We start from the raw sequence: 72,089 nt of genomic DNA, 5'->3' as shown, positions 1-72,089 counted from the left end.
ACGGTGTTAAATGTTTTCAACGAATAACCATCCATAAGGGGGACGAAGTCTAGCGTCTCGAGGTTATATTGAAAAAATTTAACTATTGTAAGACCAAACATGGAGATCGAATGTCTTTTGATTAAAGCTCATTATTTTTAAAAAATATGTATTTTATTTAATCATCTGTTCCATATTTTAATAATGAAAAATTACAAACTAAAGTTTGTTTAAATAAAAAATCAATCTTTAATTAAATTTCAATTATTATTTAAATTCGAAAAATAAATTCGAAATTTAAAAATGGAACAAATTTGAAAAAAATCTTATTTAAGTTGTTTAGAAGAATTTAAAATATCCAACTTAAATATTTTTCAAATGATATTTAATTAAATATTAAAATTAAGTTGTAACCACTTAATTTGAAAATATTTCATTTTAATTTTATATTTGAAAAAATATCAACTTAAAAAATATCCAAACAATCTTAATAACCAATTCCTAAAATTCTTCAACTTAATTTTGAAATTTGAAATTCAAAATATATTCAGATTTAAGTTGATTAGTTAGAAATAACTAATTTTCAACTTAAATAGGAATATTTAATGAAATAATTTAAATTAAGCTTCAGAAAGAATCTAGTTGGTTATAATTCTATATTTAATTAAAACAAGAAAATACTTATAGTTTATCTTAGAATATAATTCATTAAACTCTGTTTTCTTAAATTAATTCCAAAATAAATGAAATTAATTATGTTGCTAATCAATTTTATTAGGTTAAACTAATTTAATTAACCTAGCACAGTTATCCAAATCAGGCAAATGGGCCTTCACAATTGGGGTAGTTCATGTGAAGAGGAGCTGGGTTCAGTATGTCGTACCCACTTCTATTGGCCCACAACTCTCACTCAAGGCCTAAAAGAGAGGAATTTAACCTTAAAATGAACAATTGTTATTAATTGAATAGTCCCAAAAACTAAATGGGCCTAAATAAAATCTATCAAAATCTATGACAGTTTATTTAGCAACAACAACCTATATGCATCTATAACAAAAGTAAATATATAGGCTCACACAGGCACACAGATTTGGATGGATCCTATCATGTTACTCAGATGAAAGAAGAATGTAAAATCTAGCTCTTACAAATTATTTACTTGACCTATTGACAATTGAACCATGGGTTAAAATCAGATCATTGGATCTGTCAACAAGTTAACCGTGGCAATTTAGATCCAGCAATAATAGGTTTTATGAAACTTACAAACAAGCTAAAACACATACTCCTGCAACAAGATGAATTGGATAGTTGGATGTAGGATTTATTTAATTTTAAATAATTATTTTTGAAAATAATAAATAAAAAAAATTTCCGGCATTTTTAAATAAAATACAAAATTATTTAAAATTAAACCTACAATTTTGAAAAATTAGGTTTCAACTAACCTAAATATCATTTCAAAAATAATTGCTAACCACCTTTTAAATTTTTAAAGTTATTTTATAAATTAAATATAAAATAAAAAAATAAATATTTTTCAGATTTTATAATTTAATTTAAATAAAAAAAATAACAAAATTTAAAAGTTAGCAAAATATCTTATTTCTATTTAAAATATCATGATTATAGTCATCTTATTTTAAATTTAAATAAGGTCAAATTATTTAAAAAATAATTTAATTTAAAAAAAATTTAATATCTGACCTTAAAGTTTAAAAATAAGATAAAATAACCAAATTTAAAAATAAGATAAAAAATCAAGCAAAAAGATAGATTTTTACCTATTTTCAAATTCAAATTACACTAATATCTAAAATTAATTTTAAAATATTCAAATTAATTTATTTCTGATAATTAGATTTGAAAATTGAAAAATAAAAATCAAAATACAACACTACACAAAAAATTAGAAGTTAATTCTATGAAATAGCATGAAAAATCGAAGAAAACGAAAAAAAAATGCAAGTGGTACGGACAGTATGCATTGCATACTGTCCGCGCGGCGTAGCAGGGGGTCTGGCCGAGGAAGCTCGGTGCTGGAGGCTGCATGCAGCCTCTCCGCACGCGCAAGGGGTGATTTCTGTCCGAGGGTTGCCCCTCATTCGCGCGCATAGGTGAGTTGCACCATTCCGATATTTTTCTGATTTTCAAAAATTCATAACTAACTCAAATAAAATCGAAATTGAGTTCTGTAAAAGAGTAAATTGCTTAATTTCTCCCAAAATATCCAATAAAAATAATTTCAGAAATGGATTTTCAATTAGTTTTTTCGAAAATTCACAAACATCAACCAATCATCATACAACACACAAAACAACATGATACCATCCAAATCACAAACAAATCGTTTTAAGTCCAAATTTCTTGCAAGAAAATCAATTACCATGGCTCTGAGGCCAGTTTTTGGAAATTATTTTACCAGGATCTTAGATCTACTCACAAGTATGTTGATTAACACCCTAAATATGAACTTCTAAAACGATTATAAATAAACACATATAAAGTATGAGAAAACTTACATTGGGTGCAGCGGAATAATATGTTTCCTTCCACTCAGATCTCTAACCCTTGTATCCTTTCTGTCGTAGAGTATTATCAAGATCTGAGCCCGAATGTCCTTCTTGTTGAATTTCTTTCTTCACGATCTTCCTCACTATGATTAAGGTACTACTTGCTATGTGTGGGCACTACTCTATCACTAAGAGGGTTCGAAACAATCAATGAATAAGAAGAAAGGAGGATGGCGGCTAGGTTTAGAGTGAAGGCTCAGGTTTTCCTCTGAAGGAAACAAGATGCAAAAGTCACTTTTTCCTGAAGCCATCACTATCAATTAATAGCATGCCACATAGGGTTTGGTTTGAATTATTTGGCATTAAATTAATGAAAATATTAAATGATAAAGCCTACAAAGGTGGCCGGCGATGGATTAGTGGACTTGGGCCTCACTTTTGCAATTTTACTGTTTTATCATTTCTGCATCTCATTTTCTCAAAAATGTCAATTTTCAAATTCAACCATTTAAATGTCAATTTCAACTATTTAATAACTATAAATAATTATTAAATAATATTGTCATGTATCATATTTATTAATTAGACCAAACAAAGTATCTTAATTAACAAAGATACCCTAAAAACTCTTTCTTTACAGTTTCGCCCTTGCTTAGTGAAAAATTCACAAATAGACATAGTCTAATTTGAGAATTCTAATTGATTAATCAAAACAAATTAAATGAGTCTTACAAGTAATATTGTCTCAACTAGTGGGGGGACCATGGGTCTATATATCCGAGTTTCCAATAAGCAGATTAAGAATTTACATCCTAAATTCACTGACTTATTAATTCTTCGTTGAATCCACACATAGAACATAGAATTGCACTCTCAATATATAGAACGCTCTGTATGTTCCACCATATAGACACGTCATTGGTTATCCATTGCTATAATCCTAATTTGATGAATGATCCTCTATATAGATGATCTACACTGTAAAGGGATTAAATTACTGTAACACCCTACAATGTATTTTATCCTCAAAACACTTAACCCCGTATAAATGATATTTCAGCTAAGTGAAATGAGTACTCCACCATTTATTTCTGTTTGGTCAAGCTCGAAGGAAATCATCCTTTACTTTCTATTTGCCAGATAGAAGCTATAGATTCCATATTTATGTTAGCGCTCCCACTCAATTGCACTACCGTGTTCCCAAAATGTACGTATCACCCTGACCCAAAAGTAGGCTTAACTAACAAATCAAAGAACACGAATAACACTCTTGAGATTGAACCTAATCATATCAAGATTAAGATCATTTGATCTAGGATCAACTAGGTGATATTGACTTGAATAGACATTACGGTAAGTTTAATTAATCTATGTCAAAGTTCAATATCGGTCCCTTCCGATGCATACTCCATGCATCCAACTCAAGCTTACTTTAACCAATGCTTTGGAAAGAACATAGCATTTCTCCAAATGCAAGTAAACTCTGTTGTAGATTGTCATATCATTAAAACCCCAGTGTTCTGATAAATCTAGGAATCTTTAATCACATAGTCATGTTTACTTTTCACTTTGTTGAGAACACAATAAAGAGGATCAAGTGCGTGAAAAGGGTTTGGATGAATTCATAAATCAAATAGACAAGCAATTAATAATATGAACCAAAACATACAAATGAATGAAAAATACTTATGTTTCTTTATTGATATTGAATCAAATGGATTACATTGAAATAGAGTTTTATTTAGGGCATAAAACCCAACAAACTCCCACTTGCACTAATATAAAACTAATCAGTACATATCAATTAATCCTAAATTCTGACGGTGCTTTTCAAATGAAGTCACTGCCAAGACTTTTGTGAATGGATCAGCTAAGTTATCTTCTGTGTCCACTTTCTCAACCAGTACATCCCCTCTTGCCACATATTCTCCTATGATATGATATTTCCTTTCTATGTGTTTGCTTCTCTTGTGGCTTCGAGGTTCCTTACTATTGGCTATTGCTCCTTTGTTATCACGAAGTAAGACAAGAGGCTTTTCCATTCCAGGCATGACACCGATACAGGTGAAGAAGTTTCTCAGCCAGACAAGCTCTTTGGCAGCTTCTGCTGCAGCTATGTATTATGCTTCCATTGTAGAGTCTGAAATCGCGGTTTGTTTAGCACTTCTCCAAACCACTGCTCCACCCCCAAGAGTAAACACCATCCCAGATGTAGATTTTCTGTCTTCAAGACATGCCTGGAAATCTGAGTATTTCAGAATTTCTTGTACTCTTTAAGTATTTCAGAATATACCTAACAGCATTCCAATGTTCCTGACCAGGATTTGACTGATACCTGCTCACGATTCCACTGCATAGTAGATGTCAGGTCTAGTGCATAACATTGCATACATTAGACTTCCAACTGTAGAAGCATAAGGAACTTTTGCCATGTCCTCTATCTCTTGAGGATCAGTAGGAGACTGTTCTTTAGATAGACGAATACCATATCTAGAAGGCATATTCGCCCCATTGGTGTTGTTCATGGAGAATCTCTCTAAAACTTTGTCAATGTAAGTTGTTTGAGAGAGAGCATGGGATCTGTTCTTCCAGTTTCTAATAATTTGAATACCAAGAACATAGGCTGCCTCACCCAAATCTTTCATATCGAATTGAGTGCCAAGCCATTCCTTGATGTTAGTCATTTTCTTGATATTGTTTCCAATAATCAAAATGCATTAACATAAAGGACCAGCATTACTACTACTTGGTCTTCCTTGAGTTGGTAAACACAAGGTTCATCTTCATTCTGAAGAAAGTCGTAGGTCTTGATGATTTCATCAAACCTTTTGTTCCTTGAGCGAGAAGCTTGCTAAAGTCCATAGATAGACTTATTAAATTTGCAAACTTTCTTTTCCTCCCCTGGAAGAACATAGCCTTCTGGTTGCTCCATATGGATGGTTTCTTGAAGAACCCCAATAAGGAAGGCTGTCTTGACATCCACTTGCTAGATTTCATAATCGAAAGCGGCTGCTATGGAGAGAAGAATTCGGATGGATTTGAGCATGGCAATAGGACTTAATGTTTCCTCATAGTCCACACCTTCTCTTAGGGTATAACCCTTGGCAACCAGTCTAGCTTTAAAAGTTTCGACTTCGCCTCCAGCGCCTCTATTCTTCTTGTAAACCCACTTACATCCGATTGGACGATAGTCATCGGGTGCGTCTACATGTTCCCAGACTTTGTTATTTTTAATGGAATCCATCTCTGAATCCATGCCAACTGACCATCGTTTCCGTTGCGGACTTGCGATTGCATGTTTATAGGTTAATGGGTCGTCATCAATACCGTCACGAACGACCATATTGATTTCACCATCCCAGCCATAACGAGGTGGTTTTGTTGAAACCCTCCCACTACGACGAGGAGCGGTGATCTTCTGAACAGGAACATTGGTAGTAGTTTTCTCAGTTGGTTCGACTGAGGGAGTGGGATTATCCTCTTCTTCAGTGGAAGAGGACGGAACATTGGAAGGAGTTATATCTGAAAGCATTTCCTCCAATACTACTTTACTTTGTGGTTTGAAATTCTTAATATAATCATCTTCAAGGAAAGTGGCGTTTGTGGAAACAAACACTTTATCATCCTTGCGACTGTAAAATAGTCCACCCCTAGTCTCTTTAGAATTTCTGACAAACATGCAAACCTCATTTCGCTTTTCAAGTTTTCCATCTTTCTTTCTTAAGACATGAGCAGGGCACCCCCAGATTCTATAATGGCGTAAACTAGGTGTACGACCATTCCATAGTTCTAAAGGTGTCTTAGGGACTGATTTAGATGGAACAACATTTAAAATGTCGGTTACCATCTGAATTGCATATCCCCAGAAGGACATAGGAAGAGTTGAATAACTAAGCATGGACCTAACCATTTCCAAAAGCGTGCGATTCCATCTTTCTGGAACTCCATTTTGCTGTGGAGTGCTAGGGGCAGTTAATTGGGATTCAATGCCAAGTTCGATCAAATGATCTTTGAACTGCATATCTATATATTCTCGACCCCTATCAGTTCGCAAGATCTTTAACGTTTTACCCAATTGGTTTTGAGCCAATGCTTGAAATTCCTGAAACTTTTCAAACGTTTCACATTTCTTATGCATAAGGTAAATATGACCATATCTAGAGTAATCGTCAATGAAAGTGACAAAGTACTCATCACCACCTCGGGCTTTTACATTCAGGAGTCTGCAAACATTTGAATGCACTAACCCTAGGGGTTGTTTGGCACTCTCTCCCTTTGTAGAGAAAGAACGTTTGGTCATCTTTCCTTCTAGGCAAGACTCGCAAACAGGTAATTCACCTAAGACAACATTTTTCAATGGACCGTCTTTGGTTAGCCTATTTAGTCTGTCATAGCCTATGTGACCCAAACGTAAATGCCATAGGTATGTTTCATTATCATCATCGATCTTTTGCTTTTTGTGGTTATTAGGTTTAGCTACTTTAAATAGTTCGTTATGTAGGGCAAATGGTTCGTTTGGTCTAAGAACATAAAGCACATGTCCCATGGATGCAACACAAATATGAATGTCATTTCGAGAAATGGTAGAACCAGTATTGGAAAAATCTAATTTGTATTGTTGCAATTATAAGCATGAAACAGAAAATAAGTTTTTACTGAAATTTTGAATGTATAGGACATTGTCTAATTCCAAAATTCTGTTTTGAAACTTGAGTTTGGCTTTTCATCTAGCTCTAACCGATACCATTTCGCCATTACCAACCTTAAGTTTCAACTCTCTGGATTTTAAATAATTCAATTTTTCAAGCAATTGTAATGAACAACTTACATAGTTTGTAGACCCAGAATCAAGAATCCAAATTGATTTATCATTCTCTAAAACACATGGTTCGAAGACTAAAGCATCACTGCTTATTCGTTTTTGAATTGTTGTTTTTGCTGGTTAATTTTGTTGTGAAGTATAACTTGAGGAAGTGGAATCCTTTTCTCTTATCTTCTCAAGTGAGTTTGAATTAGTAGGATTTATGGAGCTATGAACTATTTTCTCTTCAGAGTGAACAATTCCCAGCTTATCTGCTTTCTGGAATTTCATGTTCATCATGACCACATGTGAAGTATTACTCTGACAAGGAGTTTTATTCATATCTTCAAGTTTATTTGCTAATATATTAACTAGGAGTGGATCGGGGTGAGGGTTATTGGCACTACAACATATCAATAAAATAGAAGAAAGGCTTTGGTTCAATAAATTCATACACAAGTTCAGAAAATAACAAATAATAACATATGTTATAAAAATACTAAATCTAACAGAGTTTATTTTACAAGGTTTTCAACATAATGAAATACAGTGTCCCGGTAGGCGAGACTCAAAGATAACATTATTTGAATAGAGTTGTCAGCTCATCTAAAATAAAACCATTTTAGCAACCTTTTATTCGATCAAAATGAGAATCCAACGTTGTTCCGGTAGGCGAGAGTCAAGGTTATTCTCATTTTATTAGCTTCCACCATTGTTTCATGTTTTATAAGTTTATCTCTAAGTAGTCACCGTAGGGGAGAGTCTAATAGAGACGAAAACTCACAAAACACTTATCAAATGAGATCTTACGGTATTAAATGTTTCCAACGAATAACCATCCATAAGGGGGACGAAGTCTAGCGTCTCGAGGTTATATTGAAAAATTTAACTATTGTAAGACAAACAATGGAGATCGAATTTCTTTTTATTAAAGCTCATTATTTAAAAAAATATGTATTTTATTTAATCATCTGTTCCATATTTTAATAATAAAAATTACAAACTAAAGTTGGTTAAAATAAAAAATCAACCTTTAATTAAATTTCAATTATTATTTAAATTCGAAAAATAAATTCGAAATTTAAAAATGGAACAAATTTGAAAAATATCTTATTTAAGTTGTTTAGAAGAATTTAAAATATCCAACTTAAATATTTTTAAAATTAGATTTAATTAAATATTAAAATTAAGTTGTAACCACTTAATTTGAAAATATTCCATTTTAAGTTTATATTTGAAAAAATATCAACTTAAAAAATATCCAAAGAATCATAATAACCAATTCCTAAAATTCCTCAACTTAATTTTGAAATTTAAAATTCAAAAGATAATCAGATTTAAGTTGATTAGTTAGAAATAACTAATTTTCAACTTAAATAGGAATATTTAATGAAATAATTTCAATTAAGCTTCAGAAAGAATCTAGTTGGTTATAATTCTATATTTAATTAAAACAAGAAAATACATGTAGTTTAGCTTAGAATATAATTCATTAAACTCTGTTTTCTTAAATTAATTCCAAAATAAATGAAATTAATGTGTTGCTAATCAATTTTATTAGGTTAAACTAATTTAATTAACCTAGCACAGTTATCCAAATCAGGCAAATAGCCTTCACAATTGAGGTGGTTCATGTGAGGGGGAGCTGGGTTCAGTATGTCGTACCCACTTCTATTGGCCCCCAACTCTCACACAAGGCCCAAAAGAGAGGAATTTAACCTTAAAATGAAAAACTGTTATTAATTGAATAGGCCCGAAAACTAAATGTGCCTAAATAAAATCTATCAAAATCTATGACATTTTATTTAGCAACAACAACCTATATGCATCTATAACAAAAGTAAACATATAGGCTCACACAGGCACACAGATTTGGATGGATCCTATCATGTTACTAGGTCATACACGGATGAAAGAAGAATGTAAAATTTACCTGTTACAAATTATTTACTTGACCTATTGACAATTGAACCATGGGTTAAAATCAGATCATTGGATCTGTCAACAAGTTAACCGTGGCTATTTAGATCAAGCAATAATAGGTTTTATGAAACTTACAAAAAAGCTAAAACACATACTCCTGCAACAAGATGAATTGGATAGTTGGATGTAGGATTTATTTAATTTTAAATAATTATTTTCGAAAATAATAAATAAAAAAAAAAATTCTGGCATTTTTAAATAAAATAAAAAAATATTTAAAATTAAACCTACAATTTTGAAAAATTATGTTAGCGCTCCCACTCAATTGCACTACCGTGTTCCCAAAATGTACGTATCACCCTGACCCAAAAGTAGGCTTAACTAACAAATCAAAGAACACGAATAACACTCTTGAGATTGAACCTAATCATATCAGGATTAAGATCATTTGATCTAGGATCAACTAGGTGATATTGACTTGAATAGATATTACGGTAAGTTTAATTAATCTATATCAAAGTTCAATATCGGTCCCTTCCGATGCATACTCCATGCATCCAACCCAAGCTTACTTTAACCCCAGTGTTCTGATAAATCTAGGAATCTTGAATCACATAGTCATGTTTACTTTCCACAATGTTGACAACACAATAAACAGGATCAAGTATGTGAAAAGGGTTTGGATGAATTTATAAATCAAACAGACAAGCAATTCATAAGATGAACCAAAACATACAAATGAATGAAAAATAATTTTGTTTCTTTATTGATATTGAATAAAATGGATTACATTGAAATAGAGTTTAATTTAGGGCATAAAACCCAACAGCTTCAACCTCCGGTCAGGCTGCTGATGCTTCTCCTGTTCAAAAAATAGATCCTCCTGCTCTAGTTGGCCAAGAAGAACCGAACAAAGAGCGTGGGACTCCAGCTTTTTAAACACTTCTTTTCATCTCTTTTTTTTATATATAGCTTATTCGGCCTCAGGGCCTTTTCTACGACATCATGACCGCCCAAGCGGTCTTTAAACTTGGAATTATTTTTCATTTTTTGGACAACGGGCTGACCGGGAAGCTTTTAATCCCCGTACTACGTGCTTTTGTCATCCTTAATGAATTTCATTCTCTGTTTATAATTGTCGTGCAATTGTGATTGTTTTATTTTTACCAGATGCTTTGTACAGGTATAGGTGCCCCCCAAGTGGTCGAGCAGACGTATGACCCTTGGTAACTTGTCTTCGCAAATATATTGCTTATCTGTTCGGTGTTTTGGGTTTGACCAAACTTTTTGTACGCACTTTAGGTAAATTATAACCATGCTGATTCTTTTGACTCAATTGAATTTTGAAATACTATCTTTATTCATCTATTGATCGAAAGTGTATTTGTTACCGTAGTAACTTACATTAGAGCTATTTGATCTAATCTGATCTTTTAGCTTCGTAGTAACTTACATCAGAGCTATTTGATCTAATCTGATCTTTTAGCTTAACATGAAACAAAACAAATTGCAGACATAAGAAACTGTACTTTAAAGTGGTCAGCCCGACCTGAGTACTTTGTTTCTGAAACCTTTGCGCTTAGTCCACCCAGAAGGCCTTTCACTTAGAAGCGAATGTTCATTTAGTACTTTAAAATGGTCAACCTGACCTGAGTACTTTGAAATGGTCAACTCGACCTGGTACTTTATTGGTAGTATTTCCTTAAATGTTCTCCATTCCAGTACCATGGTACTAGAATGAGTTTCATTTTTTCGTCATACTTACCTAATTTGTATGCTCCGGAGTCGAGAACTTCGACCACTTGATATGGTCCTTCCCAGTTCGGTCCTAGTACAACTGACATGCTGTCTTTGGTGTTTAGGAATACCCTTCTTAAGACCATATCTCCCACGAAGAATTTCCGAGCTTTCACTTGTTTGTTGAAATACTGAGCTACTTTTTGTTGATGAGCTTGTTGGGTTTTGTGCCCTAAATAAAACCCATTGCAATATAATCAGATTTACTTACTAATAAAGATCAGAAATAACATATTTATGTTGCATGGTTCACATGATTTATTTCATGATTATATATAATGTATGACTTCTATTTAAGTCCAGAACATATGAATTTGTTAATGATTATAGTGTTGTCAGCACAGTGGAATATAATCTTAATTATATGTTCGAACGTTTATTCCCTGATTTGTTAGTTCACTGCTTTTAGACTGACATTATAATCAGCGATAGGTATTCTTACACCTTGGATAAGTGTTATGTCCAGTATCGGATATATGGAGTATACATCGGAACGACCGATATTGAACATTGATTAGAGATATTAAAATTTACCGTAACATCTATTCAATTCAATATCACCTGTTGATCCTAGATCAAATGATCTTAATCCTGATATGGTTAGGTTCGATCTCAAGAGTACTATACGTGTTCTTTTATTTGTTAGTTAAGCATACTTTTGGGTCAGGGTGATACGTACATTTTGCGAACATGATAGTATAATTGAGTGGGAGCACTAACATAAATATGGAGTCTATAACTTCTATAGGAATTTAGAAGTGAAACGATAATATCCTTCGAGCTTGGCTAAACAGAGATAAATGATTGAGATCTCATTTCACTTCGCTGAAATATCATTTATACAGAGCTAAGTGTTTTAAGGGTAAAATACATTGAAGGTGTAACGGTAATTTAGTGCCTATTCATTGTAGATCATCTATTAGAGGGTCATTGATCAAATTAGGATTATAACAATGGATAACTAATAGCGTATCTGTAATGACCGCTCTAGTAATGTGGATTAGTAAAGGCAATTAGCACTAATTTTTATTATTTTATTATTATTTGTGAATTAATTTAATTGTGGACCCCAATATTTAGAAATAAATATTAGAGTTATAATTTCTCATTTCCGGAGATTTTATTAAACTCTAGGGGTATTATTTAGCCTATATGTGTAATATGCTATTTTTGTAATTTTTGCTCGGCGACAACGAAAAAAGCGATGGATGGCTAGATTGATCACATGGGTAAGTTTAGAACCTTATTTCATAGTGGGAAATATTTTAGAGAAATTAAATTATCGGGATTGAGCGGGGTTATGGATTTTGACCATTTTACCCCTAGCTTTGGAAATACCCTAGTTTTAAGTCTAAAGGGCAATTTAGTCATTTGGTTTATTTGAGGTTAGGTGGCTGGTTATTTTAGTGACACCTAGCACATTATTTTTCAGCAAAGAATTAATTAGGGAAAAACCATTTTATTTGAGAAAAAAACAAAGAAAAATCAAAAATCAAGAGAACTCTCTCTCTTTCTCTCTTTTCTCTTTCGGCTGGGCAAAACCAGGGGGAAGGGCTGTTGATTCTTGGTGTTTTCAGCAAAGAAAGCTTGGGAGATTCAAATTAAGGTAAGCCCTAATGAAACCCTTCTTAGTTTTCAAGTTTTAAGCTTAGGTTGAATGTGTGAATTGAATTTTTGGGGCTGTTACGTTTTAAAATGTTTAGGGTTCGAATTCTAGAGTTATTTTGAGTTGATTTAAGTCCCTAGCTACTAGTTTTGATGCTTGATATTAGTTCTAAGCAAGCTCGAGTTTTGAAACTCAAGCTTTGAGCTTTAATGGCATAATTGAATTTGTAGGTTTGTTCTGTGATTTATTGGTTGGAAATGGATGTTTATGCATTCTATAGGTGTACTGGAGAGTTTGGTAAGGTTTGGGCTTGATTTGAATTAAGGGGGATGATTTTTGGGTTCCCAGCTCAGAACCGAATTTCCGGTTCTGGGGGACCAGTACCAATAACATGTGAATTCCGTTCAGGTCGGCCAGCACATTAGAATTCGGAAAACAGGTAAGAACTGAATATAACATGTGATATAAATATCTTGGTGTATGTATATGTATGATATATATATATATGCATGTTGTGTGTATCCTTGTATATGTTTGGGTGATATCATAGCGACACAACCATTGTGTCGGTTCAGCAGTACAGGCATCGTACTCGTTAAGAGTGTTATTCACCCTGGAAAGTATGATTTGGTACTATCATAGCGACACAACCATTGTGTCGGTTCAGCAGTACAGGCATCGTACTGGTTAAGAGTGATATTATGGCCAATCATACTTTTGGATGCTATTGATGCTATCATAGCGGCACGAACATAGTGCCGGTCCTACAACACGATTATAGTGCTGGTAGGAGTGATATCATGGTCAGTAGCACAAGCAGTTAGAACGTTCTTGCTCATCTGTTAAGCCCTGTAGATAGGTGTATGGGCGCCTATTTACAGGTCAGAGTTTATGTGATATGTTATATGCATTTCTTACTGGGTCTGTTGACTCACAGTTTCCGCTTCCATGTGTAGGTAAAGGAAAGGCGAAGGCTGAACGGGAGTGAACCTGAGCTCGGGTGAGATTGTACATGTCAAGCGGCGCGACCTGGAGTGTTTGGTCTCGAAACATCTGGGAGTTGTATTTTGAAAGTCGCTGTGCGACCTAGAACTTGTGTATTTTGAATGTATAGTTTGAAAAGTAAATTTTACAAAGTTTAAAAACGGGATCCCAGAATTTGTAAATATTATATTATATTACAAAGTTTAATATTTAAAGCAAAAGTTTTAATTTGACACGTTTTTCGAGAAATTTCTTTGATTAGCAAAGATTGCACAATAATTGAAAAAGCACTGTAGCGTGCCTTAGCATTAGGGCGTTACAATTTTGGTATCAGAGCTGCCAGGTTTGTCTACCGAAGCTTGCTAAGATATGTATAATCTTCATCAGAGAAAGCTCGGTTCACGGTTCAGTAAGCCCGTACTTGTTTAGTATTTTCTTTTAAAAAAAAATTATTACGAATGTGAAAGCATGTTAGGAAGCATATCAGATTATAATTATTTATGTTAAGTGCATTGCCTTAAAATCCGTAAGTGCGGTAGTAAGTATGTAAATAGGCCGTTGCACGACTGCATCGACTTACTAACTGACAGGTTGGTCTTATAAAATGGACACCTGGTGCAATATGGAGAGTCAGAGTAAAGTGGCCAGGGCTAGTAACGGTTGGAGAGAATGGAGTCCAAATTGTCCCCGTAACCAAGGTGAAAGCCCTTGGAGGGCTTCCGACGGGAGTGATGGTTATCTGTCACAGTCTCCGTTGGATTTGGAGCAAAGGCTTGCAAAAATGGAAGCTGTGATTCAACGACATGAAGAAGAGATTCAGAGGTTGAAACTGCAAAGGTCTCCTGGAGTATCTTTACCACATATGCCAATCGTTTTTGATTCGGTATTACCAGCGAAGCATGGAATGGCTGGTACTCAAGTGGAACCATTGCATGGAAAGATTTGGATCCAAGAACCTTCAGACTTTCAGGGAGGTTCAAATGTGAAGAATGCTTCTTGGGCTGGAAGCCCTGAGGAAATTATTATGAGACCTCAGGAGATTATGGTAGAGGGTCAGAATATTATTTGCCCGAATTCAAATTATGGTGGAAGTGGTAGGAGCTCCATGATTGAGCGGAAGAGGAAACCTACGTCATCAGTTGTGGGTTTAAGACAGAACAAGCGGTTCCGAAGGTTTCAAGGCAAAGGAGGACGCCAGGGTTATTCTTACCCTGAGTGCCCACGTTGCATGAAACACCATCCCGGAGAATGCAACCGAAAAGTATGTTTTCAATGTGGCAAGGTTGGGCATTTTAAGAAAGATTGCCCACAGGTGGAGAAAGAAGAACAAGAGCAGAAAGCGGTATTTGTTCCTACCCTGGTGAATGCTAATGCTCAAGCTGATGATGCAGCAAGCCCTTCTGTAGTGGCAGGTTAGCTCCCTGTAAACGACTTCTTTTATATCATGTTGTTTGACTCGGGAGCTACACGTTCATATGTGGCTACAAGAGTGATTGATCTTTTGGGTAGGCCTTGTGATATTTTAGAAAGAGGGTTTGGAACCCTAATGCCTAGCGGGGAATTGGTTATCTCTAATAGGCGCATTAGGTCTATGCCAATTAGGATTGAAGATAGGGAATTGAGTACTGACCTCATAGAATTTAAATTAACTGAGTTTGATATTATACTGGGAATGGATTTCCTATCCAAGTATTCGGCCAGTATAGATTGTAGGCGTAAAATGGTGACTTTTCAGCCGGAAGGTGAAGATCCATTTGTTTATGTTGGATCAGTCCAGGGGTCTCGGATCCCGGTTATTTCTGTGATGAGGGCTAGTGATTTACTATGCAATGGTTGTGTAGGATTTCTAGCGGTGGTATTTGACTCTAGCAGACCTGAAACATTTGGAACTGAGGTAGTCCGGGTGGTGAAAGATTTTCTTGATGTGTTTCCCGAGGAGTTGCCGGGATTGCCGCCACAGCGAGAGATTGACTTTGTAATTGATTTGGCACCTGTAGTCGAACCTGTTTCTAAAGCTCCATATAGGATGGCTCCAGCGGAACTCAAGGAGCTTAAGTTACAACTTCAGGGGATGCTTGACATTGGGTTTATTCAACCCAGTGTATCGCCCTGGGGAGCTCCGGTTCTTTTTGTGAAAAAGAAAGATGGTTCCCTCAGAATGTGTATTGATTATCGGGAACTAAATAAGTTGACGATTAAGAACAAGTACCTGTTGCCCAAGATCGATGATCTGTTCGATCGGCTTCAGGGAAAGACAGTGTTTTCGAAGATTGATTTACGGTCTGGTTATCATTAACTCAGAATTCGGGAGGAGGACATACCGAAGACTGCTTTTAGAACCAGATATGGGCACTATGAGTTGCTGGTAATGTCGTTCGGATTGACTAATTCTCCTGCAGCCTTTATGGATCTCATGAATAGGGTATTAAAGGATTTCCTCGATAACTGCGTTATAGTGTTTATCGATGACATTCTTGTATAATCTCAGTCAAAAGAGGAGCACGAGCATCATCTTCGAATGGTGTTACAGCGACTTAGGGATCACAAGCTGTATGCCAAGTTCAAAAAGTGCGAATTCTGGTTGTCAGAAGTGTCCTTTGTGGGACATATTGTTGGAAAGAATGGAATTATGGTTGATCCAAATAAGATAGAATCAGTGAAGAATTGTCCGAGGCCCAAGTCTGTGACGGAAGTTTGAAGTTTTCTCGGGTTAGCAGGGTATTATCGACGTTTCGTCGAAGGATTTTCTAAACTTTCTATGCCCCTAACCGAATTGACCAAGAAAAATCAGAGATTTGTGTGGTCAGATAAGTGTGAAACAAGCTTTCAGGAGTTGAAGCAACGTTTGATAACAGCTCCGGTGTTAGCTTTGCCATCAGATCAAGAAAAAATTGTTGTTTATTGTGATGCATCCAGACAGGGTTTGGGATGTGTTCTGATGCAAGCTGACAGAGTCATAGCCTATGCCTCTCGTCAATTGAAGGATTATAAGCAGCGTTACCAAACTCATGATTTGGAGCTCGCTGATGTGGTTTTTGCTTTGAAGATATGGCGACATTATCTTTACAGTGAAAAGTGTGAGAATTATACTGATCATAAAAGTCTCAAATACTTTTTCACCTAGAAAGATCTGAATATGAGGCAGAGAAGGTGGTTGGAGTTAGTTAAAGACTACGATTGTGAAATACTGTATCACCCCGGCAAAGCCAATGTTGTGGCCGATGCTTTAAGCAGAAAAGGTCCCGGTCAAGTGTGTACTACGGTTATGATAGCCCCTCAATTAGCCTCGGAAATGGTTAGTGCAGGGATTGAGTTCGTGGTTGGGAAATTACATAATTTAACACTCCAATCTGATCTGTTGGAGAGAATCAGAAAGGCACAACTTGAAGATCCCGAGCTAGTTAGAGTTCGAGACGAAGTAGTGGCTGGTCGGCCTAGAGGCTTTTCAGTCTCGAGCAGTGGAATGTTGTTATATAAAGCTCAAGTTTGTGTTCCTAGTGTTGATGAGCTTAAGAAAGAAATACTGGATGAAGCTCACACCACACCTTATTCGTTGCATCCGGGAACCACCAAGATGTATCAAGATTTGAAACCCTACTTCTGGTGGTATGGGATGAAAAGAGATGTGGTGGACTACGTGTCCAAATGCTTAACCTGTCAGCAAATTAAAGCTGAACATCAAAGGCCGGCAGGGTTATTGCAACCTTTAGTCCTTCCAGAATGGAAGTGGGAGGACATTGCAATGGATTTCGTAACTGGTTTGCCTAGAACTACGGGGATGTATGATTCTGTATGGGTCATCGTGGAAAGATTCACAAAATCGACTCACTTTCTACCGGTGAAAGTTACATATTCAGTGGATCAGTATGCTGAATTGTATGTGAAGGAGATAGTTCATCTCCACGGAGCCCCTAAATCTATTGTGTCAGATAGGGATCCAAAGTTCACATCGAAATTTTGGGTGAGTCTTCAGAAGGCTATGGGTACCAAGTTAAAGTTTAGCACAGCCTTTCACCCTCAGACTGATGGTCAGTCAGAAAGAACTATCCAGATTTTGGAAGACCTACTGCGAGCCTGTGTCATGGACTTTGAGGGTTCATGGAGTAAGTACTTGCCTTTAATTGAATTCTCCTACAACAACAGCTACCAAAGTACAATCGGGATGGCTCCCTATGAGATGTTATATGGTAGAAAATGTCGTTCTCCTATTCATTGGGACGAGACAGGAGAAAGGAAGTACCTAGGTCCAGAATTAGTGCAGAGGACCAATGAAGCTATTGATAAGATCAAGGCTCGGATACTCGCTTCTCAAAGCAGGCAGAAAAGTTATGCTGATCCGAAGCGCAGAGATGTTACATTTCAGGCAGGGGAACATGTTTTCCTGCGGGTTTCACCAATGAAGGGTATTAGGCGCTTCGGGAAGAAGGGTAAGTTAAGCCCTAGGTTCATTGGGCCATTTCAGATACTCGAGAAGGTCGGGCAGGTAGCGTATCGGCTAGCCTTGCCACCAGCATTATCAGCTGTTCATGACGTATTTCACATTTCTATGTTAAGGAAATACGTGTCGGACGCGACTCATGTCTTGAGTTATGAAGCCCTTGAACTACAACCAGACTTATCCTATGAAGAGGAACCTGTTCAGATTTTGGATAGAAAAGAAAAAGTTCTTCGGAACAAGACTATTGCACTGGTTAAGGTGCTCTGGAGGAACAGTAAGGTGGAAGAAGCCACCTGGCAATTGGAGTCAGATATGAGGACTTAACATCCAGAGCTATTCAGGTTAGATTTCGGGGACGAAATCCTATTAACGGGGGGATAATTGTAATGACCGCTCTAGTAATGTGGATTAGTAAAGGCAATTAGCACTAATTTTTATTATTTTATTATTATTTGTGAATTAATTTAATTGTGGACCCCAATATTTAGAAATAAATATTAGAGTTATAATTTCTCAATTCCGGAGATTTTATTAAACTCTAGGGGTATTATTTAGCCTATATGTGTAATATGCTATTTTTGTAATTTTTGCTCGGCGACAACGGAAAATGCGATGGATGGCTAGATTGATCACATGGGTAAGTTTAGAACCTTATTTCATAGTGGGAAATATTTTAGAGAAATTAAATTATCGGGATTGAGCGGGGTTATGGATTTTGACCATTTTACCCCTAGCTTTGGAAATACCCCAGTTTTAAGTCTAAAGGGCAATTTAGTCATTTGGTTTATTTGAGGTTAGGTGGCTGGTTATTTTAGTGACACCTAGCACATTATTTTTCAGCAAAGAATTAATTAGGGAAAAATCATTTTATTTGAGAAAAAAACAAAGAAAAATCAAAAATCAAGAGAACTCTCAATCTTTCTCTCTTTTCTCTTTCGGCTGGGGCAAAACCAGGGGGGAAGGGCTGTTGATTCTTGGTGTTTTCAGCAAAGAAAGCTTGGGAGATTCAAATTAAGGTAAGCCCTAATGAAACCCTTCTTAGTTTTCAAGTTTTAAGCTTAGGTTGAATGTGTGAATTGAATTTCTGGGGCTGTTAGGTTTTAAAATGTTTAGGGTTCGAATTCTAGAGTTATTTTGAGTTGATTTAAGTCCCTAGCTACTAGTTTTGATGCTTGATATTAGTTCTAAGCAAGCTCGAGTTTTGAAACTCAAGCTTTGAGCTTTAGTGGCATAATTGAATTTGTTGGTTTGTTCTGTGATTTATTGGTTGGAAATGGATGTTTATGCATTGTATAGGTGTACTGGAGAGTTTGGTAAGGTTTGGGCTTGATTTGAATTAAGGGGGATGATTTTTGGGTTCCCAACTCAGAACCGGAATTCTGGGGGACCAGTACCAACCGGTCGACCGGTTGGTGACCCAGAACCGGATTGCCGGTTGGGAACCGGTCTGCCTGTTGGGGGAAATTCCAGAACCCTAGTTTTGGCCAATTTTGAGATATTTAGGGTATTTCCATGAGGTTTATCGATAGGGAAACTTTTAGTTTCAAGTTGAAGTCCCGGAAAGTGATTTAGCGAGTCACTCATCTGTGTTGCAATTATTGTGATTAGGGCATCCATCTAGCACGTGAATTCCGTTCAGGTCGGCCAGCACATTTGAATTCGGAAAACAGGTAAGAACTGAATATAACATGTGATATAAATATCTAGGTGTATGTATATGTATGATATATATATATGCATGTTGTGTGTATCCTTGTATATGTTTGGGTGATATCATAGCGACACAACCATTGTGTCGGTTCAGCAGTACAGGCATCGTACTGGTTAAGAGTGTTTTCACCCTGGAAAGTATGATTTGGTACTATCATAGCGACACAACCATTGTGTCGGTTCAGCAGTACAGGCATCGTACTGGTTAAGAGTGATATTATGGCCAATCATACTTTTGGATGCTATTGATGCTATCATAGCGGCACGAACATAGTGCCGGTCCTACAACACGATTATAGTGCTGGTAGGAGTGATATCATGGTCCGTAGCACAAGCAGTTAGAACGTTCTTGCTCATCTGTTAAGCCCTGTAGATAGGTGTATGGGCGCCTATTTACAGGTCGGAATTTATGTGATATGTTATATGCATTTCTTACTGGGTCTGTTGACTCACAGTTTCTTCTTCTATGTGTAGGTAAAGGAAATGCGAAGGCTGAACGGGAGTGAACCTGAGCTCGGGTGAGATTGTACATGTCAAGCGGCGCGACCTGGAGTGTTCGTTCTCGGGACATCTGGGAGTCGTATTTTGAAAGTCGCTGTGCGACCTAGAACTTGTGTATTTTGAATGTATAGTTTGAAAAGTAAATTTTACAAAGTTTAAAAACGGGATCACGGAATTTGTAAATATTATATTATATTACAAAGTTTAATATTTAAAGCAATAGTTTTAATTTGACACTTTTTTCGAGAAATTTCTTTGATTAGCAAAGATTGCACAATAATTGAAAAAGCACTGTAGCGTGCCTTAGCATTAGGGCGTTACAGTATCTATGTCGTGGAACATATAGAGCGTTCTATATAACTGAGAGTGCAATTCCAAGTTCTAAGTGTGGATTCAATATGGAATTAATAAGTTAGGGAATTTACTTGGTAAATTCGGTTCGACTTATTGGAAGCTTGGTTATATAGGCCCATGGTCCCCATACTAGTTGAAACCATACTGCTTGTAAGACTCAGTTAATTTATTTTGATTAATCAATTATAATTCTAAAGTTAAACTATGTCTAGTTTATGAATTTTCACGAAGTAAGGGCGAAATTGTAAAGAAAAGAGATTCTAGGTTTATTTATTAATTTAGAGACTTTATATGTATAAATTAATAAATATATTAAATGGAAATATTATTTAATAATTAAATTTTTAGTTATTAAATAATTAGAATTGGCATTTAAATGGTTAAAATTGGAAAATTTGCATTTTTGAGAAAATGGGATTGAAAAATAACAAAAAGGCAAAATTGCAAAGTGAGGCCCATTATCCCTTATATGGCCAGCCACTATGCAAGCCTTTTACTATTTATTTTTCCATTATTTTAATGCCATACAATTCTAACCTAAACCTAGATGGCATTCTGTAAATAGAAAGTGTTGGCTTCAGGAAACTATAACTTGGATATTGTTCCTTTTAGAGAAAAGCCATAGTCGCCCCTCTCTTCTTCTTCTTCTCTTGAATTTCGAAATACCTTGAGTGATAGAGTAGTGCCCACACACATCAAGTGGTATCTCAATCATAGTGTGTAAGACTGTGAAGAATCCAAACAACAAGAAGGAGAATCAGAATCAAAGGAAGGAGAGAAAGAGATCCAAGTTCAGATCTTGATTATGCTCTGCTACATAAATGAATCAAGGGCTAGAGATCTGAACGGAAGGAGTCATTATATTCCACTGCACCCAATGTAAGATTTACTAAACTTTATATGTGTTTATTTCATTGTTTTAGAATTCATATTAGGATGTTAATGAAACATACTTGGTAGTAAATCTTGATCCTGGTAAAATATTTCCAACAACTGGTATCAGAGCCATGGTAATGATTTACTTTCATAAAATATGAATCAAAACGATGTTTTGTGTTGATTTGGATGGTTTCATGTGGTTTATGTGTTATTTGATGAATGTATGTGTTGTACCGAACCTTTTTCCATGAAAAATATTTTTTCTATTTTTGAAAATATTTTATTTAGATTCCTTGTAAAAAAATTACGCATTTTTTGTTTTTACGGAACTCGATTCCGATATAAATTGAGAAAGTTATGAATTTTGGAAAATTGGGTTTCATGGCTACCAAGCTTGGTGCAAGCATGCACCAGGAACTTCGGACAAGGCACACCAGTGCCGAGCTTTGCCGCACGTACACCCTGCACATCCGCCCGAGGACATTGTGCATCTGCCTAGGTTCCTCGGCTGGCACTTCCTCCTCCGCCCTCGCCCAAGGCTGCGTGCAGCCTCCTGGGCAGCCACGATTTTGCCAACCCAAAAATCTGATTTTATGGGATTTTTTCCCAAAATTCGTTTTTTTTCTAATTTTAAATATTTCCAATTATGGTCAGATTTAAAAATTTGTTAATTTTTTTAATATTTATATATTATTTAATTATAAGATTTGATATTTTGATATTTAACATATTTTAAATTAAAAGATAACTTTATCTTTTTATTTGAAATATTATATTGAATTTATCTTATATGACAAATTAAATAATTAATGAATTTGAAATTAACCTAGATATTTTTATAGATATTTTAACCATAATATTTTCAAATTAAAAAATTTGTTATTTTGTTCAATATTTAATTATTTATAAATTATAAGTTTTAAAAATGATATCTTACTATTTTATATCATTTTTTTTACTTATTAGATATTTATAAATTATTTTTAAATATTTAAATAACTTGATATTTTTGTAGAAATTTGAATATTGCTTAATTTGAGATATTTTGACATATAATTATGGTAATTATTATTTATTTATTATTTTATTCCTAAAATAATAACTATCTAACCATATCTATTTTCAAATTGGTTTATTTCATTAAATTATAAGATTGAAAAGTGATATTGAAGATTCTTTCTTTCAAATCATTGATCTTATTTGATATTTAATTTAATTTGATTCAAATAAACTTAGATATTTTAAAATTATTTTCTTTTTTTGTGAGATTTCTAAGGTTTGTTTTAACAACCCTAAATTTTCAAAATCTAATTGGTTAATTTAAGAATAATAATTTAATTATATTAATATATTATTTCACATTTGTTACATGGACAATGTTTGTTTAATTTTATATTGTTTATTTAAAACTTTTTTTTAACAAACCTATTATTTATTTGATCTAAATTGCTTTGATTAACTTGTTGACAGATCCAATGACCTGATTTTTATTATAGTCCAATTGTCAATAGATCTTATAAATAATTTGTAACAGGTAAATTTTGTGCTTATTTCATCTGTGTAAACCTAGTAACATGATAGGGCCCATCCAAATCATTTGACCTGTGTGAGCCTATATGTTTGCAATTGGGCTTAGATGCATATAGGAAGCCCATTTAAGTTTTACTAAGTAAATGGACTAGGTTGCTAAAATAAATTTTGACATAAGTAAATTTATTTAGGCCCAATTAGATTTGGGCTTATTCAATGAATAACAATTATTTATTTAAAGGTTAAATTCCTCTCTTTTGGGCCTTGTGTGAGAGTTGGGATCTCTTTTGGGCCTTGTGTGAGAGTTGGGGGCCAATAGAAGTGGGTACGACATACTGAACCCAGCTCCCCCTCACATGAACTACCCCAATTGTGAAGGCCCATTTTTCTTATTTAAATAATTGTATTAGGTTAATTATATTAGTCTAACCTAATTAAAATTGAATTAGCAAAATAATTAACTTTTAAAATATATGACATTTATTTTTCATTTTATATTTTAAAGTTAATTTTAGAAAAATACTTAGTTAATGATATATATTCTAGATAGTTATTTCTAGTACTAATTATATTTTTTAATATTTAATTAGGAAAATATCATAGATTTTGAAATTAATTGTTTAAGTTTGGTACAATTTATTTAAGTATATTTTACCTAGTATTAAACTAGAATTAATAATTAAGTCTCCTCTATACTTAATTATTTATTTCTTGAATTTAATACATTTAATTAAATTGAAAATTTATATATCTAAGTTGATTTTCGTCATGATACTTATATATTATTATTTTCATGTTATTTAATTAAATAGAAAATTATTTTAAGTTTGAAATCTCATTTTTGAATAACTTAAATTTGAATAATTTTTCAAAATATATTTTATTTTATTTTATTAATCTTTTTTCCACTATTTCGAAATTGCATTTCTTAAATACAGAAATTTCGAATTTTTTTTGAAAAATAGATTAAAGTTGAAAATTATTTATTTTAATTTTGGACCAACTTAAATCAATGATTTTTTTATTAAATGATTAATTAAAATAAATGAACTAAAATATATTATAATTAGAAAATGAATTAATTAGTCAATGAAAGTCTAGATAGATATTATCTGTTTTGCTTGAAGTATTTTTCTAGTGATATTTAATTAAATAGAAAATTAATATTTAAGTTGATTATTCATCATGATACTTAAATATTTGAAATTTTTTCTTAAATATTTAATTAAATAGGAAAATTATATTTTTGTTGTAAATTAATTTTATTAATTAATTTTGGGCCAACATAAAATTAAGATAATTTTTCCAAGATTTATTTTTATTTTATTTTAAAAAAAAAATTCGAAAATATTATTCTTATATACTTCATTATTTTCGAAATGCAATATATATTTATAGAAAATTAAATTTGAGTTGTAAGTTAATTTAAATTAATTTTGAAACAACTTAAATTGAATATTTTTCTAAATATTTATTAGAAATTATTACTAAGATGGAAATAATTCATGTTATTTTCATATCCATCTAAGTATAATTTATAAATATTTAATTAAAATTTATATTTATATTTAGAATTTTTCATTCTAAATTGGAAATTTTAATTAAATAAATATATATTTAAAATAAATTGATTAAAATAATCATTAAAAGAAAATACAACTTTATTTAAATAATGAGCTTTATTATTATTAGGACATTCGATCTTCATTGTTGGTTCTACATAGTTCTTGTTCTAGTGAGTAATCCTCCCTAATGGAGGAACGTTCATTAGCAATTTAACGCCGTACAATCTCGAAAGATAATATTATTTGTAAGTGTTTTATATAGTACTGATCACCCTAATGGTGGCGATTGTATTTGACTTACAAAAGTATGAAACAATGGTGGAAGCTCATAAAATAGAATAGTCTTGACTCTCGCCTAAACGGGACAACGCTGGATTCCAATCTTGATCGAATAAAAGGTTGCTAGAATGTTTATCATTTTAGATGAGCTGACAACTCTATTCAATAGATGGTATCTCTGACTCTCGCCTGGACACTGATATCAATTTGTTGAAGACCTTGGAAATTCTTTAGGATTGTATGTTTTAGTATTTTCACTTGTCATTCCTACTTGCTATATGTTTAATAATTTTTGAATTGTGTATGAATTTATATTGAACCATGTTATTTTCTGTTATTAAATTTTAGTTTAATTTCGAATCTTCATTGTTGGTCTAACTTGGTTTGTTGTTCTAATTTGACAAATCCCTAATGGATTGTCAACATTAGACAAACATAATAGTGTTAGATCTCGAATGATAAATGTTGTAAATGCAACATCTAGCTGTTCATCAATTAATGACACCTTAGACTAGTATTTACAATATGAAACAAGAAGATTGTGTAAATAAGATTACTTTGACTCTCGCTGATCGGAGCATCGTTGGATTCTTATTTCAATACGAAATTATCCTAATTCCTCTTAGATTATTCATTTCGAATTAGCTCAATAACATATCATTGGATGAATGGTCTATAAATCATTTCATGTCATTCTATATTTTCTCTTAAGAAATTAAATGACGCATATGATTATATTCCCAGAATTCTATCCCAAAATTATATAAATCCTCAATCTTAGAAATCTCCTACTTGAATGGGAAAATTAGACTTAGAGTTAAATTAGTAGTGGTGGTCCAAGAAAGAATTACTCATAATACAGTTACACTTTCAGAAGTGTTTAATAACCATTTTCTATCAATGGATTCAAACTGTATGTTAGTAAGGAATATGAGTTTAGTATTCTGTGACCAAAATCCACTTGCACTATTCTAAGAACTCTTTAATGTAACTAAACCTGAGTCATCAAAAGACACAACCATATTGTATAAATCTATGGCATTTGTATCTTGTTCATAATGGTTTTGACAAGATCATTCTCTGCAAAGAGTTAATATGCCTATATCCACCGAAAGTAGTTCATCTCATTCGCAGATTGATGTACATTCAGGGGTGGATATGAGTTTTCGTTGTATTCTTAAAACGATCACTCTAGATTTTACCTTATGCAAAAGAAATTTGAAATGTTTGAAAAATTTCATGAATTTCTAGCAATGGTGAAAAACCATTAAGGTAAGTGGTTAAAGATCTTGCAAACTGATAGGGGTGGAGAAATAGTTAGTAGATATGCAGTTCAAAGATCATTAAGCTGATTTTGAATTATATCCAAACTTACCTCCCAGAAATTCGAGTTGCATATTGATTAGTTACTAGTCGTTGCCTAAATCCTTCTATGGTAATACAATTTTAGAATGATGCAATGGTTGGTTACTTAGTGTAAACCAAAACTAGATTCATGGATGACCTAATCGAAATCTTCAGAAAAGCTAGAACTGCTAACCATGATTTGCATGTTTGTTAGCTATTCTAAGTGATTAGGGGTGGAACATCCCATAGTCAAGAGATAAGAAAGTGTTTGTTTAAATAAATACTAATTTTCTAAGAAAATGACTAAGTCTGAAAAATAAATTAGCAAATAAAGGAGATAATTTTTTTCTTGATTCCAAAAGTGTTCTACCATATTATTCTACATATGATGATTCCACTGCCTCTGTTGTCTTGACACAACTGAAGAGGTCAATACCATTTAGTTTTCTTAAACATAATTCACGGTACCTTGTCGTAGTGGGAGGTTTTCTAGGAACTCACCTTCTTATGACTTGGAAGACACTAGTGATTAAAATCCATTGTGAGTTTAAACAAGTAATGGATTGTCAAGATAAGAAACTAAGAAGAAAAGCCAAGAGAACTATGGTTTGATCCATTCACATGGAGTAACCTAAAATTTTCTGTTACAAGGACATGAAAGGAAATTTTCGTTTATAAGTCTATTCAATGGACTTAACAAAACTTCCTATTCCTAGTATTATAAGTTTGAGTTTATCTAAACCTATGGCTCATGGTATACCTGGTTAATTACTTACTCTAGTGCAAGCAGCTTACTTCGGTAAGATGATGAAGCATTTTTTTAATGGCAAACTATATAAGCTTCTTGTTGACCGAGGTTTTCGGCAACTAATAAAATATGATTATATTATTGAGCTGTAAGAAAGCGAGAGAAGGATTTTTACGTGGTTGGGGCGTTAATGAGCCTTAGTCCACGAGTCTTTGTTATTTATGGATGTATTTAATACAGATTTTATACTTGGGAGAATGTCACCCTTATAAATACAGAGAATGTTCTTGGTGAGTATATACTCTTCTTACTCATATGCAGCCCAATATTCTCGATCCCATTTAATGAGCTTTGAGGGGGTATTTATAGTGTTTTGGTGGGGTTATCCCTAGAATTGTTCTTACAAGTGTATCTGTAAGTATCCATAAAGTTGGGTATTCCTAATGAATATACCATGAGTAATGCATGGTCAAATCCCTAGGTGCTGTAGGGTTTTTATGAAGAATGTCCTTTTTGCCTTGTGATTGATGTGACTCTTCGTAGTGTAGCCGTCGCTAGACTTAAATGATCATTACTGTAGCGCTGCTGGTTGGAGGTTGTGCCGTCAGACTTTATTGCGTGTTGCAGTCCCAACACGCTTCCTCCCATGCAGCATTAAATGCGACTTGAAGGCTCAGGAGAAGCCTGACACCTCACGGAGAGGCTTTATGCTATGCGAGCTTCCGGGAGCACCTTGCACTCCGGGTGCCTCCTCCGGGACCTATGTCCAGGATGTTTCCTGGTGGCATACAAAGACTTAGCAAATATTTATGAATTGTCTGATCCACGTGTCCCTGTCCGGTTGGTCCACGTATATTGGGCAAAATCAGGGGCAACATTTACCCCCCAAGCCTTGTTTACTTGAAAAATAAACCAAGGCTTGCTCAGGTGCCTCCGGTTGACTCCTCGGTTTCTCGGCACGAGCTTAGAGCGCGTGAGGGTGTATTTAATGATGGCATTAAATGCAGCGATTTGCTTTTTGCATAGGTCGATTCGTTTCATGCCCATTGATTGATGCGGCGCATTAATGGTGTCAGACGGATACTCAAACGTTTCCACCGCCTTTATTGCAAATCAATCTGGCCCGTTAATCTTTGGGTATTCGAATCGTGCGTTTCCCCCACCGTTTGATTGGTAGGTGGTGACGCCTGTTCCTCATGCACTTTTGCCTATAAAAGCCACCATCTTTCCTTCATTTTGGTTACTTCCCATTTCTTGCCAACTTTGTTCGAATTTCCTAGAGAGAAAGTTCTCAAACCCAGCACGAAACCTTTGAACACTTTGCAATTTTCCCAGTTCTCCCTTGCTTGCTGCTATCAGTCCTTCTCGTCTTTACTCGACCCACATCAGGACCCCCAGTTCAACACTTCATTGTAAGTTTCTTGCATCCTTTGGTAGTGACATGCTTTTACTCATTCTGTTTGTTCTTTTCTGGGTTCGCCTTTGAGATTCCTGGGCATGCATGTGTTTAGGTCCTTCAAGTATTTTGTTTTGCTTTTACTGCTTTAGTTGTAGGATTGCCATTATCACGCCTCTGTTATTATTGTGCATTTTCATTGTAGAAGACAATACGCTCTTCGTTCAATGGTTGTTTAGGGCATAGAATAGGGTCTTTTCTTTTTGTTCCCCTTATTGCGTAAAACCACCTTCTGCGATTTTACTGCACCCGACACTTGTTCAGGGAATCTTTCTAGGGTTTCCCGTGTGACACGTGTCCGGAGGGGGCCTCTTTCCAGCGGTTAGGGGACCCCCATTCCCGTTTTCTTGACTTAGGGTTTGGTACGGGGCCTAACTGCTGGAATTTTCTCTTTCTTTTTTTTTACAGAATAGACAATGTCTGCCTCTGGTGCGAAGTCCTCGAAGGCAAGCGGGAAACGCATGGCTACTCTAGAGGAGGTCTCCTTGGGAACCGTTGCCCAGGAGGGGTATAAGTCCCGGGGAACCGGATGGGAAGCGGCCGAGCTTCATTCCACCTTAACCTGTCCCCATCAACTGGAGAATATTGTGGAAGTTGCTGGGATCAAGCCTTCCACATCAGGAACCTACCATCGGCCACCTCGCGACTTGGAGACGCCCAACCATAATTATGGCGGCTTTGGAGCCTGGAGCCAGACGCACCTGATGGCCGGTGCCATGCTTCCTCTTGAGGACTACTTTGTTAATTTTCTTGTTTTTCTCGGCCTTGCGCCATACCAACTCATTCCCCAAGCTTATCACCTGCTCTTAGGGTTATTTATTTTTTATGCCGCCCGCGGATGGGGATCTCCCCGCCCGGCGGAAATTTTGTATTTTTATGAACTTGTATCCGTCCCCAAGAAGGGGGACAAACTTAAGGACGTTTTTCATGGGTTCCAGATCTATCCTGCTAACGAAGGGGTGGTTCCGTATAATAGGCAGACTCACGTCAAGGAGTATCGCCATCGCTTTTTCTTTTCCTCCGGGTTCAGGGCAATGGACCACCCGGAGCTCCTTACCGAGTGGGTGAGGATCCCTCCCTATCAGCGGACGGCCCCTACACAGACCTTCCTCCGGAGGGCCCAGGCCTTTGCCTCCTATGACCGAGCCGACCTTGACGTCGGGGGTTTGGTCACTACGGAAAACTGCAGGAAGGCCAAACTTATCCTTCCGCATCAGTCCATGGAGGACTCTAACCTCTCCCGGGTCATCTGTCCCAATGTAAGGGCGCCGGTTGCGGAAAAGACCTTCCGGGACAAGATTATCGCCACGGCGGAGAAGAAATACTAGGACTATCTCTACCGGAAGGCCCAGGAGAAGGCATACTCTCAGGCCCAGGCAGCCTCCGGGAGGGGACTTCGTGTGGGGAGTCCGGTGGTGAGAAGAAGCCAGGCGATTGCCGGGAAGTCTGAGGCTAAATTTTTTGACAAGATTCTTCAAGAAGAGATTCGAGATCGTCCCGCCAGGAGGCCCCTTCGCATTGAGGATTCTTCGGAGAGAAGGGCTCCCAGGCCACAGCCTTCTGTTCTAGAGCCAAACTTAGGGGCTCCCGGTGCCAGCACTTCCGGTACCGGCGGTAAGTCTCCTTTGATAATTCATTATGTTCCTTCCGTTGGCGAATATGCCAGTCGTAGGCTCGTAGGGTTCGACGAGCGTCTATATAGGTTTAGGATGCCCTCAACCCGGTGGGGGGATCGTTTGAAGGAGTTTTACTTTTCAAACTTAGGAGATTTTCTAGGTCGGTCCCGGATGGGTTCTGGCCCTCCGGAACCTGTTCCCTTAGGTCCTTCAGCTTACATTACATCCAGCTGGTTCCCGCCTTCGGACAGCTATCTCGGAGATGATGCTGCCAGCATTAAAGTTCAGGACTTTGCTAGGGCCGAATTAGGAAGTCCGGGTAGGAGTAGCTTATTTGCGATATCTTGTGTAAGTGGTTTCCCACGGATGTCTAACACTTGCCTATTCTTGTTAAACAGGTACCTCCATGGACGCCATCTTGGACCAGCTTGCCGGAGTTCATACTCTTGAGGCTCCTCCGGCCTTTACTTCTTCCCCAATAGCCCCTGCCCTAAAGGCCTCTTCCAGCGCTCCCCCTGACACTATTGACTTAGTGGATGACGAGGAGGTGCTACCGGGAGAAGGTCAGGAAAAGCAATGGGGCTTTTCTGAGGAAGTCGCAGAAGGTGCAGGAGAGCTCCGGGCTCTTCCTGGGGACACTGAAGAAGGTGAAGAAGAGCCTGAGGTTGCTCTGATTCGCAAGCGCAAGGGCAAGATGGTTGCCCAGGACGAGCCCAAGCGGCCTCGGAGAGCTGACACTCCTGCCCATGGTCTCGATGGTGGGGTCTCCCCCATGGAAGAACATCCTGCTCCTCCCAACATTGTGTTGACTCCAGTTCCTGGGGATGAGGTGAGGAAGAGCTCCGGATAGCCAAGCATAACTATGCCATGGACGAATACTCCCGGGGGTTTGCCGAGGTGGAGGCCCTTAGGAGGGTTCGGCGGGTTGAGATGCACGAAACCATCAACAACCCGGAGTACCAGGATCCGTGGGACCTAAACTTGGACCCTCTGTCGGACTGGTTCCGTCGCTTCCTTGGGCCCACCTTGGCTCCCTTCGTCGTGGAGATGACTGGCGAGTTTGCTTCTCAGCTTACCCGGTGTGCGCCCAAGCGGTTCGCAACTTGTGCCTCCCTGAACTCTATCTTCCAGGTCCAGGACCTCTGCCACTCCCTCACTGTGGTAAGTGCTTTGTAATTTTGCTTTTCCCTTTATTTTTCTTTTTTGGGGATTCTTTCTTACAATTGTATTGTTTTTCAGCTTGCTGCTGAGGCTGGCCGCCTCTCCAAGAACATCATTAATCATGGCTTCGTTCTGTCTGATTTTGGGGACATGAACGACGTCAGGAAGGTCCTTCAGGACCTCACTGCGGAGAGGCAGCTCTACCAGGAGGCTGCTGAGCGCCGGGAGGCGGCTGCCAAGGCCACTGAGGAGGAGGCCAAACGGAGGGAGGCCCAAGCGGTGGCCATGATCCGGGACGAGGCCCAGCGGAGGGACAGGCTGGAGGCCCAGCATCAGGAGCAGCTGAGGGCACAAAGCGAGGCTGCTGATAAGGCCAAGCGGGAGCTCCGAGAGGCCAGGGAAGCTTTGGACGAAATGGTTGCCAAGGTGAGATCCTTAGAGGACACTCACCAGGCGAACTTAGAGTCCAAGGCCGCTCTAGCAACGGAGTTGAAGGAGCTCAGGGACTTCAAGGAGCAAACCATCAAGAAGGTGAAAAGAGCCGAGCTCCTTTCTCCTGTTTCCTGCGGCCGGTGCCCAAAGCGCTTCGACGACCAAAATATCAAGCTTACCTTCTATCCCAAACCTGAGGAAATGATTGCCAAATTTCGGGAGAAGAAGAAGAAGCTTGATGCCATGGTAGAGGCGCGTATTGGACCTCGCCTTCCTCCGCGCATTGACTGAGCTGCTTTGAGATTGACCCAGTACAACCAAGATTCCACCCGCTTCTTTTATTATTATTATTATTATTATTTTCTTTGTACATATTTGCTGCTGCCTTGGAACAATATATTTAGGTAGCAGTTTTTATTCGAAGGGGAGACAATTTTTTAAGGCCTATCCCCGGGCCGTTTGTGTGTATATGACCTGCCCTTTGGGTCAGGATATTTATATGTGATCTTTCTTTTGCCACATATTTCTCTTCTTAACCTGTCCTTTGGATCAGGATTTTTGTACTTATGCTTTTTATTTTTGTGCATACTTTTTGACCTGCCCTTTGGGTCAGGATATTTTACTTAGTTTGTTTTTCTGTCTGTCCATGCGATATACCCTAGTACCCCCCTGAGTGGCATAGAAACTTTGTTTTTAAGGCACTCAGTTTTATTGAACATGTAGAGGAGGTATGCATTTGGACTGTACAAACTCTTTGAACAAAATCTAAGTTATATTTTTGCTATTGGTAATATTTTCTGAGGTGATCGACATTCCAGGCTCTTGGCACAATGGTTCCATCCATTCTTTTTAGCTTGTACGTGCCGGAGCCGATTTCGTCCTCGATTTCATATGGTCCTTCCCAATTTGGCCCAAGTACCCCTACTCCGGGTTCCTGGGTGGCTGGGAAGACTCTTCTTAGGACCATATCCCCAATAGCAAATTTTCTGTTTTTAACCTTAGAGTTAAAATACTTGGTCACCTTCTTTTGATAAGCAGCCATCCGTATTTGAGACTCATCCCGGAGTTCTTCGACTTGATCTAGAGCCTCTTGAAGCAGAGCTTGATTCGTGGCAGGATCGTAAGTCGTCCTCCTGTGGGATGGGAATAATGTTTCTACCGGGACCATCGCTTCACAACCGTACGCCATTGAAAAAGGCGAGTGGCCGGTCGTGGTTCTGGGGGTCGTCCGGTAGGCCCATAATACCCTTGGCAATTCTTCGTGCGCTTGTTTTTGCAGGCCAGCAGCTTCTTCTTCAAGGTGACCTTCAGGATTTTATTGACTGCTTCCGCCTGGCCGTTTGTTTGAGGCCTGGCTACCGCGGAGAAGCTTTTCACTACTCCGTGTTGGTTACAGAAGTCAGTAAATTCCTCGCAATCAAATTGCCTTCCATTGTCAGAGACTATTTTGTGAGGCAAGCCATATCGACACACTATGTTTTTGATAACAAACTCCAATGCTTTCTTGGCAGTTATTGTCTTCATAGGCTCAGCGTCTGTCCATTTGGTGAAGTAGTCTACTGCTACTATGGCATACTTTACCCCTCCTTTTCCTGTTGGCAGGGACCCGATGAGATCTATTCCCCAAACTGCGAAGGGCCAAGGACTAGTCATCAGGGTTATTTCATTTGGAGGAGCTCTCGGTATGTTCGCGTACCTTTGGCACGAGTAACACTTTTGGACATAGTCTATACAATCTTTTTTCATTGTTGGCCAGAAGTACCCTTGCCTCAATATTTTCTTTGAGAGGCTGGGTCCTCCCGTATGATCTCCACAGAACCCTTCGTGGACCTCTAGCATGATTTGTCTAGCTTCAGGGTCCGATACACACCTTAAATAAGGCATGCTGAGTCCTCTCCGGTAGAGAATTTGATCCATCATCACATAACGATGAGCCTGATACTGAATCTTCCGAGACAGTGCCCTTTCTTGGGGAAACTCACCTGTTGTTATGTATTTTATGATGGGGACTATCCAGCTGGGTTCTTGCCCAACCGTTAGTGTGGTCTCTTTTATTTTGATGCTTGGCTCTGCCAAGCGTTCCACTGGTACTACCCCCAGCTCTTCGATTTCGCTATCCGATGCTAACTTAGCCAGACAGTCCGCGTCAGCGTTCTTTTCTCGAAGGATTCTTTCTATTTTGTAGTCCGCAAACTCGTGGAGCAGTTCTCGGACTATTGTTACGTACGTGGCCATCCGCTCGCCGCGGGTTTGGCATTCTCCGGACACCTGGTTTACGACCAGTTGGGAGTCACTGTAGACTTCCACTCTTTTGGCTCCTACAGCTTTTGCCAATTTCAGCCCTGCTATCAGGGCTTCATATTCGGCCTCATTGTTTGAAGCTGCAAAGTAGAATCGGAGGGCCGCCTGGAGTCGCAGTCCAGTCGGTGATATCATAGCCACTCCGGCTCCAGAACCGTTCTCATTAGAAGCTCCGTCCACAAATACCCTCCACGTGGGGATTGGCGGTACCGACGTATTTGCTGTTGCCTCGGCTTCGTTGCATTCAGTAATGAAGTCTGCCAAGGCTTGGCCTTTTATAGAGATTCGGGGGACGTAGTGCAAGTCGAATTGACTTAGTTCCATTGCCCACTTGAGGAGCCTTCCAGACGCTTCAGGGTTTTGGAGAACTTGCCGGAGCGGGTGATTGGTCAGAATCTTGATCGGATGGGCTTGGAAATATGGCCTTAACTTCCTTGACGCCATCAGGAGACAAAATACCAGTTTTTCAATGACTGGATATCTCGTTTCGGCCCCTATCATGCGCTTACTGACATAATACACGGGATGCTGAGTTTTTTCTTCTTCCCGGACCAGGGCAGCGCTGACCGCGTGTTCGGAGACGGCCAAATAAAGGAATAAGTCTTCTCCGAGGACGGGTTTTGATAGGATAGGAGGCTTGGCCATGTGGTCGTTTAGCTTTCTGAATGCCTCCTAGCACTCGTCCGACCATTCGAACTTTTGGCATTTCTTTAGCACGTTGAAGAAGGGTATGCACTTGTCCGTGGACCGTGAGATAAAACGGCTCAATGCAGCTACCTTTCCGGTCAAGCTCTGCACATCTTTATGCTTCTTAGGGGATGGCATATTCAGGAGAGCCTGGATTTTTTCCGGATTTGCCTCAATCCCCCTTTGGCTGACTATGAAACCCAGGAACTTTCCTGACTTGACCCCGAAGGTGCATTTCTTTGGGTTGAGTTTCATGCCGTATCTCCGGACAACTTCAAAGCATTCTTCTAAGTCGCTTGCATGGCTGTTGCATGCTTTTGATTTGACGAGCATGTCGTCCACGTACACCTCCATGTTTCGCCCCAGGAGGCCTTTAAACATCCGGTTAACCATTCTTTGATAGGTTGCTCCGGCGTTTTTCAGTCCGAAAGGCATGACTAGGTAGCAGTATACCCCCTTATCGGTCTTGAAGCTAGTGCACTCCTGGTCTGCCGTATGCATTTTTATTTGATTGTACCCGGCATAGGCATCCATGAAGGATAACAGCTTGAATCCAGAAGTGGCATCTACCATTTGGTCGATCCTGGGTAGCGGGAAACAGTCCTTTGGGCAAGCTTTGTTTAGATCGGTGAAGTCTATACAAACTCGCCAAGTTCCATTCGGCTTGGGCACCAGGACCGGATTGGCCAGCCACTCCGGATAGTACACGTCGCGGATCATGCCGTTAGTCAAAAGTTTGTCCACCTCTTTCTCTAGAGCTTCGGCTTTCACCGAGTCGAGCGTGCGTCTCTTTTGCTGGGCAGGAGGCATGTCCGGGTTGACATTGAGTACATGTGTGATGCCATGAGGGCTTATGCCAGTCATGTCTTCTTGGCGCCATGCAAAGATGTCGATGGCGCCCTTCAGTGTTTTTATTATTTTGTCTTTTTCCTCCTGGTCAAGGTTTTTCCCTAACCGGAGTACTTTGGTGGAGTCGTCGTCGCACACTGATATTTCTTCGACGTCCTCCATTGATTCCACGATTCTTTCGGACCCTACACGAGGGTCCAACTTGTCCTCTTCAGCCATCTCTGGCTCAGCGGATTCCCGGACCATAAGTACGGGCAAGTGGGTTGCAACATTATAACATTGCCTTGCTTCCCCCTGATTTCCCCTTACAGTCCCGACTCCGGCCTCCTGGGTAGGGAACTTTAGGCACAAATGTCGGATTGAAGTGACTGCGCCAAAGTCTACTAGGGCCGGTCGGCCGAGGATCGTGTTGTAGACTGTCGGACAGTCCACCACCACGAAGGTCCAGTATTTGAATGTGCTCTGGGGAGTGTCCGGGCACAGCGTGACCGGGAGCCTCACTTTTCCCATTGGGATAAGTGTCGTCCCGTCAAACCCGATGAGCTGGGATCCACTAGGCGAGAGGTCACGATCTGTCAAGCCTATCGCGGCGAAGTCTTCTTTGAAGAGCAAGTTCACGGAACTCCCATTGTCAATTAAGACTCTGGCCACCACTTTATTCGCGATAGTGGTCTCTATGACCAACGGGTCGTGATGAGGGAAGCACACCGTCTTGGCGTCTTCTTCCGTGAATGTGATGGGTTGGTCCATCAGCCGAGGTCTTTGAGCTGGGAGTTGAGTAAGTTCCCATATCTCATTGTGTTTTGCGGCCCCGGCGTATCGCTTTCTCTCCTTGCGAGTATTCCCTCCGATATGGGGACCTCCGGAGATCATGGCTACCCGTCCATTAGGCCGGGGTGGCAGTCCAGGGATATGCTGGGCGTCACCTGCGGGAGCAGCTGGAGCCAATACTCCTGCTGTACCCCCTGGTGTTCCCGGAGGCATACCCCCAGCCACCTGACCCGGATTGAGGTGGGGAAACCTATTCTTGATCCACTCATAGAGGTGGCCCAATCGGATTAGATTTTCGATCTCGTCCTTGAGATTCTTACATTCATTGGTGCTGTCACCAATGTCGTTGTGGTACTCGCATCTTTTGCTCGGATCTCTCCGGGAGCTGTCTTTGTACAACGGCTGTGGTCTCTGGTAGTGTGTATTTTTCCTAGTGGCGAAGTACACACGTTCTTGGGAGTCCGATCATTCCGTGTATTAAGTATATTGGGGGGTGTACCCCTTTTTCTGGCGCTTCTCTCCCGTCCGGGTGCTGCCTTTGGAGGACCTTTTACCCCTTGATCCCTGGGAAGGGCCTGTTAAGCTAGCAGCCGGAGCAGAGTGTGAAGGAGCTTGCCCATTTGCTCCAGACGGGTTGCCAAAATGAGAAGATGCTGGTGCCAAAGCTTGGTCCTGGCTATACCCGGAGGTAGCAGAGAACTGTATACCACTTGTTTGTGGGGTCGCAGTCGGGGCAATACCCGAGGGCGATACTCCGGGCATAAACCCTGCTATTCCGGTGGGGTAGTAGCCCCCATAAGCAACGATTTGGGCTTCTTCGAGGTTGATATATTTTTGGACTCTCTTCTGGAAGTCCTGGAGGCTAGCAGCCCCCTCTTGCTGCAACTCATTCCAGAAAGGAGTCCCAGTACGGATTCCTGCTTGGAGAAGTGCAAGCTGTTGTCCGTCATCAACCTTCTTGGTTTTCGAGGCTTCCTCTCGGAACCTCTTGATGTAATTTTTCAAGGTCTCGGTGGGCAGTTGCTTGATATTAGTCAAGGCACTGACCTCCAGGTTGACCTTTCTTGCGGCGACAAACTGTCTCCGGAAGTTGGTCTGTAGCTTGTTCCAACAGCCCACGGATCCTGGTTCCAGTTTTTTTAACCATTCCTCCGCGGACCCACTTAGAGTGAGTGGGAAGCACAGACACTAGGCGTCATTGCTGACCCTCATGACCGTCATGACACGGTTGAACCGTGACAGGTGGTCGCTGGGATCGGAGTTCCCGGTATATGCTGCCATTTCGGGCATCTTGGTTCCCATTGATTTGATTTCTCAGATCAACGGGAGGACATCTCTGTCCTCTTCTCCCTCTACCCCCGGGTTCCTGGTGTACAGAAATGCTTTTTCGGTCCCCTCGATCCTGAGGGCCAAGACTCCCTTTTTGGGGCTTGCCCCTCTGCGGACCTTTCCCTTTAGGGAAATCTGAGCGGACCTTTCGCGGATCCTGCACCTTTTTCTTTCGCCCAGGGGTAGAAGTAGGGTTTTTTGTTTGAATCCCCTCAGCAGGATGTCTTATAGGGCTAGGCTCCCTAGATTTCTGCTGCTGGGAATTAGGCGAAGATGTCGCTGGCTCCTGGTTGAGTCCAGCGGTCATTGCCTTGGGGTGCACGTGAATGCCAGCTGCTTCCATGGCTTTTTGCATGGCCAGCATCACTTCCTGCATTTTCTGGTTTTGTGCTTTTTGAGCTTCGATCTCGGCTTCGTGATCGATAGCTTTTTGTCTAAGAAGCACCAGTTTTGAGTAACTACCTTCGTCATAGGCGTACTCGTCGAGGTTTCCCTCGTAGTCATCGTCGGGGACTATTTCTTCTTCCTCGGACTCCTCTGCTGCTCTTGAGGCTACATCTTCCTCGTTTGGGTCTTGAGCGTCTTCCAGAGGGCGAGGCTGACGAGTATTTCGTCTTGTCTCCACCATTTTTGTGAAGTCAAATGCTTGTTTTGTAGCAGCTTTCTTCAGCTCTCAATGAAAGCACCAAAATGTTGACCGAGGTTTTCGGCAACTAATAAAATATGATTATATTATTGAGCTGTAAGAAAGCGAGAGAAGGATTTTTACGTGGTTGGGGCGTTAATGAGCCTTAGTCCACGAGTCTTTGTTATTTATGGATGTATTTAATACAGATTTTATACTTGGGAGAATGTCACCCTTATAAATACAGAGAATGTTCTTGGTGCGTATTTACTCTTCTTGCTCATATGCAGCCCAAGATTCTCGATCCCATTTAATGAGCTTTGAGGGGGTATTTATAGTGTTTTGGTGGGGTAATCCATAGAATTGTTCTTACAAGTATATCTGTAAGTATCCATAAAGTTGGGTATTCCCAATGAATATACCATAAGTAATGCATGGTCAAATCCCTAGGTGCTGTAGGGTTTTTATGAAGAATGTCCTTTTTGCATTGTGATTGATGTGACTCTTTGCAGTGTAGCCGTCGCTAGACTTAAATGATCATTACTGTGGCGCTGCTGGTTGGAGGTTGTGCCGTCAGACTTTATTGCGTGTTGCAGTCCGAACACGCTTCCTCCCATGCAGCATTAAATGCGACTTGATGGCTCAGGAGAAGCCTGACACCTCACGGAGAGGCTTTATGCTATGCGAGCTTCCGGGAGCACCTTGCACTCCGGGTGCCTCCTCCCGGACCTATGTCCAGGATGTTTCCTGGTGGCATACAAAGACTTAGCAAATATTTATGAATTGTCTGATCCACGTGTCTCTGTCCGGTTGGTCCACGTATATTGGGCGAAATCAGGGGCAACACTTCTCAACTTCTAGGCATAGATTTTATTTATCTAAGGAAAAGTCTCAACTATTCCAGAAATGATAAAACCATGAAAGAATTTCTTAAATCAGCAGTGAGAGGTCTCAAATATGCTTTAGTATGCCTTAGACCAGACACCTGCTGTTGAGTGGGAGTAATGAGTAAGTATCAGATTAATCCAGGAAAGGGACATTGGAAGAAAATCAAGTAAATCTTAAGATTAAGAAGATGAACTATATGTTAGTCGATAAGGGTGTGTTTAAAACTCTTAGACTACACCACATCGGATTTCGAGACTTACCTTTGTGCTAGAAAGTCTGCTGATAAGATGGTGATTACTCTGGGGGTGGAGTAGTAATTTTGGAGAAGTGTAAAAACCTATCTGAAATCTCTAGGTCTACTAGAGAGAGACTGAATGTTAAAGTTGCAGGAAAGGTACTTATTCAGTCTAAGGAATGTTCTATACAGTTGTGGCACCGTTCCAACTTGTCTTAACTACTAGTGTTATTTCCTGATTAACCAAAAAGTAGTTGCCAAAAGTATAGAATCCAGTATCCCAAGAGAGTAGACATATAGAGAGGAATTTCACAATATAAAAGGATTTTGTGATTAAGGAAGAGTAATGGTGGAGAAAAGGTTGTGTTTAATTCAACTTGTCAGATCCTATTACGAGGAATATACTACTACTACACTTGATTTGTATATCAAGGTGTTGAGATTATTTGAAATGCACATTTTGTTTTATATTAGTGCAAGTGGGAGTTTGTTGGGTTTTGTGCCCTAAATAAAACCCATTTCAATATAATCAGATTTACTTACTAATAAAGATCAGAAATAACATTTTTTATGTTGCATGGTTCACATGATTTATTTCATGATTATATGTATAATGTATGAATTCTATTTAAGTCCAGAACATATGAATTTGTTAATGATTATAGTGTTGTCAGCACAGTGGAATATAATCTTAATTATATGTTCGAAAGTTTATTCCCTGATTTGTCAGTTCATTGGATTTAGACTGACATGATAATCAGCGATAGGTATTCTTACACCTTGGATAAGTGTTATGTCCTTTCCAGGGCATTGGCAAAGTTTACCAGTATCGGATGTATGGAGTATACATCGGAAGGACCGATATTGAACTTTGATTAGATATATTAAAATTTACCGTAATATCTATTCAATTCAATATCACATGTTGATCCTAGATCAAATGATCTTAATCCTGATATGGTTAGGTTCGATCTCAAGAGTACTATACATGTTCTTGTTGGGTTTTATGCCCTAAATAAAACTCTTTACAATCTGATTAGTTATCAATATAAGAAATTTGAAGTGATTTATGATTGCATGAATTTTACATGCTAATGGTTTAATATGTTTATTACTTTTACACACAAAATCAGTTAAATCCAGATCATATGTTTATTCACAATTACAGTATCGTCAACACAGTGCAATGTGATTGTGATCATATGAATCAAAAAATAAGTCCCTGTTTCATCACTGTTTTGGATTTACACTAATGTGATAATCAGCGATGATGTGTACTTACACTTGGAGTAAGTGTTATGTTCTTTCCAAGACATTAGTAAAGTATACTAGTTTCGAATGTATGGAGTATACATTGGACTGGACCGATATTGCAACTAAGTTAAGATATTACAAACTTACCGTTATATATCTTTCCAAGTCAATATCAGTAGTTGATCTTAAGATTAAAAGAATTTAAATCCTGATATGCTTAGGCTCAACTCAGGAGTACTATTCATGTTCTTTGATTGATTAGTTAAGCCTACTTTTGGGTCAGGGTGATACGTATGTTTTGGGAACATGATAGTATGATTGAGTGGGAGTGCTGAACATAAATATGGAATCTATAGCTTCTACTGGTGTATAGAAGTGAATTGACGACTCCCTTCGAGCTTAGCAAATAGAAGTAAATGGATGAGCTCTTGTTTAACTGACTAATTACTAGATCACTAAATACCATTTACAGGTAGGTAAGTGTTTTAAGGGGCAAAATACATTGAGGGGGTGAGAACGGTAAAATTATCCCTTCTCGATGTAGATCATCTATATAGAGGATCTTTAAATCCCAATAAGATTATAACAATGGTTAAATGAGATAGCATATTGATATCGTGGAACATATCATATGCTCTATATAAGTCTGAGAGTGCAATTCTAAGTTCTACGAGTGGATTGCACAAAGAATTAATAAGTAGGAATTTTCTTGGTAAATTCGGTTCACTTATTGGAAGCTCAACATATAGATCCATGGTCCCCATTCTAGTTGAGAACATTCTGCTTGTAAGACTCATTAATTGATTTGTGATTGATCAATCATAATTCTAAAGTTAGACTATGTCTAATTTACGAATTTTCACTAAGCAGTGGTGAAATTGTAAAGAAAAGAGATTCTAGATTTATTTATTTATTAATGGACTTTATATGTCTAATTAATAATTAAATTAAATGAAAATTTTATTTAATAATCTATTTTAGTTATTAAATAATTACTTTTGGCATTTAAATGATTAGAATTGGAATATTGGCGTTTTTGAGAAAATGGAAATATAATTTGTGAAAACTGCAAAATCAAGTGGGCCCATAAACTACACCATGGCCGGCCACTTGTTTGACTTTTTCAAATTGATATTTTCATTATTTTAATGCCAAATAATTCCTAACCTAAACCTAGTAGTTGCCTATAAATAGAAAGTGATGGCTCAGTCAAAATAACACACATTCATTAGTTATCTGACAGAAATTTCTCTCTTCAGAAAAACTGAGCCTTCCCTATTATCTTACCTTGGCCGAAATCCCTCTCTCTCTTTTCTCTTACTAAATTTCGACCCTAGTGAAAGAGTGAGTGCCCACACACAGCAAGTAGTAACTCAATCATAGATTGGAAGACTGTGAAGGATCAAACTCAAAGAGAAGGACATTCGGGCTCAGATCTTGATTATACTCTGCGACTAAAAGGATACAAGGGTTAGAGATCTGAGTGGAAGGAGACATTAATTCCGCTGCATCAATGTAAGGTTTTCTTAACTTTATATGTGTTTAATTTATCGTTTTAGAAAATTCATATTTAGGGTGTTAAACAACATACTTGTGAGTAGATCTAAGATCCTGGTAAAATAAGTTCCAACAACTGGCCTCAGAACCATGGTAATTGATTTGCTTGGAAGAAATTTGGACTTTAAAACGATTGTTCGTTATTTGGATGGTTTCATGTTGTATTGAGTGTTATATGATGATTGATTGATGTTTGTGAATTTTCGTGAAAAATAATTGAAATTTTGTTTCTGAAATTATTTTTAATGGATATTATGGAAAAAATTAAGTAAGTTACTTTTTTTAAAGAACTCAATTTTGAATTAATTTGAATTAGTTATGATTTTTTTAAGATTCGAAAAAAGATAGGGCAGCAGCTCTCACCCACGCGCGCGGACAAGGGGCATTCAGACAAGCAGCTTGCCCCGCGCCTGTCTGAAGCCCCCCTACGCGCGCGGAAATGCTGCAAGTTCCCCATTCCGCCGAGGTTTCTCAGCCAGCACCTCTGTGAGCGCGCGCGGACAGGTATGAAATGCATACCGTCAGTACAACTCACAATTTTTTCGTTTTTCTTTATTTTTTCATGCTTTTTCATGGATTTAAGTTCTGATTTTTTTGTGTAGTTTTGTATTTATATATTTACTATTCCTAATTCAATTCTAATTATCATAATTAATTTATTTAATATTTTTTAAATTTAACTCATGATATTTGTGTAATTTGAATTTAAAAATAGTAAATATCTATCTTTTTGCTTAATTATCTATCTTATTTTTAAATTTGATTATATCTTATCTTATTTTTAAATTTAAGGCCACATATTAAATTTTTTAAATTAATTTTTTTTCAAATATTTTGACCTTATTTAAATTTAAAATAAGATAACCATAATCATGAAATTTTAAATAGATGTAAGATATTTTGCTAACTTTTAAATTTTGTTATTTTATTTATTTAAATTAAATTTAAAATCTGAAAAAGATATTTAATTAATTTTTTTTAATTTTTATTTAATTTTTATTTATAAATTAACATTTAATTTTTAAAAGTAGTTAGCAAATTTTGAAATGATATTTAGGTTAGTTGAAACCTAATTTTTCAAAATTGTAGGTTTAATTTTAAATATTTATTTTAAATAATTTCGAAATTAATTTTTTTTTATTATTTTCGAAAATAATTAAATATTTTTTTTTTAATTTTTCGAAAATTAAATTTTTTTTATTTATTTATTTAATTAAATTAAATTATTAAAATTAAATAAATCCTACGTCCAACTATTCCGCTAACCTTGTTGCAGGAGTATGTGGTTTTAGCTTGCGTGTAAGTTTTCAAAACCTATTATTACTTGATTGCAAATAGTCATGGTTAACTTGTTGACAGATCCAATGATCTGATTTTAACTCATGGCTCCCTTGGTCAAGTTAATAATTTGTAACAGGTAAATTTTACAATCTTCTTTCATCTGTGTATGACCTAGCAACATGATAGGATCCATCTAAGTGTGTGCCTGTGTGAGCCTATATGTTTATTTTATTATGTAGATGCATATAGGTTGTTGCTAAATAAAATGTCACACAATGATAGATTTTATTTAGGTCCATTTAGTTATTGGACCTATTCAATTAATAACAGTTATTTATTTTAAGGTTAAATTCCTCTCTTTTGGGCCTTGTGTGAGAGTTGGGAGCCATAGAAGTGGGTACGACATACTGAACCCAGCACCCCCTCACATGAACTACCCCAATTGTGAATGTCCATTTGCCTGATTTGAATAACTCTACTAGGTTAATTATATTAGTTTGACCTAATAAAATTGAATTAGGAACATAATTAACTTTTAAAATATATGAAATTTATTTTCATTTTAATATTTTAAAGTTAATTTTAAGAAAAACACTTTTAGTTTTAGATTTTATTTCTAGACAAACTATTTGTATTTTTCTTGTATTTAATTAAATAAAGAATTTTAACTAACTAGATTCTTTCTGAAACTTATTTAATTAAATATTCCTATTTAAGTTATAAATTAGTTATTTTAACTGATTTTTCATATCTAACTTAAATTTGAATATTTTATTTAAATTTGAAATCAAGTTGAGGAATCCTAGGCATTAGTTATTAAAGATTCTTAAGATATTTTTGAAGTTAGTTTTAAACTTAAAATGGAATATTTTTCAAATTAAGTGGTAACAACTTAATGTTTGATATTTAATTAAATCTAAATTTAAAATTATTTAAGTTCTAGATTTTTTTTTCTAAACAACTTAAATTAGATATTTTTCAAATTTTTTTTGTTGAAAAGATACTTAGTCAAATAAGATATTTTCTAGGTAGTTATTTCTAGACTACTTATTATTTCTAATATTTAAATAGGAAAATATTATACATTGTAAAATTAATTATTTAAATAATCAATTTTGGTACAATTTTATTTAAGTATATTTTTCCTAGTATTAAACTAGAAATTAATAATTAAGCCTTCTCTACACTTAATTATTAATTCTTGAATTTAATACATTTAATTAAATGGAAAAATTTAAATATCTAAGTTGATTCTTATCATGATACTTAAATATTTATTTTTCATAACACTTAATTAAATAGAAAATTATTTTTAGGTTGAAATTTAATTTCTTAACTTAAATTTAAATAATTTTCAAAAAATATATTTTTTTTTATTTTATTAATCAATTTCGAAAATTGTATTTTAATTATGCAATATTTTTGAATTTATCTTGAAAAATAGATTGAGTTGTAAATTATTTATTTATTTTAATTAATTCTTGGACCAACTTAAATAATTGTTTTTTTTCATTTAATTGATTAATTTAAAATAAATGAATTTAATATATATTTACTATTAGAAATTTAATTAATTGGTCAAAAGAAAAGCTAGATAGGTGATATTTTTGCTTGAAGTAATTTTTCTAAGTATTTATTAGTATTTTTTGAAAATTTTGTATGGTTTTATACTTTATTTTTCGAATACAATAAATATATTCTTATGGAGATTTTTAAGTTGCTAATTAATTTAAATTAATACAACTTAAATTAATTTTCTTAATATTTATATTTAAAATTACTACTAAAGATGGAAATAATTAATTTTATTTCAATCACCATCTAAGTATAATTTTATAAATATTATATTAAATTCTTATTTTAGAATTTTTAATTCTAAATTTGATATTTAATGAATATATTTATTAGAATAATAAAGAAAATACATTTTAAAGAATGAGCTTTATTATTATTAAGAGATTCGATCTCCATTGTTTGTTTTACATCGCGTTTGTTTTAGTGAGTAATCCTCCCTAATGGAGGAACGTTCATTAGCAATTTCGCATCGTTTAATCTCGAAAGATAAGTAGTTTGTAAGTGTTTTATATGGTATGGATCACCCTAATGGTGGCGACCATATTTGACTTGCAAATTGGGAAACAATGGTAGTAGCTCATAAGATAGAATAGCCTTGATTCTCGCCTAAACGGGACAACGCTGGATTCCAATCTTGATCGAATCAAAGGTTGCTAGAATGTTTAACATTTTAGATGAGCTGACAACTCTATTCAATAGATGGTAGCTTTGACTCTCGCCTAAACGGGACACTGATATCAGTTTATTGAAAAACCTTAGAAATTATTTAGGATTGAATTTTTTTTAAGTATTTTCTCATATCATTCCTACTTGCTATGTGCTTATAATTTCTGAATTGATTGTGTGTTAAACCATTATTGATTTCTATTTGTTGATTTCTATTATTTTGTAGTATCTTGTATTATCATAATGAATCCCATGTTATCACTGTTGACTGAAAATAAGCTGAATGGATCTAACTTTCCTAAATGGAATGAGAACATTAATATTGCTCTCATAGGAGAAAGTGCCTTGTTTGTTTTAACTGAGTCGTCACCTGAAGTGCCTGGGGACAATGCATCCAAAGCTGTGAAAGAAAAGTATGAGCGTTGGCAGAAAGCAAATGACAAAGCTCTATACTTTATGCTTTCCAGCATGGTTGACACCCTCAAAACTCGGTTTTCTAAAACCGCGAAGGCTGCTGAAGTTATGACGAAGTTAAATGAGCTATTCGGTAACGCATCACTTCAGTCACGCTTTGACGCGACTAAGAATTACATTAATGCACGGATGGAACCTCATCAAAACGTGAGTGACCATGTTCTCCTCATGGCAAGTTATTTCCAAGAAGCCCAGGATCATGGTGCTGAAATGGACAGCGCTACTCAAGTAAGCCTTATCTTGAATAGCCTGACTCTAGCATTTCTACCATACACGTCAAATTATGTAAAGCCCGCTTAGTTAATTTGGAAATTATCAGTTGATTGTGATTAATTATGAAATTATTTATAGCTATTTAAATAATTTATTACTGTTATTCATGTTATTCAGTAGCTTGCATATTTTGCATTTCCGGTGTCCGGTATTTTGGAACTCGGCGTTTGGCTCAGTAGAAATCACAACTTAGTATGTTAGTAGTTTGGGGACGGGTTTTAGACATTGGGAATGTCGGGAATGGCCGGGAATTTAGAATTTCCCAAAAATACCCCTTTAGTATGATTTATGTGATTTTATGGTGAAGGGGCAAAATGGTCTTTTTGCCCCAATGACTTTTTGTCTTTTAGTGACTTGATTATTTGAAAATTAAATGTTTATTTCATGGTATATTTGGCTGAAATGGAATTGGTTTATATTACTTAACTTTATTCATTTTTCTCAAAAAAATTCAAAGTTGGAAAAGTTAGAAAAATTTTCACTCAAAGCTCTCTCTCTCTTTCGGCTTGGTGTGAGCTGCTAGGGCTGGGGGATTTTCTCATCAATTCAATCATTTTTTCAACCCATTTTAAGTGTAATTCAATTGTTAGTAAGATTCTTGAACTTGTCCTTCTTTGTTTCTTGGAATTTTGATAAAAAGATGAGTAAATGCATGCTTGAATATTTGTTGTTGTTGCTGCTGAAATCTGGTTGTTGTTTCTGAGTTTAAGCATGTTAGATTAGGGTTGTTTAAGTGATTTTGAAAGCATGTTAGATAGGTTGTGCAAAGCTTTAAGTTTCTATGCAAAATTTATGATTTTTGGTGAAAATATTGTGAATCTGTTGCTGGGTTGTTGTGTATGATTTTATTTGATTTCAGAGGCTTATTCATGCATATTTGAGTAGAATTAACTAGGTTTGAATGCATGTTTGTGGGAATTGCTCAAGCTTGAGTTTAGAACTCAAAGCTTGAGCTTTAATGGCAAGTTGTGTATCTGTGAATTCTGGGTTAATTTGATGCCTTAGATTTGTTCTTTGGGGTATTTAGAGCGGTGTCCGGAAGGTTTGGAACCAATTGGGTTTGATTTGGTTGAGTTAGGAATTTTTCAAAAATTCTGAGGAACCGGAATTCGGTTGTGCAACCGGAATTCCGGATGGGTGTCCAGTAATTCCCAGAACCGGAATTCCGGTTGGGCAACCGGTCTACCGGTTGGGGAATTTTCAGAAACCCTAGTTTTCCTCGTTTTTATGTTTTTAGGGGTATTGCCATGCTTTTTATCGATAGGGAAACTTGTAGTTTTAGCGTGTCACTTATAGCGTTGTGATTTTTATGGTTTAGGAGCCAGTAATCCGCCGCTCGCCTTCGATTCCGGTCGGGTTGACAAGACACTGAAATCGAATCCGGGTAAGATTAGTATAACGGTATGCATATGTAGATTACATGTTTAGCGTGCATGTAGGAAGCCTGCTAGATTACATTAGTTATGTATAGAGGCTTCGAACCATCCAACCCTGTCACGTCTTACAGCCGGAGTATGACCAAGAATGAGTATGACCGGTTTGACCGATCAGCCGACACTTGGTTGGTGGTTCCGTGCTATTGACGTATCCCGTCAGACAGCCGGAGTATGACCAGCCGGAGTATGACCGGTTCGACCGATCAGGAGGATATAGTAACACGTCGGTACAGCCGGAGTATGACCAATGGAGTATGACCGGCTCGACCGATCAGTTGTTACGTGTCAATAGTACCGTCCCTATGAACGTTCGTAACTCGCACCATGTTGGACATGGCAAGAAGTGGCTCGCACCATGTTGGACATGGCGTAGCGGGACTCGCATCGTGTTGGACACGGCAGTTAGAATTATGTATGAGTATTATTATGCTTTTCTTACTGAGTCTGTCGACTCACAGTTTATGTTCATGTGTAGGTAAAGGCAAGGCTATAGCTGATGGACCGTGAGCGAGCTTATGAGATTGTACATGTCGGGGCGGTTAGGCCTGGAGCGTACGATCCTCGGGACAGCAAGGCTGAATTTTTGTAACTGGTCGTTAGACGACTTTTATTTTTATGTAATGGGTAAACAGCTAAATCTTTTTGTAAATGATTTTATAATCGGGATCCCGAGTCTTTTGTAATATGGTTTATAAGTTTAATTAAAAAGCAAAATTTTAATTAACCACGTTTTTCCATAAACCTCGTTGATTAGCAACGAGCTGCACAGTACGTTTAAAAATCACGTAATACGCCTAAGGTAGTTAGGGTGTTACAATTTGGTATCAGAGCCGCCAGGTTGTCTTCCGAAGATCGTCATGACATGTACAATCATCATCAGCAGTTAGCTCGGTTCACAGTTCAGTAAGCCTTTATTGATTTAGTAGTTTATTTTATTCAGTTATGAAAAAGAAAAGCCTGTTAGGAAGCATGTTAGTAGCCTGATAGTAGAATAGGCGCATGTTTCGTTTTTAATTTCAAAATTAAGCGGCATTAGTAAGCTCTCCTTGAATACGACCTGATATGCCAACTCTTGGTTTCGCATGCGGTTCTAACTAGATGGACGCCAGGCGGACTACCAGGAGTCAGGGCAACTCCGTAGGGTCGAATCAAGGTCAGGGAGCTCACTTTTCCCCACCTGCTAGGGGCCGAGGTAGAGGTCCCCGAGGCAGGGCTCGTGGCCGGGGTGATGAGAACCCGCCATAAGCTGCCCAGGCTCCCCCAGCCGATCAGGGAGCCCCGAACTGGGAGTTGCGGTTTGCGGAAATGCAAGCCCGGATCGAAGAACAAGACCTCGAGATTCAGAGGTTGAGACAGCAGGGTGCTCCTGCAGCCCAAAGGCCCATAGTTCCAAAGTGGCACCCGCCTCGCCGCCTGTGCCGAGATAGTGGTGGCGGCCCATAGATTGGAACCATTGTATGAGCGGTTCCGGAAGCAAGCACCTCCGGTATTCCTGGGAGGTCCGGATGTAATGAAAGCCGAGCAATGGCTGACGGTGATCACCAAGATACTGAATTTCATGGGTGTCACCGGTAATGACAGAGTGGTGTGCGCCACGTTTCAGTTCCAGGAGGACGCTTTTGTATGGTGGGACATGGTGTCTCAGATCCATGACGTCACCACCATGACCTGGGAAAGGTTCCAGGAACTCTTCAACGCAAAGTATTACAACGAGGCGGTCAGAAGCGCCAAGAGGAAAGAGTTCGTTCACCTGACCCAGCGGGAGAACATGAGCGTCACTGAGTATACTACTCAGTTTGATCGGTTGGCGAGGTTAGCCTCGGGAATTGTGCCGACCGACTTCAGCAAGAAGGAGAAGTATCTGGACGGGTTGAATCCCAAGATCAGGCATGACCTGATGATCACCACAGACGACAGCACCACCTATGCTCAGATGGTGGAGAAGGCACTGCGAGCTGAGGGCGCAGTGGGGTGTATGTCAGAATCAGCCAGTACTCCGGTTAGTGGCGGGGCTCCTACCCCTCCTGCATCAGGCTATAGCAGGGGGAGTAGTGGTTCGGCCATTGATCAGAGGAAGAGGGCACCCACTGCTTCCGGTGGCTCGAGTCAGAACAAGAGGTTCCGGGGGAACCAGAACAGAGGGAGTCGTCCTGGTGGTACTGAGACCCGATTCTCCTATCCCGAGTGCCCTAGCTGCAAGAGGCACCATCGGAGCGAGTGCAAAGGTCAGGGATGCTTCCATTGTGGCATGCCCAGACACTTCAAGAGGGAATGTCCCCAGCTCCGACCAGAGGCACCGAGAGCTCCAGCGATACCCACTCCAGCCAGGGTATTCGCCATCACGCAGGCTGATGCAAATGCCAGCCCATCAGTAGTCACAGGTCAGCTTTCTATTAACAACTCGCTATATTCGGTCGTTTGATTCTGGGGCTACACGTTCTTATGTGGCGGCCAGAGTCTTTAGTAAATTGGGTAGACCCTTTGATAGATATGAATCAGGGTTTGGAACCCTGTTACCTGGCGGAGAATTGGTTATCTCCAATAGGTGGATTAGGTCTATGCCGATCAGGATAGATGGTAGAGAGTTAAGCGCTGATCTGATAGAGATGAGTTTAGTCGAATTCGATATTATTTTAGGAATGGATTTCCTATCTAAATATTCGGCGAGCATTGATTGTAAAAGGAAGATGGTGGTCTTTCAACCGGAAAGTGAAGAACCATTTGTATTTGTGGGTTCAGTTCAGGGATCTCGGATCCCGGTGATCTCGGCTATGTCAGCGAGAGAATTGTTGCACGGCGGTTGCTTAGGGTTTCTGGCCGTGGTGGTGGACACCACTCGGCCAGATACCATTCGGCTAGAGGACATCAGAGTGGTTCGGGAATTTTTGGACGTTTTTCCCGAAGAACTTCCAGGGTTACCACCTCAGCGGGAGATTGATTTCGTGATTGACTTGGCACCAGGGGTGGATCCGGTTTCCAAAGCCCCGTATAGGATGGCTCCAGCTGAACTTAAGGAATTAAAGATTCAGCTCCAAGGGTTGCTTGACATAGGGTTCATTCGGCCCAGTGTGTCACCCTGGGGAGCCCCGGTTTTGTTCGTCAAGAAGAAGGATGGATCTATGAGGATGTGCATCGACTACAGGGAGTTGAACAAGCTGACAGTGAAGAATAAATATCCATTACCTAGGATCGATGACTTGTTCGATCAGCTTCAGGGGAAGACGGTCTTTTCTAAGATTGATCTCCGTTCGGGTTATCATCAGTTGAGAATCCGAGAGGAGGACATTCCAAAGACGGCTTTCCGCACTAGGTATGGACATTATGAGTTTCTGGTTATGTCATTCGGACTAACCAATGCTCCTGCAACATTCATGGACCTGATGAATAGAGTATTCAAGGATTTCCTCGATATCTGTGTGATTGTGTTTATCGACGACATCCTCGTGTACTCTCAATCAGAAGAGGAGCATGAGTTACATCTTCAGATGGTACTTAAACGGCTTCGAGAACATAGACTTTATGCCAAGTTCAAGAAATGTGAGTTCTGGCTAGCTCAAGTGTCCTTCCTAGGGCACATTGTGAGCAAAGATGGGATCAAGGTGGATCCCGGGAAGATTGAATCCGTCAGGGATTGGCCGAGACCGAAGACAGTGACAGAGATCAGAAGCTTTTTGGGTTTAGCTGGGTACTACCGTAGGTTCGTGGAGGGGTTCTCCAAAATTTCAATGCCCCTAACCGAGCTTACAAAGAAGAATCAGCGATTTATCTGGTCAGATAAATGTGAAGCTAGCTTTCAGGAGCTGAAGCAGAGATTGATTACTGCTCCGGTACTAGCTTTGCCTTCGGACAAGGAGAAGTTCGTAGTCTACTGTGACGCATCCAAACAGGGTTTGGGGTGTGTATTGATGCAAGCCGACCGAGTTATCGCTTATGCCTCCCGTCAGTTAAAGGATTATGAACAGCGATACCCGACTGATGATTTAGAATTGGCCGCAGTGGTTTTTGCACTGAAGATTTGGCGGCATTACCTTTACGGGGAGAAGTGTGAGATCTATACCGACCATAAAAGTCTCAAGTATTTCTTTACTCAGAAAGATTTGAACATGAGACAAAGGCGTTGGTTGGAATTAGTGAAGGATTACGATTGTGAGATCCTCTATCATCCCGGAAAAGCCAATGTAGTGGCCGATGCCCTGAGCAGAAAGGGTCCCGGGCAAGTAGCTAGTATGATTCGGATCTCACCTCAGCTAGCGGAGGATATGGTTAGATCCAGCATTGAGTTTGTGGTAGGTCAGCTTCACAACTTAACGCTGCAATCTGATCTATTGGAAAGAATAAAGGTCGCTCAGATGACAGATCCGGAGTTAGTGAAAATCCGAGATGAGGTGTTGGCTGGTCAAGCCAAGGACTTTTCAGTGTCAGATAGTGGAATGCTTTTGTATAAAGCCAGAGTTTGTGTTCCGAGCAGTATGGAACTTAGAAATGAGATCTTTGAGGAGGCTCATTCTACCCCATATTCTCTACATCCCGGCACCACCAAGATGTACCAAGATTTGAAACCGTACTTCTGGTGGAGCGGTATGAAGAAGAATTTGGTAGAATTCGTATCGAGATGCCTCACGTGTCAGCAGATTAAGGCTGAACATCAGAGACCAGCAGGGTTGTTGCAGCCTCTAACCCTACCAGAATGGAAATGGGAGGATATTACGATGGATTTTGTGGTCGGGTTACCTAGGACCACGGGTTTGTATGATTCCATCTGGGTAGTGGTGGATCGATTTACGAAATCTGCTCATTTTCTGCCGGTCAGAACAACATTTTCAGTGGATCAGTTGGCAGAACTGTACGTCAGAGAGATAGTGAGACTTCACGGGGTACCGAAGTCTATAGTTTCGGAGAGGGATCCGAAATTCACCTCCAAATTTTGGCAAAGTTTGCAACGGGCAATGGGTACAAAGCTGAAATTCCGTACAGCATTCCATCCTCAGACAGATGGTCAGTCCGAAAGGACAATTCAGATATTGGAGGATATGTTGAGAGCCTGTGTTATGGACTTTGAGGGCTCATGGAGTAAGTATCTACCGTTGATAGAATTTTCTTAAAACAACAGTTATCAGAGTACGATAGGGATGGCTCCCTATGAACTGTTGTACGGTAGGAAATGCAGATCCCCTATCCACTGGGATGAGACAGGGGAGAGGAAATACCTAGGTCCAGAGTCAGTTCAGCGGACCTATGAGGCGATAGAAAAGATCAAAGCTAGAATGCTTGCCTCACAGAGCAGACAGAAGAGTTACGCAGATCCGAAACGCAGAGATGTTGAGTTCCGAGTAGGGGACCATGTGTTTTTACGAGTATCTCCGATGAAGGGGATTAAACGTTTCGGGAAAAGAGGCAAGTTATGCCCTAGATTTACTGGACCTTTCGAGATTCTCGAGAAGATAGGTCAAGTGGCATATCGGTTAGCATTGCCTCCAGCCTTATCAGCAGTGCACAACGTATTCCATGTCTCGATGTTGAGAAAATACGTTTCAGACCCCTCTCATATACTCAGTTATGAGAGCCTTCAGCTACAACCAGATATGACATATGAGGAACAACCAGTGCAGATCCTGGATAGAAAGGATAAAGTCCTTCGGAATAAGACCATAGCATTGGTCAAGGTACTCTGGAGAAACAGCAAGGTGGAGGAAGCCACCTGGGAGCTAGAGTCAGATATGAGAGCTCAATATCCAGAGTTATTCAGGTTAGATTTCGGGGACGAAATCCTTTTAAGGGGGGGATAGTTGTAAAGCCCGCTTAGTTAATTTGGAAATTATCAGTTGATTGTGATTAATTATGAAATTATTTATAGCTATTTAAATAATTTATTACTGTTATTCATGTTATTCAGTAGCTTGCATATTTTGCATTTCCGGTGTCCGGTATTTTGGAACTCGGCGTTTGGCTCAGTAGAAATCACAACTTAGTATGTTAGTAGTTTGGGGACGGGTTTTAGACATTGGGAATGTCGGGAATGGCCGGGAATTTAGAATTTCCCAAAAATACCCCTTTAGTATGATTTATGTGATTTTATGGTGAAGGGGCAAAATGGTCTTTTTGCCCCAATGACTTTTTGTCTTTTAGTGACTTGATTATTTGAAAATTAAATGTTTATTTCATGGTATATTTGGCTGAAATGGAATTGGTTTATATTACTTAACTTTATTCATTTTTCTCAAAAAAATTGAAAGTTGGAAAAGTTAGAAAAATTTTCACTCAAAGCTCTCTCTCTCTCTCCCTCTTTCGGCTTGGTGTGAGCTGCTAGGGCTGGGGGATTTTCTCATCAATTCAATAATTTTTTCAACCCATTTTAAGTGTAATTCAATTGTTGGTAAGATTCTTGAACTTGTCCTTCTTTGTTTCTTGGAATTTTGATAAAAAGATGAGTAAATGCATGCTTGAATATTTGTTGTTATTGCTGCTGAAATCTGGTTGTTGTTTCTGAGTTTAAGCATGTTAGATTAGGGTTGTTTAAGTGATTTTGAAAGCATGTTAGATAGGTTGTGCAAAGCTTTAAGTTTCTATGCAAAAGTTATGATTTTTGGTGAAAATATTGTGAATCTGTTGCTGGGTTGTTGTGTATGATTTTATTTGATTTCAGAGGCTTATTCATGCATATTTGAGTAGAATTAACTAGGTTTGAATGCATGTTTGTGGGAATTGCTCAAGCTTGAGTTTAGAACTCAAAGCTTGAGCTTTAATGGCAAGTTGTGTATCTGTGAATTCTGGGTTAATTTGATGCCTTAGATTTGTTCTTTGGGGTATTTAGAGCAGGTCTGGAAGGTTTGGAACCAATTGGGTTTGATTTGGTTGAGTTAGGAATTTTTGAAAAATTCCTGCGAGGAACCGGAATTCCGGTTGTGCAACCGGAATTCCGGATGGGTGTCCAGTAATTCCCAGAACCGGAATTCCGGTTGGGCAACCGGTCTACCGGTTGGGGAATTTTCAGAAACCCTAGTTTTCCTCGTTTTTATGTTTTTAGGGGTATTGCCATGCTTTTTATCGATAGGGAAACTTTTAGTTCCAAGTTTTAGTCCCCGGGAAGTGATTTAGCGTGTCACTTATAGCGTTGTGATTTTTATGGTTTAGGAGCCAGTAATCCGCCGCTCGGCTTCTTCCGGTCGGGTTGACCGCACACCCGAAATCGGAATCCGAGGTAAGATTAGTATAACAAGATGCATATGTAGATTACATGTTGAGAGTGCATGTAGGAAGCCTGCTAGATTACATTAGTTCTGTATATAGGCTTCGAACCATCCAACCCTGTCACGTCGGTACAGCCGGAGTATGACCAAGAAATGAGTATGACTGGTTTGACCGATCAGGCTGACACTTGGTTGGTGGTTCCGTGCTATTGACGTATCCCGTCGGTACAGGCTGGAGTATGACCAGCAGCCGGAGTATGACCGGTTCGACCGATCAGGAGGATATAGTAACACGTCGGTACAGACTGGAGTATGACTAGCAGCCGGAGTATGACCGGTTCGACCGATCAGGTTGTTACGTGTCAATAGTACCGTCCCTATGAACGTTCAGAACTCAGTACCATGTTGGACATGGCAGTAGTGGCTCAGTACCATGTTGGACATGGCAGTAGCGGGACTCAGTATCGTGTTGGACACGGCAGTTAGAATTATGTATGAGTATTATTATGCTTTTCTTACTGAGTCTGTCGACTCACAGTTTATGTTCATGTGTAGGTAAAGGCAAGGCTATAGCTGATGGACCGTGAGCGAGCTTATGAGATTGTACATGTCGGGGCGGTTAGGCCTGGAGCGTACGATCCTCGGGACAGCAAGGCTGAATTTTTGTAACTGGTCGTTAGACGACTTTTATTTTTATGTAATGGTTAAACAGCTAAATCTTTTTGTAAATGATTTTATAACCGGGATCCCGAGTCTTTTGTAATATGGTTTATAAGTTTAATTAAAAAGCAAAATTTTAATTAATCACGTTTTTCCATAAACCTCGTTGATTAGCAACGAGCTGCACAGTACGTTTAAAAATCACGTAATACGCCTAAGGTAGTTAGGGTGTTACAAATTATGTCATGAATAAGAAGGAAATAGACTTTCATGAGTTAGTCAATGACCTTCAAACTTATGAAAATTTTATTGGAGTACCAAAGAAGAAAGGGAGTAAACCTCACAATCCTGGGAATGGTAATGGGACGATAAAACCTGAAGCAAATGTTGCCTCTGCTTCAAATCCCAAATCGAAGAAGAAGTGGAAGAACACCAAGAAGCGTGCAAAAGCCATGAAACACAAAAAGGCTGCAGCTTCTGGTGATGCTACACTTAAAGGGAAGTGTTTCTACTGCAATGAGAAAGGTCATTGGAAACCCCAGTGTCCTAAACTTCTTGCAACGAAACAAGGTATTTCTATTTATAAACTTTAAGAGTTTTAGTGAATTATTATCCAATTGAATTTATGATTCTGGACTAACTTTGTTTATTTGTTTTCTTCTTCTTATGGGCCAAGCTGTTTGAACTCAAATGAGTTGGATCGGAAAGCTGGACCAAGGGTGAAATCGTCCAGATGAAGATGAACCTCTTCAATTCTTTTTGATTTAATTGTTTTAGTTTAAAGACAATTTGGATTTCAAATTTTAGTTAGGGATATTTATCCCTGTTTTTCTCATATTGTTTCAATATTTTTTTTATTTTATTATTAATAAAGTTTCTTTTAAATTTCGAAATAAACCATTGCAATTTATGAGATTGAGCTTCATTTTCTTTATCTTCATCAATTATTACCACATTATATTTATATGTTTGTATGTGTAAGTGTTTTTATTCTTGATGCAAATTCTATAATATTTATGACTCTTCATAGAGTTATATTAAATAAACATTAGAAATTATTTCTATGTTTATTAATAATTGTTAATTCTATTACAATTATTAAGAATTTGTTTAATAAAAGGATCTTTTGATCGTATAGGGGTGGAGAAAAGTTAAGAAAACTATGCACTTCAACGATCTTTTATATCTAATGAACTCTGGATAGTATTCAACTCCACATAAACTCTATCACACTTAGAGAATCATGATCTTTACAACCTTTAGGGGTGGATCATAATCTCTATATACTTAGGGGTGGAGTCTATTCCACAATGCCCTATGTAACACATATTTTTTCTTTAAACATGGAAGTAATATAATGAGTTAGCTATTATCAATATAAATCCTTGATCTTGATTGTATGTTCCATTTTGTTTTAATATTGTAAGTAAGAATTTGATACCTATAAAAGTTCTTTGATAAAGTTTCACACTACCTTAATTGAGTGGGAGAATTTTAAAATTCTATTCCCATCTTCATCAGGTTGATACTTGTGATAGGTACTTAAGAACACTACTGAAAAGCAAATCTAACCATACACATGGATAGGTATAACTTATCAGAATTATGAGAATAAGATAAAGAACTCTAGTTCAATCTATTCGAATGACTTGAACCAAGAATTCTTAATCCTCATAAAACTTTATGGTATCTTAATTTTGATTACTTAATCTCTGGCATGTATTTTTCACTTCAAATACTAGTCTGCTATGTTGATGACTTAGTCTTAACTTAAAGTTTCAGACTAATATAAAAGTCACAACTAGGTAACTCTCCAAACAATCAGAGGTTAAAAGTATTATTTAACCAGACATCTGCTATTGAGTGGGAGCTATCTGAGATGTAATCAAATAGAAAACATTAGAAGATATTCAAGAAAGATTTATGAAAGTGATCTATATGTTAGATATTAAGGAACTGTGTATCAGTTATCCTTGTATCTCACCAACTCATTTCGAAATTCATGAGATGGTGCTTACTTTGGGGGTGGAGGAGTTATTCTATAATAATTCAAGCTCTACCAGAGAAGAATTATAACTTTGTAAATTCGAAAATAACAATAAAGTTATATTACTGAAGAAAAGTATACACTGTATTATCTCAAATACATATTTTAAAATATGAGAGATATGTCTTCTGTTAATTCAGATGTACTTTTAAAACAGTAAAGATAGTAAAGGATATAGTAAAGGATGTTTCATAAGTGTATTTATGAACTAGTTTCCAGAAGTTTGGGTGGATTCAAATATACTACACTTGATCTGAAGATCAAGACATCAGATTGACCTATTTGCACACTTTGTTTTATATTAGTGCAAGTGGGAGTTTGTTGGGTTTTATGCCCTAAATAAAACTCTTTACAATCTGATTAGTTATCAATATAAGAAATTTGAAGTGATTTATGTTTGCATGAATTTTACATGCTAATGGTTTAATATGTTTATTAGTTTTACACACAAAATCAGTTAAATCCAGATCATATGTTTATTCACAATTAAAGTATCGTCAACACAGTGGAATGTGATTGTGATCATATGAATCAAAAGAATAAGTCCTTGTTTCATCAGTGTTTTGGATTTACACTAATGTGATAATCAGCGATGATGTGTACTTACACTTGGAGTAAGTGTTATGTTCTTTCCAGGACATTAGTAAAGTATACTAGTTTCGAATGTATGGAGTATACATTGGACTGGACCGATATTGCAACTAAGTTAAGATATTACAAACTTAACGTTATATATCTTTCCATGTCAATATCAGTAGTTGATCTTAAGATTAAAAGAATCTAAACCCTGATATGCTTAGGCTCAACTCAGGAGTACTATTCATGTTCTTTGATTTATTAGTTAAGCATACTTTTGGGTCAGGGTGATACGTATATTTTGGGAACATGATAGTATGATTGAGTGGGAGTGCTGAACATAAATATGGAATCTATAGCTTCTACTGGTGTATAGAAGTCAAGTGATGATTCCCTTCGAGCTTAGCAAATAGAAGTAAATGGATGAGCTCTTGTTTAACTGACTAATTATTAGATCACTAAACACCATTTACAGGTAGCTAAGTGTTTTAAGGGGCAAAATACATAGAGGGGTGAGAACGGTAAAATTATCCCATCTAGATGTAGATCATCTATATAGAGGATCTTTAAATCACAATAAGATTATAACAATGGTTAAATGAGATAGCATATTGATATCGTGGAACATATAATATGCTCTATATAAGTCTGAGAGTGCAATTCTAAGTTCTAAGAGTGGACTCAACGAAGAATTAATAAGTAGGAATTTACTTGGTAAATTTGGTTCACTTATTGGAAGCTCAGCATATAGATCCATGGTCCCCATTCTAGTTGAGAACATTCTGCTTGTAAGACTCATTAAGTGATTCGTGATTGATCAATCGTAATTCTAAAGTTAGACTATGTCTAATTCATGAATTTTCACTAAGCAGGGGTGAAATTTTAAAGAAAAGAGATTCTAGGTTTATTTATTTATTAATGGACTTTATATGTCTAATTAATAATTAAATTAAATGACAATATTATTTAATAATCTGTTTTAGTTATTAAATAATTAGTTTTGGCATTTAAATGGTTAGAATTGGAAAATTGGCGTTTTTGAGAAAATAGAAATAAAATTTGTGAAAACTGCAAAATCAAGTGGGCCCATAAACTACACCATGGCCGGCCACTTGTTTGACTTTTTCAAATTGATATTTTCATTATTTTAATGCCAAATAATTCCTAACCTAAACCTAGTAGTTGCCTATTAGAAAGTGATGGCTCAGTCAAAATAACACACATTCATTAGTTATCTGACAGAAATTTCTCTCTTCAGAAAAACTGAGCGTTCCCTATTATCTTACCTTGGCCGAAATCCCTCTCTCTCTTTTCTCTTCCTAAATTTCAACCCTAGTGAAAGAGTGAGTGCCCACACACAGCAAGTAGTAACTCAATCATAGATTGGAAGACTGTGAAGGATCAAACTCTAAGAGAAGGACATTCGGGCTCAGATCTTGATTATACTCTGCGACAAAAAGGATACAAGGGTTAGAGATCTGAGTGGAAGGAGACATTAATTCCGCTGCATCAATGTAAGGTTTTCTTAACTTTATATGTGTTTATTTTATCGTTTTAGAAAGTTCATATTTAGGGTGTTAAACAACATACTTGTGAGTAGATCTAAGATCATGGTAAAATAATATCCAACAACTGGTATCAGAGCCATGGTACTTGATTTGCTTGCAAGAAATTTGGACTTTAAAACGATTATTTGTTATTTGGATGGTTTCAAGTTGTATTGAGTGTTATATGCTGATTGATTGATGTTTGTGAATTTTCGTAAAAAATAATTGAGACTTTATTTCTGGAATTATTTTTATTGGATAGTATGGAAAATAATTAAGCAAGTTACTTTTTTACAGAACTCAATTTCGATTTATTTTGAATTAGTTATGATTTTTTGAAGATTCGAAAAAAGATAGGGCTGCTGCACTCACCCACACGCGCGGACAGAGTGCATTAATTCCGCTGCATCAATGTAAGGTTTTCTTAACTTTATATGTGTTTATTTTATCGTTTTAGAAAGTTCATATTTAGGGTGTTAAACAACATACTTGTGAGTAGATCTAAGATCCTGGTAAAATAATATCCAACAGTTCTTTGATTTGTTAGTTAAGCCTACTTTTGGGTCAGGGTGAAACGTACATTTTGGGAACATGATAGTATAATTGAGTGGGAGCGCTAACATAAATATGGAGTCTATAACTTATATAGGAATTTAGAAGTGAAACGATGATATCCTTCAAGCTTGGCTAAACAGAGATAAATGGTTGAGATCTCATTTCACTTCGCTGAAATATCATTTATACGGAACTAAGTGTTTTAAGGATAAAATACATTGAAGGTGTAACGATAATTTAGTGCTTTTCAATGTAGATCATCTATTAGAGGGTCATTGATCAAATTAGGATTATAACAATGGATAACTAATAGCGTATCTATATCGTGGAACATATAGAGCGTTCTATATAACTGAGAGTGCAATTCCAAGTTCTAAGTGTGGATTCAATAAGGAATTAATAAGTTAGGGAATTTACTTGGTAAATTCGGTTCGACTTATTGGAAGCTCGACTATATAGGCCCATGGTCCCATACTAGTTGAGACCATACTGCTTGTAAGACTCAGTTAATTGATTCTGATTAATCAATTATAATTCTAAAGTTAGACTATGTCTAGTTTATGAATTTTTACTAAGCAAGGGCGAAATTGTAAAGAAAAGAGATTCTAGGTTGATTTATTAATTTAGAGACTTTATATGTCTAAATTAATAAATATATTAAATGGCAATATTATTTAATAATTAATTTTTTAGTTATTAAATCATTATAATTGGCATTTAAATGGTTAAAATTGGAAAATTAGCATTTTTGAGAAAATGGGATTGAAAAATAACAAAATGGCAAAATTGCAAAGTGAGGCCCATTATCCCTTATATGGCCGGCCACTATGCAAGCCTTTTACCATTTACTTTTCCATTATTTTAATGCCATACAATTCTAACCTAAACCTAGATGGCATTCTATAAATAGAAAGTGTTGGCTTCAGGAAACTATGACTTGCATATTGTTCCTTTCAGAGAAAAGCCATAGCCGCCCCTCTCTTCTTCTTCTTCTCTTGAATTTCGAAATACCTTGAGTGATAGAGTAGTGCCCACACACATCAAGTGGTATCTCAATCATAGTGTGTAAGACTGTGAAGAATCCAAACAACAAGAAGGAGAATCAGCATCAAAGGAAGGAGAGAAAGAGATCCAGGTTCAGATCTTAATTATGCTCTGCTACAGAAAGGAATCAAGGGCTAGAGATTTGAACGGAAGGAGTCATTACATTCCGCTGCACCCAATTTAAGGTTTACTAAACTTTATATGTGTTTATTTCATTATTTTAGAATTCATATTAGGATGTTAATGGAACATACTTGGTAGTAAATCTAGATACTGGTAAAATATTTCCAACAGAGCTATCAACTTTAAGTTTGTAGTTGCTCGTTTTTCTTCGATTTCATCAAGTGATTCTGCAAGGAGTATATGATTGGTACCTTGATCGTACGTCAATCTTCTATGGGAAGGTGGCTCAAGTTCGACGGGCGGCATAGCTTCATAACCGTACGCAATTGCAAATTGTGTCTGACTGGTTGCTATTTTTTTTCGTTGTACGGTATGACCATAGAACTTCGGGGAGTTCTTCTGGCCAGTTTGCTTTGGCATCTTCGAGTTTCTTCTTTAGTGTATCCTTCAAGGTTTTTTTGACTGCTTCAACTTGACCATTTGCTTGAGGATGTGCCACTGCGGAGAAACTTTTGATGAGACCATGGTTCACACAGAAATCAGTGAAAGATTGGCTGTCGAACTGTTTGCCATTGTCTGAGACTATTTTGTACGGCAGTCCGAACCAGCATCTGATGTTCTTCACTATAAAGTCTTGAACTTTCTTTGATGTAATGGTTGCAAGTGGTTCGGCTTCAGTCCACTTAGTAAAGTAGTCGACTGCTACCACTGCATACTGCACTCCGCCTTTACCCTTAGGTAACTGCCCGATTAGGTCAATTCCCCAAATGGCAAAGGGCCAAGGACTTTGCATCTGTGTAAGCTCATTAGGCGGAGCTCTTGGTATCTTTGAAAATCTTTGGTATTTGTCGCCCTTATTAACATAGGCTCTCAAATCTTCAATCATCGTTGCCCAGAAGTAGCCTTGCCATAGAATTTTCTTCGATAAGCTCGGTCAGGCTGCATGATTTCCATAGAATCCGTCATGAACTTCAGATAGGAGTCGTGCAGCTTCATCTTGTGTGACACATCTGAGTAATGGCATCGAGAATCCTCTTCTGTACATGACCACTTCTACTATTATGTACCGTGCTGCCTTCCTTCTCATTTTCCGAGCTCCATTTCGGTTATCTGGGAGTTCCCTAGAGTTGAGGTAGGCTGCTATTGGTGTCATCCAGTTTGGGGATGTGTCGATCATTTTGATTTCTTCCGTGCCAGTGATGTTAGGCTCCTCAAGCAACTGGATAGGGACCAAGTTTGCCTTGTCACTTACATTGCTGCTTGCCAATTGAGCCAACGCCTCTGCAGTTGTATTTTCTTCTCTTGAATTTGTCTGAGACCGTAGCTTTTGAATTGTGCGAGCAGGTCATGTATTTTGCTCAGATATGCTATCATTTTTTCTCCACGAGCCTCATATTCGCCGGATACATGATTTACCACCAGCTGTGAATAACTACAGATCTCAATGTGTTCGGCCTTCATTTCCTTGGCTAACTTAAGTCCAGCAATTAGAGCCTCGTATTCGGCTTCGTTGTTAGAAGCCTTGAATCTGAACTTGACCACAGCGTGCAGGTGTTGCCCCTCAGGTGTGACAAGGGCAATTCGTGCACCAGATAGTTGATCTGTTGCTGACCCATCCACATGTAGTTTCCAGGTCAGTTTGTCTTCATTGATACTTGGTTGTGCTACTGGCTCGGGATTGCTTTCTGGTATGCTTTCTTTTTTGCTTGTGCATTCCACTACAAAGTTGGCCAAGGCTTGGCCCTTGATTGCTGTTCGGGGTTGGAAGTTGATTTCATACTGACCCAATTTTACCGCCCATTTGAGTAACCGTGCAGAGGCATCTGGCTTTTGCAGTATTTGTCAAAGTGGTTGGTTGTTGTTTACCCGAACAGGATGAGCTTGAAAATAAGGCCTTAGCTTCCTTGTTGCTAGAATAAGGGAGTAGGCGAGCTTTTCTATCAACGGATATCGGCCCTCGGCCTCGATGAGTCTTTTACTAATGTAATAGACTGGGTGTTGTACGCTGTTCTCTTCTCTGATCAGCACGGCACTCACGGCATGCTCCATGACAACTAGGTATATCCCCAGCTCCTCACCGTCTAGAGGTTTAGAAAGTATGGGAGGTTTTGCAAGTTGCGCCTTTAAATCTTGAAAAGCTCTTTCAAATTCTTTTGTCCACTCAAACTTTTTGTTTCCTCGCAGGATGTTGAAGAATGGAACACATTTGTCCGTTGGTTTTGACACGAATCTGCTAAGTGCGGCGATTTGACTAGTTAGGCTTTGCACCTCTTTGGTTTTTGTTGGCGAGTTCATATGCAGGAGGGCTTGGATTTTTTTTTGGATTGGCTTCAATTCTTTAGGCATTGACGATGAAGCCTAGAAAGTTTCCCGAGTTGACTCCAAAGGAGCACTTTAAGGGATTTAGTTTCATGTTGTAATTCCTAAGGACTTTGAAACATTCGCCCAGGTCGTCTATGTGCCCCCAGCCTTTCTAGATTTGACGAGCATGTCATCCACGTACACTTTCATATTTCGCCCGATCTGGTCTTTAAACATCTTGTTTACCAATCTTTGGTACGTAGCTCCAGCGTTTTTTAGACCAAATTGCATGACTTTGTAGCAATAGAGACCCATATCTATTCGGAAACTTGTATGTTCTTGGTTTGGCGGATGCATTTTTATTTGATTGTAGCCTGGATAAGCATCCATGATGCTTAAAATTTTGTGCTCTACTATTACATCTACGAGCTGATCGATCCTTGGAAGTGGAAAACAGTCTTTAGGGCCTACTTTTTTGAGGTCTGTGAAATCAATACAAACTCGCCATTTCTTGTTCGGCTTGGGCACAAGTACAGGATTCGCGACCCAAGCTGGGTAAAAAGCTTCAATTATGAAGTTGTTGTTGCGCAGCTTTTCAACTTCATCTTTCAAGGCTACTGCTCATTCTTTATCCAGCAGTCTTCATTTTTGCTAAACTGGCCGGATGTTAAAATTGATATTCAGAACGTGTGAAATAATAGAAGGGTCGATTCCGACCATACCCGCATGTACCAGGCAAAAACATCTAGGTTTGCTGTCAAAAATTTTTTCAATTCTGATTTTACTTTGAGCAACAAACCCTTTCAAGTTTTTAGCTTTCTGGCCGGGATAGCTGGATCGATCTCGATCTCTTCTAATTCTTCCACAGGTCCAACATTGCTGCTTGGGTCCCCAAGTCGAGGATCCACATCTTAATCCTCGCCTTGGGAAGTTTCCTACTTGGGAATGTTTTTCCCTTGTTTGGGCTCTGGCTGGAGGAGATTTCCTTCTTAGCCTTGGCCACTGCAAGGTTGTAACATTCCCGAGCAGATTGCTGGTTCCCTCTAAGACACCCTACCCCATTCTTTGTTGGGAACTTCAGGCACGAGTGAAATATTGATGTGACATCTTTTAAGTCATACAGGGCTTGTCGGCCAAGCATTACATTAAAGGCTGAAGGAACATCCAATATTAGGAACTGTGCCATGATAGTTATGCTCGTCGAAGCTTGTTCAACAGTGAGGGGTTGCCGGATTTGTCCTAGAGGTGCAACTCCTTGACCGGAAAAACCATAAACAGGCTGGAGGCATGGATTTAGATCCTTGAGTTGGAGCCCCATCTTCTCGTAAGCAGTCTTGAACAAAATGTTTGAAGAAGCTTCATTATCGATCATCGTTATAGCAACCATTTTATTTGCTATCTAGACTTCCACGACCAGCGGGTCGTTGTGTGGAAATCTAATTTTGACAACATCTTTATCGTTGAAAGTTATGGTTGGCTCTCCTGCACGTGGAACTTTGGGCTTCCTTTCTTCCACTGCTAGGATGACTTCTTCTTGCTCGTGCTGAGCTGTTCGGGCATAGCTCTCCCAAGCTTTGCTGATTCTCCAGCGATGTGCGGACCTCCAATAATGACTTGTAAGTGTCCATCTATGGGTGGAGGTAGTAGATCCTTGTTTTTTTGACCTTGGTTGGTCTTGACATACTTCTGCAGGTGCGGATTGTTTTTCTTTATTAGAAATTCAATTTCCCGCTTCAGATTGTAACATTCGTTGGTGTCGTTGCCGTAGTCTCCGTGGAACCGGAAAAATTTCGTCATGTCCCTTTTGTTGGTATCTTTCTTCATGGGCCCGGGCTTCCTATACGGAATTAACGACTGAGTTGCCATATACACACTCTCTATATCTTCAATTAGAATAGTGAATGTAGTGTGTTTGGCATGATCACGGGGAGTCTGTCTGGATTTATCGATGAACTTTTCTTTCTTCCCGTTTCCTTGCTTGTGCTTGTTGCTTGAACACTTGCCACTTGAATTGTTGGAATAGTGGGGAAGTTAGGCGGATGTTCCAGTGGAAGGAGCCTTCGTTTTGCCTAGCTTTTGTTCACCTTCTGCTCATTGAATGGCTTCTTCGAGCTTGATGAAACCTTTGGCTCGGTCAAGGAAATCACTCATTGAGTCTACTGGCCCGTTTCCTTATATCCTTCCATAGTTCACCAAGGACTTCAATGCCCCCAGTATGGCGGATAACTTTCCATCCTCGGTTACCCGCGAAACTTTGGTCGCTTTCGTCATGAATCTGCTGATGTACGCCCGGAGTGACTCGCCTGGTCGTTGCTTTACTTCGACCGGATCTCCCAAATGCAATGGGAGCTGACGTGAGGAAGAGAATTGCGCATGGAATTCCAAAGAAAATGTTTTCAATGAACTAAACATTCCAGGAGCCAACTTGAAATACCATTGCTGTGCGGCTTCCGACAGAGTGGCGGGGAAGATTCTTTAGCATACATCCCCCCGTACTCCTTGTAAATCCATTTGCATCTCAAAGTACTTGAGATGGGAAAGAGGAACACTTTAAGGGATTTAGTTTCATGTTGTATTTTCTAAGGACTTTGAAGCATTCGTCCAGGTCATCTGTGTGCCCCCCATCCTTTCTAGATTTGACAAGCATGTCATCCACGTACACTTCCATATTTCGCCCGATCTAATCTTTAAACATTTTGTTTGCGAATCTTTGGTACGTAGCTCCAGCATTTTTTAGACCAAACGGTATAACTTTGTAGCAATAGAGACCCATATCTGTTCAGAAGCTTGTATGTTCTTGGTCTGGGGGATGCATTTTGATTTTATTATAGCCTGAGTAAGCGTCCATGAAGATTAATATTTCGTTCCCTGCTGTTGCGTCTACGAGCTGATCGACTCTTGGAAGTGGAAAACATTCTTTAGGGCATGCTCTATTGAGGTCTGTGAAATCGATATAGACTCGCCATTTCTTGTTCGGCTTGGGCACTAATACGGGGTTCGCAACCCAAGCCGGGTAAAAATCTTCAATTATGAAGTTGTTGTTGCGCAACTTTTCAACTTCATCTTTCTAGGCTACTACTCGTTCTTTGTCCAACAGCCTTGGTTTTTGTTGAACTGGCCGGAAGTTGGGATCGATATTCAGAACATGTGAAATAGTAGAAGGATCGATTCCAACCATATCAGCATGTGACCAGGAAAATGTTGGGTTTTGTGCCCTAAATAAAACTCTTTACAATCTGATTAGTTATCAATATAAGAAATTTGAAGTGATTAATGTTTACATGAATTTTACATGCTAATGGTTTAATATGTTCACACACACAAAATCAGTTAAATCCAGGTCATATGTTTATTCACAACTACTGTAATACCCGGAATTTAGAAAAGGATTATCAAAAACCCTAATTAGATAATTATGAGTTAATGGAGGAATTATATTATTATATAGTTCAATATATGTGAAATTATATGAAATTTAACATGTTAAAACCCCGTTGGTGAGCCAGGGGCATTTTGGTAATTATGACCCAAGAAGGGTAAATTGATGAAATTAATTTAATTACGTACTTAATAGAACTATATTATTATATAATATGCCTGTGTTGTCTTTTCAGGTGTGTTCTGACAGGTTGGCGCGGTATAGTCACAACCGGGTATTTCGGGGCGAAATGGGTTCGGGCCCGAAATGAAAATTAGATTTAATTAATTGGCATTTTAATTGATATTTGATAATCTGAAATTTAATTGGGTTTGAAATTGTGTGTTAATGCCATTTTTGCCCTTGTATGTTTAAAGTGGAAGTTATATGGCCCTAAGGGCATTTTAGTAATTTGGCTTTATGAGATAAGTCTGTCAAATGGCATTTTTGACAAAAAAAAAAAAAAAAAAGAAAATAGAAATTCTGGTTGTAACTCTCTTGGCTGACCCCCCTCTCTCTCTCTCTCTCAAACCCTTGTCTTTTTCAATTTTGATTTTTTTGAAGAAATTGCTTGGATTTGGCCTTGAATTGAACCTTTGAGTTTGTAGATTTTTGAGCTTGTTCTTGGATTGAGTTTGAGGTAACTTTCTTTGGTTTTAATCTGAGATTTATTGCTGAAGTTATTTGTTGAAAAGCATGAAAATATTTTGTGGTTGTGGTATTGAATTTGTGATGCATGTTCTTGGTTGTTGGGGTTGTCTTGAGCATGCTTTAAGCTTTAAATTCATAAGTTTGTTTGGGTTAGGTTTGGACAGAAATTAGAGGATTTGATTAGTGTAATTTTCTGTTGTTGAGCTCTGAAATTTATTGTTTGAAGTTGGAGTTCAAGTTCTTGTTAATGGAAATTTGCTTGAGATGTAGCTTAAGCTTTGGAGCTTTGATTGAATGTTGTTGATTAATGTTAGAATTGATGTTATTTGCTCTCTATTGTGGTGACTTTTTATCTGTAAGAAGTTAATTTTGGGTATGGATTGATTAAGGTTCGAATATATGGTAAAGTGGGCATGTTTAGACCTTAAAATCTGGTTTTCTGGGTTTTTCGAACCCAGTGGCCGCGGCCAGATCTATGGTCGCCGCAGCCATAAAACGCAGCAGAGAGCCATCTTTTTCCCAATTTTGTTTTGGCCATAACTTTTGACTCGGGAGTCCGTTTGGGACGTTCTTTATACCATTAGAAAGCTCTTTTTGAGCTCTATGTGATTATCTACATCGTTAATGCCATGCTTGAATTTTATTGAGTTAAACGTCAGGGGTTAACCCTAAGTATGAATTATCCCAGATTTGTGTGATTAGGATCACCGGCACCTGATCAGGAGCACCCGGGGATTCAGAATCTCCTTCTATTGCTGGACAATAGGTAAGACAGTAGTTTTCACGTAGAGTATGCGCAGTGGCGCTTATGTGAATATGATATATGTGAGTTATTGTAACCGGGATTAGGGTTATTACCCTAATAGGAACGGTCTGTTAGCCTAGGTTTATTACCCTAGTGAAATATGTGTATAAATACCATGCCATGTTAATTGAAATGAAATTTATGGATTATGCGCTCAATTAATAATCAGGTTGGACTCGGTACACATAACCGAGATGAACCACTTCTAAGGCCTTAATGTATTTAGACGTGTGAGAGCAACACGTGGTTCTACGTCACGTAGATTTAATTAGATGTGTGGGTGCAACACATAGGTCTATGCCACGTAGACATAAATGGGCATGTTGATATAGTGATTAGGTTTGTGCTATACAGACATATGTAAATGAGCATATTATATTTATTGTGATTTATACTGTCTTGTGTTGGGTTTTATGCCCTAAATAAAACTCATTTCAATATAATCAGATTTACTTATTAATATAGATCAGAAATAACATTTAATGTTGCATGGTTCACATGATTTATTTCATGATTATATGTACATAATGTATAGATTCATCTGAAACCCTTTTCACATATTTGATCCTGTTTATTGTGCCCTCAACACATTGGAAAGTAAACATGACTATGTGAATAAAGTTTCCTAGATTTATCAGACACAGGGTTTTACTGATATGATAATCTACAACAAGAGTTTACTTGTATTTGGAGAAATACTATGTTCTTTCCAGAACATTGGTTAAAGTAAAGCTCAGGTTGGATGCATGGAGTATGCATCGGAAGGGACCGATATTGAACTTTGACTTAGATTTAATTAAACTTACCGTAAAATCTATTCAAGTCAATATCGCCAAGTTGATCCTAGATCAAATGATCTTAATCCTGTTATGATTAGGCTCAATCTTGAAAGGCTATTCGTGTTCCTTGAATTGTTAGTTAAGCCTACTTTTAGGTCAGGGTGATACGTACTTTTTGGGAACACGGTAGTGCAATTGAGTGGGAGCGCTAGCATAAACATGGAATCTATAGCTTCTATCTGGCGAATAGTAAGCAAAGGATGATCTCCTTCGAGCTTGACCAAACGAAAATAAATGGTGGTGATCTCATTTCACATAAGCTAAAATATCATTTATACGGGGTCAAGTGTTTTTAGGATAAAATACATAGTAGGGTGTTACGGTAATTTAATCCCTTTACTGTGTAGATCATTCATATAGAGGATAATTGATCAAATTAGGATTATAACAATGGATAACTAATGATGTGTCTATATGGTGGAACATATAGAGCATTCTATATACTGAGAGTGCAATTCTAAGTTCTATGCGTGGATTCAACGAAGAATTAATAAGTTAGTGAATTTTAGTGCTAAATTCTTGATCTACTTATTGGAAGCTCGGTTATATAGACCCATGGTCCCCCCACTAGTTGAGATAATATTGCTTGTAAGACTCATGTAATTGGTTTTGATTAATCAATTATAATTCTCAAATTAGACTATGTCTATTTGTGAAATTTTCACTAAGTAAGGGCGAAATTGTAAAGAAAGAGTTTTTAGGGGCATATTTGTTAATTATGATACTTTGTATGGTTCAATTAATAAATACGATAAATGACAATATTATTTAATAATTATTTATAGTTATTAAATAGTTAGAATTGGCATTTAAATGGTTGAATTAGGAAATTGGCATTTTTGAGAAAATCAGATACAAAAGGTGTTAAAATTGCAAAATTGCAAAAAGCAAGGCCCAATCCACTAAGTGCATGGCCGGCCACCTATTGTAGGTATTTTAAGTTGATTTTTTCATTATTTTAATGCCAAATAATTCAAACCTAACCCTAGTGGAATGCTATAAATAGATAGTGAAGGCTTCAGGAAAATTAGACTTTTTCCTGACACTTCTGATTCAGAAAACCTGAGCCTTCTCTCTCCCTATCTTTGGCTGACCCTTCTCTTTCTCCTTCCCTCTTCAATTTCGAAAATCTTAGTGTGAGAGTAGTGCCCACACACATCAAGCAATACCTCAATCATAGTGAGGAAGATCGTAAAGAAAGATCATCAGCAAAGGAGTTTCAGCATCAAAGATTCAGAGAAAGAGATCCAGGTTCAGATATTGATAATGCTCTACTACAGAAAGGAATCAAGGGCTAGATATCTGAACGGAAGGAGTCATTATATTCCGCTGCACCCAATGTAAGGTTTCTTAAACTTTATATGTGTTTATTTTATCGTTTTAGAAAGTTCTTATTTAGGATGTTAATAAACATACTTGTGAGTAGATCTAAGATCCTGGTAAAATAATTTCCAACATCTTGCTGGGCTTGGCTCAGGGATGCTCTACTGTGCAGGAAAGGGTAAGGCATTAGCTGATCAGCCATGAGTTTCAGGAGCAGGACGAAGAATGTAAATGTTCACGCCACTTGAGACCAAGCGGGTTATGGGTCTAACAGTGTTGACTTTTATATTCCGTTTTGCCGCTTAGGTCGACTAGTAAGAAAGAACTTGTAATAAGTTTTTAAATATTTTTGGGATCCCAACTATTTTGAAAAGGTAAATAGATTACAAGTGTATTTTCAGTCTGTTTAATATAAAAGTTTAAATTCTGCGCTATTTTAATTAGTAATCCCGATTAGGGGATTATGGTTTCATAAGTATTTTTGAGTAGCGTGCCTAATTATTTAGGGCGTTACAATTTGGTATCAGAGCGCCAAGGTTTTTAAACTTCCTGTAGACCGGCCGAACATGTACATTCGTCGTCAGAGATAGGCTCAACTCATGGTGCAATAAGTATTGAGAGTAAGTACTTGACTGTATGTGTGATCATCTGTTTACCGCTTTCCATTTTAGGCAATATGCAAGCATCTAGAGTATGTATGTGTTATGTGATGCCATGCTATAAATGTTATTTGTTTATGTAAATATGTATGAGGTAAATGGATGAGTTAGGGTTTAAGGCCATAGTGCGTAAGTGTGGTATTGGTGCTTAACTCGCTGGGGTTGTTAATTATAGGGGTACTAGTAATGGACCCTCCGCAATCATCTAGACCACAGGGCGAGCAAGTAGAGCTCGGGGCTACCTGAACTGATCCACCAGCACCGCCTCCACCTCCGCAAAATCCGAGGGATAATGCGGAGGCTGTTAATGCTAATCCTCCTGCTGACTGGCAGCAAATGTTTCATGAAATGCAAAGTGTCATGCTTAATAGAACTATATTATTATATAGTATGCCTGTGTTGTCTTTTCAGGTGTGTTCTAACAGGTTGGCGCGGTATAGTCACAACCGGGTATTTCGGGGCGAACAGGGTTCGGGCCTGAAATGAAAATTAGATTGAATTAATTGGCATTTTAATTGATATTTGATAATCTGA

This window comes from Cannabis sativa, chromosome X, assembly GCF_029168945.1.
Source record: "Cannabis sativa cultivar Pink pepper isolate KNU-18-1 chromosome X, ASM2916894v1, whole genome shotgun sequence".
In the NCBI taxonomy this organism is placed as follows: domain Eukaryota; kingdom Viridiplantae; phylum Streptophyta; class Magnoliopsida; order Rosales; family Cannabaceae; genus Cannabis; species Cannabis sativa.
Note: the sequence above shows the minus strand (reverse complement) of the source record.